Below are 72,089 nucleotides of genomic sequence, written 5' to 3' on the forward strand. Positions count from 1 at the left end.
TAAAGTTTTATTAAAGTATAAGGGAGACAGAGAAAGCTTCTGACACACACATCAGAAAGGGGTAGAAAGAGTACTTGCTAGTGTTAGCAATGGGGTTATACACTCGCCAATGAATCTAAAGAATGTCTGGAGGTTGTAAAGGCCTCACCAGACCTAGTCCCATAATTTACATTTTAAGATAAAAGAATTAGCCAGAAAGTTTAATCCAGAGACTGTCCTCAGGTAGGATATATTATTGTTATATAATCCTTGTAAAGACCAGAACTACTCCCATAATTTATGTTTTAAGATAACAGAATTAGCCAGAGGGTTTAATCCAGAGACTGTCCTCAGGCAGGATACATTATTATTATATAATCCTAAGGAATGTAGAGGAAAAAAAGTAAAAAGTTTGTCCTTTCTTCCTCCTTGAGTATTCCAGACCTCTCTCCTTGGGGACCCCTAGACTTAGCAACCTGCCTAGGAAATGACTCCTTCATTCCCCCCTTTTCTTTTAGGAGAATTATGTTGCCAAGGGAAAGGGGTGTCATTTTCGTTCCATAACTACTTCCTGCTGTTTAGGGGCGTGGTCCCTAAGTTGTTATGGCAACATATTCTCCTAACCCTCATATTGTGGGTTTTAAGAAGAATTTCTTCCCCTAAGCCTATGCCAACTGTTATCTTCTTAGATGCCACAGCTGTGAATTCTGTGTCAAAGCCTTGAAACTATGCCTCAACATTGGGAACTCCACCGACTCCATATCCATATACATTTTAAATATTTTAACAATCAGGGTGGTTCAGAGAGAGAGAGCTTTTCAGGGTTTACTCAAACAGCCTTGCAAACTGTACTTCCAGCAACATGAGTGCTTACAACTGGCTGCTCCATCTTTGGGGAATGAGAGGGAAAACTGGATCCCTGAGACTCTGATCTCAGATCTCTGATCTGAGTCTCGAATCAGGGCAGACCAAAGAGATGCAACAGGGAAAGGCCAAGTGTGGCCTTGGAAAACACAACAGCCAAGAAAAGCAAGAGAATGAGAACAGTTAAGACAAGCTGCCCATTCTACGGCCAGGCAGCCAGGACTGAGATTCTCAAGGATCTAGGAAAGCTAACACCAAAATGTATTCTTTGGATGACATGAAGAAAATAGAAAGAACCCAGGGAAGAATGGAAGGAAAAAAAATCAGAGGGGTGAGTGTCCAACGACTGCCAAGTTCAGCGCAGATGAACGCTGTGCCAATGGCAGAGTGCAAATAGTAAAGTCGAGTCATGGTCCGCAGCTCGGTCGAATGTGTGGGCATAAAAGGGTTAGCTGCAAGATCGGCACCATGCCTTTCAATCACAAACTGGACTTACCTTAAATGCAGCGGGCGTTCAAAGGACCCCTACAGCTAGTCCGTGCAGAGACATCAATATCAGCGTTGGTGTCAAAGGTTATAAATGAATAAATTTAAAGAATGAGCAAGAAGGAAGCCGTGATTACAAGAGAACCAGGGAATGGCTACCCACTCCAGAATTCCTGCCTGGAGAATCCCATGGACAGAGGAGCCTGGTGGGCTACAGCTCATGGGGTCGCAGAGAGTCAGACACGACTGAGCGAAACACAGGAAATCACTATTGTTGGCTTTTCAGGTGTCTGGGTTATCCGTAAACACAGGCCTCTCTGGTGGCTCTGACGGTAAAGCAATCTGCCTGCAATGCAGGAGACCCAAGTTCAGTCCTTGTGTTGAGAAGAGCCCCTGTAGAACAGCTACCTACTCTAGAATTCCTGCCTGGAGAATTCGAACAGAGGAGCCTGGCGGGCCCCAGCCCATGGGGTCACAAAGAGTTGAACACGATTGACCCACTAACACTTTTCTTTTCACTTATCAGTAAACTTGACTAGTTCAACCACAATGCAGTTTTGTTCCTTAATAAACCCACTTGTGTCCAAGGTCTCAACTCAAAAAAGAATGTCATTCAGAGGTCACTTAAGGGCCAAAGTGGGGGCTTGTTTGCCCATACCCAACCATTCCCTTTGTGATTCGGGTAAGTCAAAGGAAAAGGGCGGAATCCCCATGGCACTGCTCTAGATCTCATCAGAATCATCTGGGGAGCCTTTAAAGGGAGAAGCCTGCGTCTCACCCTCAGATATGCTGATTCAGTTAGACTGGGGGTTCAAAAACCTTGGGCATCATCATTTTTCAGAGCACACCATGTGTGAACAAAGGTGAGAATCACATTCTAGTAGGAAGTTGGCTGGCTTCTCATCACTCCAAAGATGAATGATCCTGGCTGAACTATAGTTAACAGGATTTTCAGCAATGCTCTCCGCCAACTTTAAGAAACATAAAAGCTCCACTCTTCTCACAATAATAATGGGGCCCTCCCTGAATGTGAAATTACAATTTTAATAGGTGACTACTTGTGGTTAATACTACCTGAAAAGGTGGAGAAATGCCAAAATTGAGGTATCCATGGTTGCTATTCTGAGAACACTCAAAACCCACAATCCTTTTAAAACTGAGGGATTTCCATTTCTGTCCTCCTCATTCCCCTTCCAGACGCACTTACAGATGAATAAAAGATGGGAATCAAGAAGATTGGCAGGAGTCCTGGTTACCATGGCAGCAAGCAGATGAAATGCCACAGCTCATGAAACTGATAGTGAGAGCAGGCATCAGGTGGACAGCATGGAGCGGCACCTGTCTTACTGACTGCTCTCCTTCATGCACAATTCAGAGCACGGCCTTCGCCTTATATTTCAACTGTTCAACAGGGAGCAGGAGGGGGATGCAGCACTGGAATGACAGAGAGACCAAGGAGGTAAGAATCAGCAAAGGACTCTGATAGCAGAGAACAAGGATTATCAGAAGAGTTAGTTTAGCTTCCGTGAGCCTTCTGTGTGTCACTCTATGTATGGGTTTAGCAAAAATATCAGCCGACCAGTTTAAGGGAAATTTTTTAAAAATACGCCTCGAAGAGAGGCAGAAACACAGGCTTTGGCAAGAGAGCCAGATTTGCGTATCTTGCTGAACAACAGACCAAAACCATTACTATCCTGCAGGGGTGCTTAATTCAAGCGGTGAAAGGAAGGTTCTTATGGGACTACACTGCTCTAAAGAGAAGAGAAGAGAAAGGGCTTAAAAGCACAGAGGAATTCAAGAAATCAAAGCACCCTTTGAGAGTCAGCTACTTCCAAGGAAAAGTGTGCCTTTCTTTCCCTAATCCTGTGTGTGAGTCTCTCACTCCACATACATCTTGCCAGTGCCATTATTCAGGACACCCTCTTCCCCAATCAAGCCTCTTCAAGGTGGCTTTCTGTTCCATCGTCACCAGATGCTGGAGATCCAAAGAACCTGGCACACGGGATGCAGTCAACAAATGTCTGATGAATACGTACATCAGAGAATACATGGAAAGATAGATGGAAGTTACTAGCTGTACTTAATTCAACTAGAATGGAAAAATGGCTTCAACTAAAAAATGAAATAAAATGCAAGGAGAAAAAAGATCTTCACTGCAAAAAGGAAAAGAGCACACACACACACACATGTATACAACTATACATTATATACATACTGTATGTATGTAAAGGTAGAGACGCATAAGAGAGTTAAGCATATCTTGTTAGTCAAAATCAGAGATGTACAGTCAAGGAACTAGGAACAAACAGGTGGAGGGTGGAAATAAAGACACAATGGGAGACTCATAAAGGTGCCTCCAAACTCCTGAAGATTCTTGGAATGCAAAAAAAACAGTGGACATTCAACTCTTAGAGTGTACCAGAGAACATTACAACAAAACTCCAAACACCTATGGAACACCTATGAAAACTGTTAATGAGTCAGCAAGCCCCATGTAGAGACAATAGTATTTTACAGCGTATCTGCTATAGGGCATGACAATAAAATCTCAAATGAGAGCTAGAAGGAGTAAAATCCAAAGTTAACGACAGACCTCATTCTGTTGTATTTTTTTCCTGTCAGCCTAAAACCAGCAGCATCTACCCTGGAGTACTGCCTTCAAACTTGGAGGTCACATATAAAAGTTGTCTAACTCTTAAGGTAAGCAGAATTTCTCAGCTCCCACTGTGCTTCTGGTTGACAACATGTTCTTTTAGGATAAGGCAGAAATGGGCAACAGGCCCTGAAATTTCGAGCTTCAAAAGCTGAGAGTGAATAACAGGATTCCCCAGCAAGTTGGGAGGACTCAACAGAAGCATATTACACCCCCTCTTGAAAACCTACGAGAACTCCTGTAAAACAGTGTTGTTGTTAACACACAACTCTATGAGAATGAGGGAAAGGAGGGGAAAACAGCAATATGACTTTAGGAAAAAGAAAGCAAGTGGAGAAAAAGCACCAGTGGGGAAAATCAAGAGTCAACCATGTTTACACTGTAGAATTCCCCCCAAAGTCGTGGGGACTGGCAACACTGAGTACAGCTCTGAAAATGGGGGTGAGTTGAGAACAAAAATAAAACTGCTTGAAAGTTTACGGAGTAGTTGGATCCCTAGATGCATGTTTGGAGGCTGATTCTCTGGAGTGGATAAAACAGAGAAGTACATGGACTGGAGGACCCAGGCACAGCTGTAAGAGGCAGTATCATGCACACTCGGTTGTGTCTGACTCTTTGCAATCCCATGAACTGTAGCCCTCCAGGCTCCTCTGTCCAGGGGATTCTCCAGGCAAGAATACTGGAATGGGTTGCCATTTCCTCCACTAAGAGATCGTCCCAACCCAGGGATCAAACCCACATCTCATGTCTCCTGCATTGTCAGGCGGATTCTTTTACCACTGTGCCAGTAAGTACTCAAGAAACAATGGAATGTGCCACAGAGAACACAAACTAGCCTGAAGAGACACCTGCTAGCTAAATCTGAAAACATCTGAGCAAAACAATGACAGTAATGAATCATAACCTACTAGATAAGGTAATACATGAGTTCAAACTGATAAATAAATGGGGAAAAGAGGAAATTCTTGATTTCAGTATAGTTAAAAAAGAAAAAAGAAAAATCACTGTTTTACACCACCACAGGAATAACTTGCTCAGGCAAGAATTATCAGTGGATGCTAAAACTATGGGCTAAACTTTGATGAGAAATAGTACGTTATTTATGTGAACTCTGTGAAAGCCACTCAGTCATGTCCAACTCTTTGCGACCCCATGGTGTATATAGTCCATGGAATTCTCCAGGCCAGAATACTGAAGTGGGTAGCCTTTTCATTCTCCAGGGGATCTTCCCAACCCAGGGATCAAACCCAGGTCTCCTGCATTGCAGGCGGATTCTTTACCAGCTGAGCTATCAGGGAAGCCCAAATTAGAGTTTATTAGGGAGATAAATACAGTTATCTCCCCCACAGCTTACTTATTACCAAAAGGGAAAATGTTAACTAGACAGTGGAGAGACGTAGTAGGTACCACTTGAATCAAGTATCAAAGTTAATGTCAACAATAATGAGACAACACATCACACACCTCCCAATGTGAGGCTTTGTGGACCTATTATTATTGCTTATGTTGTAGTCAAAATGTAGCCCAAAATGCAGTGAGTCAAGTCATGAGGAGAACAGCCCTAAACAGGAGTGGAATTCACGAAATGACTGGCATTTAAACTTCAAAAATATCAGTACTACAAAGACAAAAAGAACAGCTGAGAAACTATTTCAGACTAAAAGAGATAGACATTAAAGCTAAATGCAATGAACTGGTTTCCAAAGTTAAAAAAAAAAAAAAAAGTTGCTATAAAAGACATTTAACAGAATAACATCTAAATAAAGACTTTAGATTAAAATATTGTATCACTGTTTTCAGACTTCGATAATTATTTTATGATTATATGGGTGACTGTCCTTGTTTTAAGAACTATATCCCCAAGTACCAAAGGGTAAAGGAGAGTGAGGTCTGCAACTTATGTTTTCAAATGGTTCACGAAAGTGATGAGAGAAATGACAATGCAGCTGCGGCCAAATGTTAACTACTATAAATCTGGATGAAAATGATTCCTGGGTTCTTCACACTATCATTACAACTGTCCTACAATCTGCAATTATTTCAGAATTAGAAGTGAAAACACTGAGCATATTTTTATTTACTCCATGTTTTATATTCTCAGTTAATACTTGCTAGTCCATGCTTACCAAGGTAAAGAAGAGCAAAAAATGGTAGGGGAAACGCACTGGAACACTTTATGAGCCAAGAGAAAAGGAACTGAGACACAGCCTCTTGAGGACGGACGTGTGTTCGTACTGAAAATACTCAGTCACAGAAATGTAAATTTTTCATTTTATTCAAAGTCGGTACAGAAGTGCTAACGTTTCCATAAAATAATTACTATACTTCAGTTACAGGACAAAATACCACAGAAAGGAATATACTTTGCAAGAAATGTAGTTCATCTTAAGTTTCCAAATACTTTTAAAGGCTAATGCAGCAGCTGGCAAAATAACACACAGTACACAAAGAACAGTGTATTTTACAGAGTCAGTAATGAAAACTGACAGCTCTTTAGCAGATTTGCTTAATTTTTTTTTCATTTTTTTTAAACAATAACACTTTTAAAAACACATTAAACCAAGATCATACATGTCTACAATTTAAAAAATCAGATTGTATACAATAGGTTAGAATAGTCAAGTTAGAATTGTCATGTACGGTTAACAATCCTAAATCTACAATTTCAATTGTATGCCTTTCAATATGGAAGTTACCTGGTTTATACCAAATTCTACTTTCTATTCGCAACTAAAACATTGTACAATGAGATGGACTTGATAAGTCAAACCTTAAAAAAAAAAAAAAAAAAAAAACACTGCAGACAATGAAGCGTACACTGGAAAATCAGTTTACAAGTCAAAAAACTCACCAATAACTCAACAACTCCATTTAAGATCACATTTGGTCTACAATGCGTAAGTGACGAAGCAATCCATGTACACAACACACACCCCAGTGCACAGACTGGGCTCTCACAGAACATGTGAACAAAGCTTTAAGAGGCAGGACGCTGGGAAAAACATTTTTCAATGTAGGCATCTGTTAAAAATGCGTTAATACTTACATATCAAAATTACTAGATAGAAGGCAGCAGTACTCTGCTGACATTTGGCTTAAAAATAAAGGAATGAATGAAGCAATTTCACAGGATATTAGAAAAGGAATTGGTTTTCTTCTTGAAGAAGACTACTAACTTTTGCACAGCAACTATTTTTGATATCCACCTTATCAAAAAAAAAGGAGCAGCAGCAGCAGCAGCACTGAGAAACATAACATAGTTCACATGTGATCGCCAACACAGGCCCAGGCAACAAAGACGGGACGTCCAAGCAAACAAAGGGCGCGTCCTCACTTCATCTCTGAACTGTCGGCAACCCATCAACTGAAGCGACAGTGGTGGGGGAGCAGGGCAACAGATTCCATGCCATCATCTGACACGAATGTAAAAGGTCATTATTTAAAAACAAAGTAATAAAGCTTTTGCATTTTAACAACCCCACAGAAAAGTTCATGAGCAAAAAAGACTAGTTGATCTGTTTGCCACTCAAAAGAGATCTCACAGTGAAATTAGAAAGTTCTAATTGTACGTATTTACACTGCTACAACCACGTTCACCTAGACTAATTAAAGCAATTTTTCATGGAAATTAGAAATGAAAGATATTCTGCCAAAGGAATCTTCAAAAGCATCCTTTAAGTTCTTAAAAACAATTTTAGACTTAAAAACAAAATTTAAAGGTACAGAGCACATTCTATATAGTATACAGGACTAACAGGTTATTACTGCTTTGCCTTATCACACATGGCTAAGCCAAAGATGTTCCTCAAACTTCTCATTTTCCCTGTATTTCTCATTCCTCTCAACTCCACCAAAGCCTGAGGTGCTCATTCTCAAAAACTGCTGTAAGGACACACTCGCTGGCTTTTTGCTGTAGGCCATACTCTCTCCCTCAAAGTGCTCAGGTTAATTCTTCTAAACCATTTTCCATTAGTCTACACCAGCTCGAATCTTCATTCCGTATTATTATTAAAATTGACTACCCCTAATATAAATATATGAAACAGAGGAGAGTGGGAAAAAGGTAGTCACTTCTTTCCATTCTGAGTTTTCCTATCTTTTGACGTATGGGCAAGATCCAAGAGAGAGATGTATTTATTCATTGCTGATAAACAGGGACTATGCAGATGAAGAAAGTTGAGGAGTAAAATAAGGGCAATGCCGAGTGCAAAAAAACACATTATTTTTTTCTTCTTTTGCAGGCATATTCATAGATTTCATCTAATCTAGTCTTGTAACGCAACAGGCAAAAGAATCCTTTAGACTCTTACAACCAATGTGAAAAGCAAAAAGTAGTTCCATTTGGCAGATGTCTCACTTTGTTTGATGCTTATGACTCCTGGATCAAATTCTGCTCTATTAAAATGAAGGGTAGCCAGGCATATGAAAAAATAACTTCATTAAGCTTATTAAACTTACACGAAGATTAAAGATTAGTATTTGCCCTATTAAAATGTGAGACTTCTCCATGCTCCCAGGGTGCTATTGACGGGAGGTAAAATTTCCTATAGATTTATGATTAGAAAAAATAACCCAAAGGCTCTACAGCTTAAAGCCGAAGTTTGTCAAAATGTCCCACCCACCAGAAACCTAGAAGTCTGTTCCTGTTTCTCCAGTTTGATTGTAGGGAGGAGCCCACAGCGCCCGTTTGAGCTGGTGACCCCCCAGCACAACCGCAGCAGTCTTGCCAGTAGTACTGTCTCCTCCACCAAAGCAGCACACAGGTCCTCAGACTAGAACACTGCCTCTCTGATGATTGAGGACCCCCAGCTCAGGCACCTCTCACTGTCCGGGGCTTGCAACACTGTGGGGCTCGTCCTGACAACTCCAGAGATGACCCATGGCGGGCTTTTTATGCCGGGCACTTGTGGGATACTGAGAATACTGTTAGTCTTGTGCTTTCCACATGTGGAGTTACACACATGAGGGAACATGGTTTTGTGCTTTCTATAAAATTTACTTTAAGCTTTTTTCTTATCATGGAATGTGAAACTCTTGTCACATGTATATTCTCAGATATGCCTACCCAACCTACACTGGAAAATGATAAAAGTTAAAACATATTCACAGAATAAGTAACCTTGAATCTTTAATTAAGGATATAAAGGAAACAAACACAGATGAATAAATAACATTTAAGCTGCAACACAAGCTAGACCTACCTGGTTCTTTGAACCTAAATAAAGGCTGCATGTAAAATATGTTAGTATAAATGTATTTTCTTCACTAGTCATAGCAAAATTTAAAAAGAGGAATTGTTTAAGAGTTATGTATCAAGAAAGGGAAAGGTGTGAACTAGCAGATTAAATATCAGCAACCAGAAGGCACTAATCAAAACATAAATTTCAGAAGCTGATTACATTAAGGAATACCCTACAGAATGGCCTGTGCCAACTTGGGATATCAATACTCTAGATAGCAATGAGCTTAATTTCAGTTTCCAACTACTAAAACAAAAAAGTGAGTTATTAGTGAACATTCCACTTACAGAGGTATAGGCGACATTGATATACTGAAAAATTATCCAGACAAGTTTGTCCAGAGGCAATAAAAAAAAGTAAACACTCCTTTATCCAGCAGCACTAGGGGACAAGGTGAATTTAATCAGGGTCAAAACAAGTCTCCAATAAAGATGTGGGTACCTACTCTCCATCTGTGCTGTTGCCGAAATCACTAAAAAATGTACTTCCCTCACTGATAAGAGTTCACTCTCTGTAAACTGTCTTGCGAGGGGGGGTGGTTCCATCATCACGGCAACAATCACAATCCAGGGCTTCTCTGAGGAGAACAGGGCACTGCGCCTACACTAACAAGAATCTGAGACCACTGTGCTTTGTCTTATTTATTCTAGCATCCCTCTCCCCAAACACACTATAAATCCAGGTAACCAAATCAAACCTCAAAAGTCATTACATAAATTAAGGTTACTGGTTTTAAGTCAAGTCTCAGATATGGTCCTCCCTCCAAAAAGTAAAGTGCATGAGATGAGAAATGATGCAGATACATCAAACCTTTGTGTTTATTTCTGAACAAAAGACTACATGCCAATGGTTAAGGCCATTAGTTACCAGATAAATGGGGTGCTTAACCCGAAACAAAAAGCTAAACCCTATCTTTTATAAAGGATTTGAGATGGAAACAAACATAAATTATATCAATTCACACAACATTCCTTTAAAGGCGAATCAGTAGTTTAAACCCTTATTCCCAGCACTGGAGAGAGAAGTTTAAATAAAAACATTTATATGACAACGTGAATAATGGTGTGAGACTCAGCGCTGGCAAAGCCTATCAATTATTTTGAACCTTAGCTAAATTCTGTTCTGCAGTCAAAGTAACTGAATATCTACTCTTCCATCAGAGGTGAGAGTTTGACCAAAATAAACATACCAAATTAGGAGAAGTTAGCTTAATGAAGGAAAAGGGGGTTTGTAGCCCTGAGTTAAGTCATCCAAGAAAACCAAGTGTAGTGATCAAAAGATTACTTCTTACATAATCCAGCTTCACACCGAACTAGTACAAAAGAGTTTCTCTATATGCTGACTAGTTCCAACTTTTTACCTTTAATTGCTGCAACAAAGTTTTTTTGGCATCAAAACAAACTCCATTCCTCTCTACATTGCGATACCATCATTTCCAAGGGACTGGTGTGAATTTTAACTATTTCTGCCTAATTTTTGAAAAATGAGCTTTGAGAATAAAATTTTGATGAATTATTAGGGCTTTTGTTATTAGTGAACACAAAGTCTGAAAATAAAACTCTGGAGCATCAACAGTTTAAGCTAATAGATATTTTAGTATATTTAAACACAACTACTATTTAGTGAATCATTCTCTGGATCCAGGCCTTCAAATCTGGGGCAAAGCACCACTTTTGCACACTATGGCAATAAGCCTGAAAGTGAATTAAGCTGACGAAAGATCAAAATAGGAATATGTTACGTGTTCCAACAAAGAAAAAGGGAATAATTAAAGCAATGTGAGGGGAGACAAACCAAGGGGAAACCAGTCTCTCTGAATGTAGGTGGACCCCGACACACAAACAGGAGTAAGTCCTATCGCCAAGCCTGCTCAGGCTAACGTAAACATTAAAAGGACAAGTGACTTAACACCCCACTAATGAGAAATCATATGAATACTGAAGCCTAGGTCTGCTACACCCAGGTACTTCTCAGCATCTCCTCTAGTAGTTTTTCCGACTTCTTTAGAAAATCTTGTCCTGGCAGGTCTCTGCAGTCACATAACTTAACAGCAATGGCCTTTACACATCTCTCAACCCAAACTCGGAAATGTGGAGGTGTCACTGCTAGATACCCATGTGGTCATTTTCAGCCATCATACCTCAGATGAAAATGACACAGGGGAGTACAGCGTAAGCAAAGTACTGCCAAGGGGGAACATTAATGGGTCTAAGTTTTTAATAGCTAATAATACAGCAGGTCTACAGGGTGGTGAAGAATGAAAGTAACCTGTATTACGTGATCTCTAAAGAGAGAGGATCCACAAAACCCAATATAGAGAAGGTAACAATGGACTGAGAAATGTAGAGACTTAAAGGTTCTAACCACCCTGGACAAGACTTTCAAGCCCCTACTCAGCTTCAGGTTAGAGAATTGAGTAGCAACCCTCCTCCTCAATTCTTAAAGTGTGAAATTTCACGAAGCAACAGGCCCCTGTTAATTACTTTGTGTGCCATTGGTAGGAGTTAGGGCTTTGTGACCCAGGCCAGCCTCTTTCTGCAGAAAGACAATGGCGCCTTTGAGGCAAGTGAAAAAGAAGCCTTGGGAGATCAGATCTGCTGGACTGAGGCCAAAGGACACAGCAGCACCGCTACTGCTCGATGCTTCTCTAACCAGAAGATAAGAGTGATAACTTCACTAGGAAAGAAAGGCTGGGGAAGAGATTGGCTCTGCTGTTTCAAAAGCCACTTACTATCTCAGGGTAGGACAAAATATTCTTCAACAGGGAAATGAGACGTCCCACAAAGGAACCCATAACCACTCTGCATGCCAGGGCAACAAGCTCTGCTCGTCAGATCTTGAGACGAAGACTGCCTGAGAGGACAAAATCTAAGAACTGGGGCTACCAGATGAGACAGTATTTGTCTCCACTTTTGAGTTCCAGTGTCCTCACTTCATCCTCTTATCTAACTATTTCAGTCAATCACTCTTAGCCAGTTCTCAACCTTAGCTTGAGCCAATAAGAAAATATATACATGTTAACGTCTAGCTATCAATGTCATCATTTAAGACCCATTTAGCGTAAAGTATGACCATTTTGCTAGCTTTATGAGACTACGTATCATTCCATGATCATTCTAATGAAATAAAGACTGAAGAATGGTCCCCTGAAATAAAGCGGCAATCAGGAATTCACATACTCATTCAAGCACATTATCTATTACTGGGAAGCAATAAGAAGGGCAAGCTTCAGGGACTTCAGTCTAATAAAGTGATGTTTACACTGGCAAGAATAAACAATCCTAATGGATATGCTAATAACCATTCCTTATTTACAACATTAGTACTCTAAACTTGACCTACTGCTATATACACACAAATAAGACACAAGATGATGTATTTTATGTATCATACTAAGACAACAGCAGAGAGAAGGCAGGGGGATGCTAAAACCCCAAACTATTAGGAGTCAACATTAAATAAAGGGGGGAAAATCCACTTAGACACCACCTATTCATTTATGCTTTTAACAGAAGGGGTAAGAAGGCTGCTCAGCCAGTATGTCAAACCTCACTGCTGAGTTACACAGCAATGTGTTCAAAGAAAAATTTTAATTTCTACAACTTAATGGCAATTTGAAAAATCTAAGGTCCTATTATTTCCCCAAATACCAAAAGGCTGCCTCAAAAGAAGAACAGTTCCTTTGAGAAGAGGACAAACCATGAGTCCAGATCCAGACACCCGGTTTTCTGCTCTTCCTAACAGACTTTGTAACGTTGGATATGTCACAGCCTCGGCCTCCACTCGAGGACGGTCCTTACTTTCATTTGGCCCCCAGCTTATAAACCCTAAGAATGAAACTAAGAAAAAAATTCCACAAGGCACTCTAATAAGCTTGCAGAAATCATACTACTCAAACACAAATTACTACAGACTCAGTCCATCAGAAAGCCTCCTGGAGATGGGAAGACATTATGCTACCTAATAATTTCTAAAAATCAACTTTGAACTAATTAAGTCCATCATAATGAACTTAATTTACAAATACAAAAAAATTTAAAGTCATTAGGACTGAGTTTTGATTCAAAATCTACAAAAGCATCTAAAAAAGTAATAATTTTCCCTTAAAGAATACAAGGTTAATAAAATCATGCAATTTAAAAAATATCAGAGATTACAGAAAAGTCAAAGAAAGTAGATACAAAATTAGTTTCCTTCATCTGCCATGGAGGAAAAAGGACAGCATGCACAAGGAACGACCTCACGTGGAGAGTTTTTCTCAAACATCTTTCGTACCCTGTCCTCATGAAGGGGAATCCACCTGTGAAAAATGGATTCTCTTCCAGAACGCTGAAACTGGATACCGAGACATGTCAAGACAGAGGGTCCTACAATTACACAAGTCCTGTAATCTCCACAGGACACACTACTAAACCCGCAGAAGTTCTCTTGAATATGCTATCCATTCTACAGAAAGACTATACTGCAACCCACCAGTGGCAAAGCATGCGCTCTTTTGAGTTTTCTATTACTAATGGCCTGTTTGCATTGAAATATCCTCATGCTCTCACTCACTGTAACTGTTTAAACAAAAATGCAGAGGCTGTGTACATATGTTGTCTTTAAAAAAACATTTTTTTGAAAAAAAACTTACGAATGATACATTATGATCTCAGAATGATATTTTCACTCTAAAAACTCAACTTCAATGTACCACAATCTAATCAAGTGGGGCAACCCACAAAAGCCGAGTTAATTTTTCTTCAAATTTCCAGACGTATTTTCCAAATGGATCCACTCAGGAAGGTTAACTGGTTAATAAAGAATGTTACCAAATGACAAGAACAAAGCTAGAGAATTAACGGTGTACGAGGAATCACCTGTTCAGCTTAGTTGATCAAACACTGCTTTAGGGGATGCTAATTTTCAAACTATATAAATGATCTTAACTTGGTCAGTAAATTTGAGGATCATCAGCAATGTTAACTTCATTCCCCCCCCCACAATCATTTACAATACAGTCATGACACACAACTTTATAAAGACAAAACTACTTGGTGGTCGTTTGAGTATGGTTCACTTAAACTTCAGAGGAGGAAAAAAAAGAAAAAAGAACACAAAAAACAGCTGGAACTTTTTTCCAACATTCCATATACTGGTGGTACAGGAACAGCTACAAGAAAACATTCCTCTTCCTTTCTTCCAGCATACAGAATCCATAGGCTCATGCTAACAGAATGAACCTGGCAAACGAACTTGCCCTGAAACAAGTACTCCACAAGCACATGTTAGATTTTCAGTATATAATGGATTATACAATGTACAAATTCAGTTCTTTAAAATGGGAGTAGGGATTACAGAGACAGAGAAAAAACTTTAAAATGAGCAAGTCTTCCATTTCAGGGTAAGAAGGCCTACCAAGATTTGGCAGTGTGGACAGTTATCTTACTCGTGACACCTTAGCGTGTGACTCTGCTCTAAGTGCTCTGTGAGAATAATCGGTCTCTCCTTACTTTGGTATGGAAAATTTTAAACCACATTTGCACAATTCAGTCTGTTTAAATAAGTTTTACTTCATTTAGGTTGAAAATTTACTTTCATCCATCTCTGGGAAAATAAAAGTCTTGCAAATAGATGATTTTTCTGCTAAGTAAAATTTGGCTAAAACCTACAGCGTAAACAATGCCTGAGAGATGCAACAGTTACATAAGTTTGCAGGGGTTTTTTTCGTTGTTGTTTTCCAAAGACTAGTATTTTCTTAAGTTAGTGTCTCATCATATCCTTAAAAGTTCATAAGGAGAAATAAACAAACATGAAAATTCCAAGTGAACACACAGCAAAAAGTCCAATATTGAGTATTACTTTAACTTGTGGAGGTTCTTCCAACATTTGTAAACAAACAGCCTCCTCCTCCATCAGGTCTCTGAGACTCCTCTTGCTAAGGCTCTTACTTTTAAAGCCACAGAACCAATCGATGAACTTCCAGTACCGGCTTCCATCCTCTGCTTCCTTCTTTCTCTCTTTCTCACCCATGAGAGCTGCCTGCCCGTTAGAATACGCATCCACAGGTGTTTCTGCCTCCGAATGACCTAAGGAAGCCACTGGGTTGCCCTCCTCTCTGCACGTCACCAACAGATTAACATCTTCCGGCTGCAGGCCCTTGATGCTGTCCTCAGATTTCCCATTGGGGATGACGTGGTTGATGGCCTCGCTATTCTCGCTGCACCTCAGAATGCTCTTCTCCTGCATTTTGTATGGTTCGTCTTTTGGGGAGCAGCTCTCCTTGACCACCAGGCTCTTCTTAGACCAAAAGGTGGTGGTGCGAATCTGTTCCTTCGTAGGAGGTGGTGTGAGGAGGCTAACAATTACAGTAATGAGTCCTGTGATCCAAAACAATGCTGTGGCCACATACATGTAATGGATGTCTTTGATGAAGCCTGGCCTGTTATCAGGTTGGTCACATTCTGGGGCACGGTAGGCAAAGGCCAGTGTCAAGCGGACTGCTCCAAGGATAAAGCCCGCCATTCCACCATAAAAAGCCCCTTGCTCATTGCAGCGCTTCCAGAAAATCGCCAGGAGGAACAGGGCTGCAACTGGGGGAGTCAGGTAGTCGGCTACCTCCTGGATGTAAAGGTACATCTGGCCTCCTTGCATCTCCACGATGATGGGCACCCATGCGATGCTGATCACCACCATGAAGGCCACAAATATCCTGCCCACAATCATCAGTTCCCGGGAGCTGGCGCTCTTGCGGATGAGTTTGTACACGTCGAGGGTGAATATGGTGCTGGCACTGTTGAAGATGGAGTCCAGATCACTCATCAGAGCAGCAATCATCACGGCCATCATCAGGCCCCGGAGGCCCACGGGAACCAGCTTCATCACCAGGCGCGGGTAGGCAATGTTAGAGCACCCGGCTCTGCTTCCACACACCTGCATGCAGTGCTCGGGGTTGATGCAAGCTATGTCATCAGCAAACAGTATCCGGGAAATCATTCCAGGGACCACTATGATAAACATCGGCAGAAGTTTCAGGAAGCCAGCCATCAGGGTGGAGCCTTTGGCATGAGCAATGTTTTTGGCTGCTAGGACCCTCTGCACAATGACCTGGTCGGCACACCAGTACCAGACCGAAGCCGGGGTCTGACCAAGGATGAATCCAGGCCAAGGAACGTCTTCATCTGTTGGGTTCCGCAACATTTTCAGTGCATCTTTCTTGGGGTGGACATTACAAGAATTTGTGTTGGAAAGGTTGTATGTCAGCAGGATGGAAGTGACATTGGGTGAGGCCAACATGTACCTTCTCTTAACTTCCTCAAACCCGCCAATCTCCATCATGCTAATCACCATAAGTGTGAGTGCCCCAACGATCATGAGCAGAGCCTGCAAGGTGTCTGTGTAGATCACTGCGACAAGGCCTCCGGTGACGGTCAGCAAAGCAGTCATGCCAATGAGCAGGATGACAGACACATAGAGGTTCCAACCCAAAGACTCCTGGATAAAGAGGGCACCCGAATACAGATCCACTGAGAGCTTGGTGAAGATATAGAGAATCAGAGACAACGCTGCGAAATAGACCTGAATCCTATGGCCACCAAATCGCTTGGACAAGTATTCTGGCATGGTGTATACCCCCGACCGGATGTAAATCGGGATGAAAACCCATCCCAGAAGTTGCAAAAGCAGCAAGGCATTGAACTCCCATGCGCCCACTGCAAATCCACTTGCCGCTCCAGATCCTGCCAGCCCAATGAAGTGCTCACTCCCAATATTGCTCACAAACAGAGAGGCACCAATTGCTACCCAGGTCATAGAGCGCCCCGCCAAGAAGTATCCACTCACGGTGCTTCTATTAGATTTCCACATGGCAAAAAAACCAATGCACATGACCAGGATAAAGTACAGGGCCACTATGGCAATGTCTGCTGTCTCCAGTACAGCCCTCATGTTTGGTAACTTTGCGAATAAAAACGTCCAATGACAGAAGTGTCCGACTTTTTATTTACTCGTGAGTAACCCCAGCCAAGTCTGGAAACCATACGTGAACTGGACTACACAGAGCAACACAGCAGGTCAAAGTCTTTGTCCTTTGGTTTGCTGTCTTGATGGTGGTGGTTGTGATAAACTTTGAAGGAGACAGTTTAAATTTTCCTCCGCTTCTTAATTGGGATTGAGAACTTAGCTCGTCCTCTTAATCCACTCTCCACAAGACCATCAGCATTTACTCAGGGGCTGGAGGAGACATTCTGAGTTGCAGCTAAGTCTAGTGAAGCCTACTGTACCAACCCTGCAAGGCAGCAAAGACAAAAGACAAAGATTGAATTAGAGGAGGGGCTCACCAAGCGATGAGGAAACTTTCAGTCTAACAAAACGGCGCAACAAGACATTATTTTAAAAAAAAAAAAAAAAACTTTAAAAATATATACTTTAGTTCCACAGGAAAGAATGATCCATGCTATCACTTAAAAGTCAGGGAGAGTATTTATCATTTTTAACTGAAAACAAAAATATACTGTCCTAAGTAAGTCATCTAACTTCTCTGGCAACTGACAACTGCCCACCATGACACTGCCCTTTCTTCTCTTACTGTGGTAGTCTCAGACTGGAAAAGCACCAAGGTCATAAAGCAACCTGGGGGAGGGGGACTCTAATTATTCATACTAAATAAGGTCACCTAAATGAATCTTCAGTCTTCCCAGGTGGCTCAGTGGTAAATAATCCATCTGCCAACGCAGGAGACACAGGTTCGATCCTTGCATGGGGAAGATCCTCTGGAGGAGGAAATGGCAACCCACTCCAGTATTCTTGCCTGGAAAATCCCATGGACAGAGGAACCTGATGGGCTACAATCCATGGGGTCACACAGAGTCAGACACGACTTAATGACTAAACGACAACAAAATGAATCTTCAACTACTGTTGAGTTCTAAGAGTAATGTATTTTGTAGCTAAGTTAGGGTCCTGGATAGAACAGGTATTTACTAGGTATTATTATCCACTCCCAAACACAATACCAAGTATTGCTTAATCTAGGTAGACTACTGTCACAAAATTTCCCTAAATTTCTACTACAAATGTACATCTGTGCTAGTCATCACACATTAACCTAGAAACTGTGACATGACTCCTGCCTTAAAGGGAAACCAGATGTTCCATACAAAGAAACTAGGAACATACAATTTATAAACAACCCTGAATTTTTATTTTGTTAGCTAGAAGACATTGAAAAAAGTTTTGGGTTTTTTTTTTTTAATGTTAAAGAAAGTAATCTCCTTCCCTTCCAACAGGCATTATTTCCAAGAGATCCTCTGAGAGGATAAAGGCACTAACTCAAGGTGTGATTTTGCTGAATGATTTTTCCTTTTAATGCTTTCTTGTTGAATGGTATACAAAGCAAGGAGAGAAGGGAAAAAGAGAAAATTTTTCTGGAAGACTGAAAAACAACATCATTATTGTTATATCTTCCAAACCTAAACAAAACAGACATCTGTAAGCCATTAGGTAACAAATTATTAATCAGATATTTTTATTAATTGTATTAATCAGATTTTTTCCAGTCCTGGATTAAGAAAATCACTGAAAAACAGACATTTAAATTTACCTAAAATTGAGTTTATGAATATGACAGGTTTTCTCCTGGAAAAAGAGAAAAATTCTCAACCTTCAAAGTAATTATAATTGGAGCTGAGAAAGAATATGAAAAACATTTTGTTATTCAACCTAATGCCTTCCACATGTTAACTCCTGAAGTGATTTCTCCTTTTGAGATAACGCAACGTCAGAGTGAAACGTTTTTCTATGCTTGACAAAGCAGATGCTTTTTGATGAACTGAGATATTTTCCTTTAAAAATCAGTAGCAAAGTTATCAAGTCCTATAAATGATACTAAAGCCACCTCTTTTCAAAACAGACCACAGTACTAGTCACTTAACAACATACCTCTTAAGGAGCTGGGAAAAAAGCTTAAAGATAAATGCTCTACCGTATTAGTTATTAAGTCTAATTAATAATACTGCCACATAGAAATGTCTTAAACTGTTCTCTATGCCTTTTTGAAGCTTAACACACTACAGCAACTATACTAAAAAAAAAACTGACTAAAATCCTTCATCCTAAAACTCAGTGTCAATAATGACTGGCATGAGTAAAACTGCCACAAACAAAAACAAAAATACACTAAAAGCTGGGACTTGTATCACTTTATTCTTGCCAAATCCTGAAACTGGTAGTATTTCTATGACTACTTTCTCTGACCCTGAAACATTCAAGTTATTTTTTTTTAAAAACCTGGATATTATTTAGGAAGAATTACCTAAATTTCAAACAAAATCTAATCAAATAACTAATAAGCAATTATTATTTAAAAGGGCACCTTTAGTGTTTCACTATGAATTAGGTCCTCAACTACAAAGAAAACTGTAGCTGAACTGTAGCTGGCAGTTATGAGATCCTTCCCTGCCATCAACAGGGCTCCCCCTGCCACCCAACATCCAGCCACACCCCTGCCATTCTGTTCCAACTTACACACAGGTAAGCCTAGTTCACTGGTCCGAGGGCCATTTCAAGTGTCTCTCTTCTCAATGGCAGTCGTTGGCCATCTCCTCAAGAGGGACAAACATCCAGTGTTTATTTCTGTTTGGAGGGAAGGTGGAGTGGAGTACGCATTGTAGTGGCCACTACAGCAGCTTATTCGTTCGAAGAACAAAAGCACTCAGGCACAAACTAAGCCCTTCCTTCTCCAATCACTAGGAAGCAGTGCAAATTGACCACACTGTTCCCACTGTCAAACATGACGCACATCAGACATCTTAAGCCATACTCCGCTCCCTGATGAATGCCTAGGCTGGTCTAACCCCTAACTTCCCTAGAACAGCTAGCGGGTCAGCTAGAGAAAAGATGGTCTGCCCGCAGGAGAGGCGGCAGAGAGAGGGCAAACGCTAGTCAGGGCTTGAGTTCTCAATGCTTCCTCCCTCCTCAGATCCTCCAAAAGCCACTGCCGGCAGCCCCCATCTCACGGGACACTGTGTCAGTCTGTGGACAGATTTAAGATTTTTCCAATTTAAACAAAAAACATCCAGAAACCAGCACCTAGTAAAGACTGGAAAAGGAAAATTAAAATAGGTCAAATCAGTTTATAGAAAGATGTAAAATACTCAATGCAATGCAGCCAAATTCATATCGAGTCATTTAGATTGTCACAGCCTTGAACTTCAGCCTTTCAGAAGATGAACTGTGCAATTCCTAAAAATGGTCTCAAATAAAATATACAGTATGTTTTGCATATTTTCTCTCACTCTTTTTAATAAGTAAACATTTCTACAACAAAAATATAGTGAACACTATCCAGAGTTCCTTTACTGTTAGAAAGAAGACACATGGAAAAAATTTTTTCTCCAGCTGCTAAAAAGAAGCCTTTTAATTTATGTTTTCGTATTTCTAGGACTAAGCTGGTTCAGTGTTGAGATAAATCCCTTAAGTGAGAAATGTAGGACAAGGAATAAAGTAGGTATAGTAATGGTAAGTGTGTGGGCTGGTTCCCTCATAGTGCATTTTTAAGAAAACAATTATAATGTAAGTAATAGTCATAGAATGTATAAAGAAATAGTCCCCTAGTTATAATGGCCAGTATAATAAATTTAGCCAACTTGAATCAAACACAAGGATGTCATGAAACAGAGACACTCCTCCCAACAGGAGGGGGCTTCCTTCTCAGACAACAGGGTTTTATTGGGAGTTCTGCACAAAATTAGAATACAATCTTGGTAAATGAAAGCACTATTTCATGTACTTGGATGAACTAAATTACAACTGAAGAATTAATCCACATAGAGAAGCATACATAAATATCTGCTGTTTGAACTAGAAAGAGTCAAATAGGAAAGATCAAATTAACATCAGCTATTAAACTCCTCCAGATAATATAATCAAAACAAATTAGTTATAATGACCAAATCTAACATTTCTCTTCTATTATCTAGGGAGACCATACAATTTATCTTTCAAACTAGGAAGTTATTCTGGGACACTCTGTCCAGAATAGGATGTATGGTCACTCTAAAAAGACATTCATCTGCCATAAAAATCAAACAAAGAACAAGTAAAACAATTCCTAAAGCCATCAGGGCTCCAAGTCATAATCAAGTCAATGAGGCACGTGGACCGACAAAGAGTAGAACACAACGACTCTCAAGGTGACCAAACCACAATCTTTTTAGCTTTGGGCTCAAAAAGTACCATCTGAACAGGCAGAACCCAGTACTGACAAAAGTAGGCTTGCCAAGTCTCATGCATTTTCTGACCCAACGGTTTGATAAGGAGTAAGCACACCTAGGACGTCTGTCATCTTGCCCAGTGCAACAGGCAGGTGTTCAGTAAATGTCACTTCACCATCTACAACTTGCATAGACTGGAAGTGGTGCCATCAGCCTCTTTCAAATTAAACTGCCAATGATACCCCAAGGCATTTTAGGAGTGTCTTGTGCTGTGCTTGCTACGTGCTTAGTTGTTCAGTCGTGTCCAACTCTTGTGACCACATAGACTGTAGCCTGCCAGGCTCCTCTGTCCATGGGATTCTCCAGCCAAGAATACTGGAGTGGGCTGTCATTTCCTTCTCCAGTCCAACTTCTTAGGACCCCATAGACTATAGCTCTCCAGGCTGCTCTGTTCATGGAATTTTCTAGGCAAGAATACTGGAGTGGGTTGCCATTCCCTTCTCCATAGGAGCTTCTTAGAAGTTATTTATTGATAAAAAAGAAATAGATAAAATAATGTATTAAATATGCAGTTCTCTCATGAATATTTTGAACTAACTCCCAACCACCTCATCAACTATTAGTGCCTATCTACATCACTTCATTCAAATAAAACTCACTCAAGCAAAACTCAAGGAAAAAAAAAAACTCACTAAATTTACATAAAAATCTACTTTTCAGACATATTTTTCACTTTCGTCATCTTGATTCAAAGTCCAATAAAGCCAATTCCACTAGTGGAAGAGGCTATTCATGCTTGGTATGTAAATACTCGAAACAGGACCTTCCGTTGCCCAACCCCTGCTTCCCTTAAAAATGTAGAGCTTGGCTATGAGAGCAGTTTATCAGGGACACCAAAACAAAAGCCGAGTGCTTCTAATACAACTTAGATCAATTCTTAGATCAAATTACAAATGGAGCTGGAGACATTGTATGTAGTCATATAACAGTCCCTAAAACTTTTAAGGAGCCTGCCCTTAAATTTCTTTGGCAAAGTATTTCTACTATACCTACAATCTCACTATTCAAGCTTTTGGAAGTATATAAGAAATGTCTGAAGCCCTGAATTAAACTCAAATGGCTTATTCTGAGGGTTTATATTCTGAGGGTTCCTAGTCACCATGTCCCAGCACAGGGGCAGGAGGTGAGGCAGAATGAGCAGGGATTAAAGCCCTGCTCTAGCAGCCTCGACCAACCAGAACAGCTCTACACTCTAAGCAAAGTACTGCTGGGAGAGGGGTTAGGAGGGATGACTTCCCAGGTAAGTAAATTAATTCTTCAAATAAAATGTTCTTCACCTGGAAAAGTTCATAAACCACCAGACTTATCACTTCATCCATACACAAACACCCCTGAGATGCAGTCATTTTGACTTGCTTCTACCACTGCCCGAGTGTGGCTCACAATGGGTCTGTCTGGTTTTGGTTGTTGTTCTAAAGAAGTCTCGGCTAATGAAGAAGGTCTTTTGGGTATGGGGGCAACTTTGAAACTACTGCTGGTTTCAACCTTTATTGGATGATACCAGAACATGTGTATGGAGCAAACTCCAATAACCTATTTCTTTCAGAGCAACGAAAACATAAAATAACAGAGTTGTAGCGCCTATGGTACCATATTATGTAATCCCGATGACTAAACATTGGTGTTAATTTTGAATGGGGAAGAATTCAAGAGGCTCAGTGCGGTTTGCTTGTAAAAGATTGATTATCATGTAAGTTATACATAATGGACATTAAAAAATAAAAACTTGGCACTAAGTCCTGACACCTTGTAGGTACCGTGCTTAAAGTGCTGTCTGCATTACTTTAATCCTCACAATAATTGTGGGAGAAGTACAATTATTATGATCATATTACACACAAGAAAACTGAAACCAGTGAGGTAGTGTAACACCCCAGGATACAGTTATTTGTGTTTACATCTGGATTTGTACCCCCATTTGTGTCTGAACTGCTTCTTCCCTTAATCACTACACAATACTATCTTTAATGAAAAGGGCAATTTATTAACAGAAACAATATTAATAAAAGTCATTCAACATCAACATTAAAAAGTTTAAAAATTTTTGAGCTTGCAAACACCTAAGATGTATAAATAACAAATGTTAAACAGAAGAGACTGCAAAAAATGCACAGGATAAAGTCCAACTAAAGTATCTATGTATGATCATACGTGATGGATACATGTATGAAGAAAATAAAGAGATTAAAACAAAAAGAAGTCCCAGGCACAGGCTTCCTATGTAAGTAAAAACGTGCAGATCAGAAAATTCAGCTAGAAGATTAAGGTTTAACCAGTTTCTCATTCAAGATGAAGGCTTTTGCCTCCATTCTCTTTTTCAGTGTTAGAATTAAAAAATTAAGTCTCAAAGTCTATTCTACACCTGACGTTGTTACCATGGCTATATGTGTCTCAGTCATCCTTCTTTCTTCTGCTAACTTCCGTCCTCTGCTAACTTCCATCTTTAAGACATTAAGATTGAAAGAATTAGCTCGGTGATCTAGAGATATGAGTTCTCATAGTAAAATCTACAGACCACTCTTCTTACTGAATGAACTGTTTGTAACCACCTATCCTTTTCCCTGCGAGTATGCATAATTTGGTTCATCACCCTTCAAACTATTCCACTGAATTCCTCATCTCAGAGAACGTCAATTCCATCCTCACTATTACTGTTTCAGTCAAAAATTAACAGCCATCCTTGAAGGTCTGGGCTTCCCTTGTGGCTCAGACAGTAAAGAATCCACCTGCAAAAAAAAGAAAAAAGAAAAAGAATCCACCTGCAATGCTGGTGATCCAGGTTCAATCCCTGAGTTGGGGACATCTCCTGGAGAAGGGAAAGGCTCCCCACTCCAGTATTCTGACCTAGAGAATCCCATGGACTGCATAGACCATGGGGCTGCAAAGAGTTGGACACGACTGAGCCACTTTCACTTGGAAGGCTTGCTCACTTTCCCTCAACCCACACACAATCAATCCATTAGCAAAATCTGCTGGCTTTATCTCAAAAATATACCCACAATCAGAACATCTATAATCTCAACTGCTAGCACTCTGACCTTTTGGCTCAAAGGTCATTTCCCTAACCATCTCCATCTCTCCTTATCCTGATTTATTTTTCCCCCAACAGCACGTAACAACTTCTAACATACTTCAATAAATCTTCATTGTGTTTACTGTCACCTCATTACCAGAACGTTAAATTCCATGAGGGCAGAGACTCGTCTCTCAGGTTCACAGATGTGGCTGGTCTGTCTAGAACATCATCTTACACACTATATGCTCAAATGTTTGTTAAACGAATCCAATATTAATGAATAAGCACCTTATCAAGAGTGTTAAAATTCCAACTGTCTATACACTCATGAACAATTGGGTTTTAAAGCAGTAACAGAAGGTAGATTAAAAGGCCAAGAAGTAGGTTAAGCATTTCCTCCCTTAGCAAAGTGATTTGCAATCTCAAACAGCGCTGGTTGAGAGTGTGCAGAATGACAAGGCAGATCAGACTAGGCAAGCATGCTGCCCTTTGTTCAGATGAAAACCTCAGTGGGCCATGACCCAGGAGAAACCTGTCTGGAGCGACCATCTCATCTCATCCACCTACCTATGTTCCTTCATGTGCTAGCTCCACTTCACAGTGTGTCCCAGATCTCACCTCTGCAACCGCCAACAGCCACCTCACCGTGAGCAGTGGCACATGCTTCGTGTGTTACAGCTGTTTCCATGCTGGTGTGGGCAAGCAGCACCTCCCTCAGCTCCCTCGACACAGGCCCCAGCCTCCTGTTGATGTCAACGCAGGAAGAAATCTTTCCCATCTCTGCCTCTCCACTAACACTTGAAGAGTTCACTAAAAACTTACTTTAATAACTAGCACTTCCCAACTCGAGTGCCAGGCACCATTTTTATACTACATGCACCAGATCATTTAATCCTCACAAAATCCCCCAAGAGGTAGGCATGGTAACTACTCTAAATTTGAGGACATATTAAAAGAATTACTAAGAAAGTCCAGAACCATCCTCTGTGAAGTAAAGATGAAGAATGTGTCCTTTCACAACTCCCCAGTAAGATATATGTAAAAAGTAGAAATAAATACATCTCAGAAAAATAAAATCTGCCAATCAATTCAGGGGAAATGATGCAATCTGAGAATCATCTTCTGTAGTCCCTAATGAAATAATGTTCTGAGGCAGTGATTATGCTTGATGCTAGAAGGTGAAAACGTTTGATGGGGACTTCAGAATGGATGAATGAAGTTGACAACAGCTGCCTCATGACATGATGCTACACCCCAGAACTCTTGCAAAAACATCAAGTAAATACAACCTGTTGACTCTGCTTCGATTCAGGTTCAAGCAAGTCAACTGTAGAGACACATCTAATACAATTTAGGACATTTGAATATGGGTATCAGATGTTAAGGAATTATGGTTAAGTGGCATAAAGGCACTGTTTTTTGTTTGTTTTTTTTTAAGCCCTTACCTTTCAGATATATACTAAATATTTACAGGTGAATTTTTCTGTCTGCATTTGCTTTAAAGGACTCCAGCAAAAACTGATTTAGTATGTGCATGCACACACACGCACATGTGTGTGAGCTGCTCAGTTGTGTCCAACTCTTTGTAACCCCAACTGATTCAGAATTATCAATAAATGCTAAATCTGGTGGAAGACTGCTGGAGAAAAGAATATTCAGTCTCAAGTTTGTCACTCCATAAATCACTTAATAATTTCTAAAGGAAAAAAAGTACATTAATAATGGAACAATCTGGTGGATATCACCTTAACCAAATGACTATGTGACATCCCCAACAATGGGACAAACTGACCTGTCTCCTCGTATAACACATTGACATCCCTGTGTAATATTCCTGCCAGCAATGTTTAACCTATCTCTAATCATGAGAAAGCAACTAGACAAATTCAAATCTAGGGACTCTCCAGACTAGAGGGCCTGGGCTCTTCAAAGTGACACTGTCTTTAATGACAAAGAACGGTTCAAGATCTGTTCAAGATCAAGGAGACTAAATAACAACCAAATGCATGAACCTTGATTGAATACTGAATTAAAGAACTAACGGCTAACACTGGAATAAGGTAAACTTGAACACAAACTGAACATTCTGCAATTGTATTGTAGTAATGTCAAACTTGTAATGGTCATGCTCTGGTTAGAAAGTCCTTATTCCTAAGAAAGGCAGGTCAACAATACCTGCAACAGATGGTACAGATAAAGAGCCAACAGGGCAAATTTTAATCACCAGTGATCTATGGGAAAAGCATACAAGTGTTAACTTAATGGTTCTTATAACTCTTCTAAAGGTGTAAAATTTTCAGGAAAAAAAAATATAAAAGTACTCCAGCAAAAAATAAACGAATAAAGGGAAGGGGTGGTGGAGATAAAGCAAGAGTGGTAAACATTGATAACTGTTGAAGCTGGGTGATAGGTACAATACTGAGATTCGTTAAACGAGTTACTTCTCTGTATGCTCAAGCCCATGTCTTTAATCCTCACTTCTACAAAACAGAAAAAAACATGTACTTCAAGCCATCATCATCAAGACGGATTACTAATCAAGTTAGATTACTAGGTAAAAGTCCTGTGGGGAAAAAGGTAAGCATTAAACAACCATCATATACAGTCAATTCTTTCAGGAAGGCTTGGCGACAACCTATAAAATAGAAGCCTGCTAGATTGAATGCATGTTAATATAATCACTCCAACACGTCTGCACTCATCTCTGCTCTTCTGCCCACAGCTAGTGGCCAAGGCTCGCTCCCTCGCTGAAGTCTCAGTCTTGCCCGAGCACTGTAACAAAAATATATTAGGCCACATTTTGTCTTTATCCTGATGTTTCTCTTCACAGCATCTGCTAAGTCTGTCTCCCTCATTAGAATGTAAGCCCCAGGAAAGCTGGAACTTTGTCCTATAGTCTACAACACATAGTAGTGGTAGACACTCAAAATAGATGTGAAACACTTCCTTCGGTCTAAAGCGACTTTTTCGCTCTAATACGATTACAGTGGATGCAGTGATCAAAAGTTTAGCTTCTAGCTTTGAGACTGCCTTTAGGATCCTAACTTGGCACCTTACTGAGCTGTGTGGTCCCGGGTACCTTTCTGCTTCAGTGTTTTCATGCGTAAAATGGAGAATACACACACACACACAATACACACAACTTGCTTAAACCAGCCACTGAGGATGAGGTATTACAAGCCATAAGTCTTATAGATGTAGGACACCCAACCACGTCAACTTGTGGTGGTTTACCTTCATGTTTTCCGTTCTTATCTTGGTTCCAATTTTATGTTCCTAGAAAAACTGTTCCTAGAAGAAGAGAAGCCAAGAAGTTTCTCATTTTTCCATGAGACTGAGGCTGGAAAATGTAAACACAAGAGTCTTCCTGGTAAACCAGATTCTAACTCCCAGAAGGCCAAGTCATAAAACAGAAGATCCTGAAATTGGGATGATTCCTCAGGCAGATGCTTTTGGTTAGAAAACTTTTAAATCTTCTAATCTTCTCAAAGGTTTGGGGAATACAGGGTTTTCAAGAACTAAACAACAGGACCATAAACAGGGTAACAGTTTTTGGAAGGAATGGTCGAGTTTATGCCCTGAACAGAACCGAAGAAGTGAACATAAAACTGAGGCATGGTTTTACAGATTACAAATGCAGCTGATTTTTCTCTTACATTTCAAAGATAGAACAAGTAAAATACAGAGAAATAAGATCAGAAATGCTTTCCTTGGATGTCAGAAGGCAGGAGATCTTGAAATTCTAAGTAGCTTCCAATTATTTCATCCAAATCAGATAAAATATTTAATAAAGGAAAGGGTATTAGGAGAAATTTCTTCACTTTCATCTTCTTAAACTGGATTTGCACAAACTCCTGGTCCTCAGTCTATACAGAAGAATGGCATCCCTGAAACCAATCAGGCTACTGGAGTCTCGTGAACTAAAGATCATCCCTAATGGAAACTCAGCATTCTAAGTTTTCAAGATCGTAAACGTTACAAAACTGCGCTCTCATGTCACTGCCAACAAAACAGAAAACAAGCAGTATACTAGCACAAAAGAATGAGAATCAAAGCCACCTACTACTGGGTCATATATTTACCTTGGTTGAAGCCAACTTTCTTAAAAGGACACTGAAGTACACCTTTCCTGTAATACATGCTTGACAAAGATCCTACCTCCAGACTTAGCTGACCACCACCCAGCCAAGGTGTCCCTGTACTGAACTACTTCCACAGCAACCTGGCTGTTAGAGCTGCCCTCGGGTTTCTACACCTGACAAAAATCAAAGCATTTTAATAGCCAAGAAGACACTTTAAACATCGAAGTCTAAACAAAGACAAAACCAGGAATTTTTTATTTTTTTGGCTGCACCACGGGGCTTGTAGGATCTTCGTTCCCTGGCCAGACATCAAATCTGCACACTCAGCAGTGATAGCTCGGAGTCCTAACAACTGGACTGCCAGGGAATTCAAAACCAGGAATTCTTGAAGCTAGGGCAGAAACAGGCAAATGCCAGTTTATGAGCATTGAGTGCTTCAGATGGAGGTTTTAAGAAGTCTCTGCTTTCACTTGCAATTCCATTTTTAAGCTCTCATCCATGTCAATCTCTACTGAAATGTTCCCAAAGTGGGTAGGGATTCCCTTAACTAGGGCACTGTAATCATAATAAAAATGATAGGGGAGATGAGTGGGAACAAGTCAATTGTACCCTGGACTTAACAAACTGGACCTGAGTTTATTTGCAATCTGCTATTGAGTACCTGGAGTGGGAGTGGGGAAGTAACAAAGACAAAAAGGGAAAGTCAGTCAGGGTAATGATTTGGCTTCCGTTCTATGGAAACATGAAGCCTGACCAAAAATTGTAATGCCACATCATCCCCTTGTTCTACACTCTGACTAGAGAAACGCCTAATTTTTTTTCATAGTAATACTATATTCCAAGGATCATGTAAGCTAACGTGAATTACCTTGACATACCCTGAGGGAAAATGTCATCTTCTAGATAAAGCAAACTCTTTCAAGAAGCAGTATTTCAAACCTGTAGGACTTCAGTACAGCAGATGTAAACCAAACTGTACTAAGGAATCCTTAAAATAAGCAATCACCCAGACATCTAAAGAGAAAGTGAACTACAAATACCAATTTCTGACAGTTCACACTAAGTCATACCTCAGTCTTTGTGCGACTCTTTGAAGTCTGTATGTACACTTGGCCTAAATGGGCATACATAATCCACTAGTCCAAAACTAGATATAAACTGATACTTCTTTTAAAGAACTGGATATGTTTGCCATTTACTATTAGTCCTATTGTAAATCAATGGTCAATTAACTAGATGGGTTCTGTCAATGTGAGTGGCAATTTCTGTAACCTAAATGCTGAAAGAGGTCCAAAGGCAATTAAGGATGTCTTTAAAGAACATCTAAAACCCATTATCTAAATCAGAAATTACACGATGTTAGCCAAATCTGACCAACAGATACATTTCCTTAGATCCACAGTGCTTCAATATTTTTGTTGCAAACATCTAAAAATGTAACAAAGACAAAAAGGAATCCCAAAAAATCAACTTCCTGTAACATCTGGAGTTTTGGCTAAGAATAGGATAAAGACAAGGTGGCAAAACCAGGCCCGCACTCCCCATGGCAATAATACACTGTAGTGGTAGGCACCAGCACCAGCATGAGCAAGCACGCACGTGCACACACACACACACACACACACACACACACACCTGTAGCAGCTCTACCATTTTGCCACAGGCCCACTAACCCTTTTCAGTCTTTGAATTACATTACAAAGTGCAACAAAATAATCTAAGGCTAATTCATACTTACCAGTTTTAAAACACCGAAGTCAAAAGAATTCAACACATAACCTATTTCTTAGACAACTTTGTTAAACAGTTTTCACACTAACTCACAAACATATTTACTTCACACTGCCATCTCCAAACACAATGCAAATGATTTCAAAATTACCAGTGTTACTATTCAATCTTAGTCACATTCTTATTTCTTCATCCACTCACACACACACATTTCTCAATCTGCTTCATAAGTGCCTGATATTCTGTATCATCCAATATCTCATTATGGAGCTTCAGAGTAAAATAATCGGGTACAAAAAAAAGTCACAAATTAAGTCTGAAACAAAGTTGGACTTCAGAGGCTGACAGTTAAATATACATCAAAATAAAATGTGCATTCTCTTGTAAATGTCTTGCAGATTTGGATCATAGGTCCCTCTGGCTTACAAGATAATTATTTAAAATTCAATCATGCTAATGATATATGTACATTCCAGCAATATATGCTATAATGCCAAATACTGTTTTAATTCCTTTATAAAAATAAAATCTGTACCAATAGGAATGGGGAAAAAAACTCTTAAAAAATCAACTATTAAATGGAAAGGTGTAGTCTTATAATACATTGCTCCATCAAAAATTATAAGTTAAAAAAAAAATAAATGAACAGAAAAATACTAACTGAAGGTATCACACAGCAACAGAAATCGATTAGGCTATGATCCACCAGCTCCATGTGTCAATTTTACTGAAACAGGGTCATCCCTGAAGTTTCAGCAGCAATTCAGCAAACAGCAATCAAAATTTACTTGAAGATTAAAATACTAAGCTTTCCCCTCACCTGCCTCAAATCACTTTGACACTTACGAGCCTATCCAAAGTAATTCTTTTCTTTAGATTTTCTTCACTTTCTCCAACCTTCTCCTCACTTAAAAAAGACATAAGTCTAACTGAGTACTAGTTCTACAAGGTCAGATGAGAGACAGAGATGAACACAAAGTCCAGCTTCAAATATGTTTAGTTCTTGATGAGGAATCCCAGTGCACTCAGCCTGGCAAAGACCGGCAGCTGCTGAACCAACGTTGCACATCTGTCTGACAGGCCGTTCCAAGAGGTGGAGTTCATTCACTGGACCCCCTCACATACATTCTACATTTCACGGATGCAAAAGCTCAACCTTACTTATTTAGCATACAAGCTATTACAAAGTATGGCTCATGTTCACTTCAAAAACTTTCATGTTCATTTCAAAAACTTCTGAGCAAGTGCTATATTCCAGGTTTGACTCAAGTCTTGGATTCTGGTAGCTTACACATTAACAAAATTTACCTTTTGGAGTCTCTTCATTAATAAAGCGGGAATAATGGAAAATTACACAATAAAGTTTAATACCCTGCCTGAGCACACAAAGGTACCTTAATGACATACTGAACACCTACTACCTCCAAGGTTATGTTACCAATTTATCTTCAAAGACCCTCCAATTGACAGATCACTCCCATTTCACAGACAGGAATGAGGATCCAAGAGGGTTACTATTCCTTGTAGGTAGGTGCCAGGAACCAAACCCAGGTTCACTGTCTCTAAAGCTTTCTGCTGCCCCAGAGTCAGTTCTTTGTTTATTCCAAAATAACACAACCAGGACCTTCATTTCGGATCTTTTGCTCTTCTATTCATTGAGAAAACAAAAACTGGAGCACTTACTGAAGCGGAAGCATCTGTATCCAAAACATACACAGAAGTATTAAGTAAAAAGGGGGTTAAAGCTACAATAGGAAATTTTTAAAAAAATCATACATACCTTAAACATTTTACCTACATGTAATATATAAATGTATTTCCCAATCTGAGTATGGGGTCAAGCACTTGGGAGAACAGGACTGATGACGTAGAGCTCCTTGCTGACCAAAGTTCCTTCTGCTTGATCTAAACTGTTATCTATAAATCCATCATCTACCATGTCCATTCCAGTTTCACCAAAGTGCAAAGCTTTAAGGAGTCCTTGTATGGCAGTCTACATACAGAATCATCCTGGACTATTGTTATCTTCTTTCCAAAACTTTATGACAACTATACCTGATTCTACAGTCATTATTTTAGGGACTCACCTTCAGCATGTTTTTTTTCCAAAGAATCCAACTTGGTTTTCAGGAGAGAAAAAAAAAAGTTTGCACTCATTTCATCAGTTTACATATTTAAACTATTATATTATAAAAGCAAGATTACCTGCCGTGAAATAGTCGTGGAAACCAACACAACTTCTGGTAAGCATACAACTCCCTCAATGCAACGTGTACTGATCTAAAAGCAACTTACTAGCACCAGAGGTCAGCATGCTGTCTCATAGTCAAGAACTGCTTTAGACTGATGAGAACAGGAATCCCCAAGGAAGCTAAATAAGCATCAACCTTGTGGGTAAAGCAGAGCAGACCTGAAACAGACCTGTCCCTCCAGCACATGTAACCTACCCAAGCAGATATGAAACATTCACCAATAAACTGTAACACTAATGAGAAAGCTGTCCACGGGATAAGACATAGAAACACACCATGCAAGTTCAAAGGAAAGATTACAATTCAAAACAGGGCAGGTCCCCAGTATTTGTTTCATATACCAAAAGAGTCAAAATGAACTTGAGGCATGTTTTCTTGGAGATGATCATTCCAAGAAAAGCAGTATCACACAGGCACCAAAGGAAATAGAAGGGAATGATATTTATAGGGATATACAGCAATTTTCTTTACTCATTACTGTACAAAAATGGAGAATGAAAGAAATTAAAAGATGAGGTTAAAAAAAAAAAAGATGAGTCGTATCACAGGTGGCGTTGAATGCCAGACTTCATTCCAAGTATCTCTGAGAAAGAGCACATATCTGAATGTGCTGTAATTTGGCAATGGTGTTGACACAGTCAACTGACATGGGAAGGTGATGAAGTAATCAAAAAGGCATCACTATACAATGGTTTGTATTATTTCCCTAAAAATGCATCCCAGTTTAATTCTTTAAAAGTATTTCAAAAACTTGTATTTTTGCACCCCAGAAAACATATTTAATAGGCATTGATTAGCCTCCCCTCAGCAGTACGTTAGAGAGATCAACTAAGAAAGTGCAAGAACCCAAGCAAGGAACCTAAGTAGCTCAGCTAGGGCAGAGAAGAGACTATATGGGAATGAGACTGCAGGAACCAAGAGTTGGATTGGTTTAGCCCCATGTGACAGAAAACAGGAGCCACAAACAGAAACAACTCAGGCAAGTCTGGGGGTAGGCAACTCACCAAGTTTGAACCAAACCGAGTTAGCAGTGTCATGGGAACATCCAGGAGGCTATAACCAGCACAGAAAAGCACAAAATGCCAGAGTTCTCGGCTTGCTACCAAAGAAAGGCAAACCATACGAAGGCAAAGGTATAGAAAAAGGAGGGAAAGGAAGGAATCAAAGCAGAAATCTCAGGATATAACACCGTAAGAAGTTAAGATAAATGGTGAACCTAGGAAATTATGTCTGTTTCCTCTAAATCAGGGGTCAGCAAGCTTTTTCTTTTTTTTTTTGGGTAAAGGACCAGATAATAAATATAAACAAATGAATAGGGTTATGTTCCAACACACCTGTATTTATGGACTCTGATATTTGAATTTCATATAACTTCCATAAAATCATCTTTTAATTTGTTCCCAACTATTTAAAAATGTAAAATCCTTCCTTAATCTCACAGGCCACACAAATGCAGGCAACAGGTCGGATTTGGCCTGTGAGCCATACAGTTCGCCAACTGCTATTTGGAGCACAACAAGGATAACAGGACTGGATTAACTGTCTTTTCCCAAACTTCTGATGGTAGTTTTTCCTTGAGATAAATTGGTAACTTACCAGACAGTCATTAAATGTTAATGACTTCTTTAAATCTGACTAATTCCTTCAATTTGATTCCCCTGAGAAAAGATTAACTACCTGTGTTGGCAACAATCCCTGTTGGTTTAGAATTGCCTTCCACTAAAAAGATGCATTCCTCATGATGAACAGATAAGTCCTACCTGTACTACAAATACAATGAGGGTACTAGATGAAAAACATTACTCTAGAATTTCTTCATTGCTTTCAAACTTAAGTTTTCCTTGGAGTGATTTTATAATCTAAAGGTTGAGAAGATTCAGTGGTAGTCTCCATGTGAAAACATCTAGATTTTGAAAGGCAATAAACATCTGCATTGAATGTGCAAGTCACAAAGGAAACAAAAAAAGGTTAGTGCAGAAAGTCAAACTTGTGACCAACAGTCTTCACACATACAAACCACATCTGGTGAAGAAGGATTCCTTAGCCCCCAGCCACTCCTTGTACCTTAGCTGTAGCTCAAGGGCAGGGACAGCACTCCTTCAATCGCTTGCTGCAGCAATAAGCTGGAACCCAAGAAAACTTTAGTACCAAGTCAAAGTATGACACTGCTTGCCCACAGGCTCAGCTCTTTCCTTACGGGGTAACTGTTTTAAGTGATCTGATTCCAAGTAGACAAAACACAAAGGGTGGTTACTGAAGATAAAGATACAAGCTAAGCTGTTAAGGGCAGGCTCGGAGAAGTGGAAAAAAAAGAGACCAAACAGTCATCTGACAACTAGAACAAGGATGTTTCCATTTGAACTTCTGTCTGCCACCACCTGACAGCAAAAATACCACTAGTTCCTAGTTATCAAATATTGCCAAGCTAGCCAAGCTACAATGACCTAAGGTTGGCCAGTCTCATACTGAGTTCCCAGCTAGACCCTACGCCTCCAGAAAGTATTTAAAATGCTAACAGTTTGGAGAAACTACTTTCACAAAATGCTAAACTTGGGATACAACTCTAGAACACACTTTTGCCAGGTCTTCTAATCAAAAATGCTTGACTGAAGAAAAATATGAGAAACTCTTCCCTGCATTATCAGAAAACCTATTGCTTTGTACAATTATAGAAACTAGAATATAACTACACTTCTATTTCTAAATGTAAAAACCCCAAGTCATAAACTCAGCACATCATAAAACTCTTTACTTGCAAAGAACTATTTCAATGGGCTATCCTTAACATTTAAAATATAATCTTTCAACAAAATTAAATATGAAAGATATTGAACAAAAAATAACTTGTGAAATCTGTTTTAATTAAAAAGATTTTCAAAGCAGCCATCTGCTTTTACTTCTATTCGAAAAATATACGAGAATATATAAATGCTATTTTATTGTACACACCTATATTTACTTAGAATTAAACTAAGAATTAGAACTAAACTAATTATTTAAACCATTAACCTTTAATTCTTCATGGAAAAATTCCTGAGTAGCAATGAGAAGACTTCAGGAAAAAATATTTTCCCAGGGCTTTTACAACTCTAAATATGCCAACTGGTTATCATCCTTTGGGCAAACGTGATAACACATGTTACATGTTCCTAAACTAAGTAACCAAAAAATATAAATGTTCTGCATAGATCTCTTTTTAACCTCAAAATTCCTCTTCCTGAGCCTACCCCAAACGTACAAATTTTTCTACAAAGTTCAGCTTTTCAACATAGTAAATGGCTTTAAGTTAAAAAACTGTCAATTCATTCTTTTACCTAGCTTAAATGAAGCGCCCATCTTTTATATCAAATTGCAAAGTGAACTCAACAGACATAAGCAATTTCTCAAACTCTCAAGAGAAGGGACCTCAGAAATCAGAGTCCTATCTCACCCACCAAAGTCATGACCTCTCCTCTCCTCTATCTACCTAAACTTCTCACAGCAAGAGGTCAGCGGGGACGTGGAGAGAAAACTCACCATCTCACAGGCAATTTGTTAATTTTTCAGTTGTTGGAAAATGTCTTCCATAGGCTGGACTGAGACTGCCTGCAGTGTGTGGTCTTTCCTCTGCAGCTGTGTCCTTCCACACTACAGCCTTGAATACTGTGTTTGCAAGAAGTGAATGTAACTCTCACAATGCTAAATCTATGATAAGCTTCTCAAAACCTTTTTGTTCTGGAGACTCTTCTACATAATGGTCTAAGACTGGTCTAAGCATCCACCTTCTCAAATGGCCTTAATCATGACCTTTAAAAGTCTAGTTTCACAACATCCATGACTTTACTGCATCAATTTTCAGAATTAAAGTTATCTACTTTTCGCATCAGACTGGTAAAAAAGGGGGGAAATATGGAAATAAGTCAACTTTATATATACATGTTTAATAAAACTCAAGCTAAATGGTACATGCAAGTAAATTTCTTCTTGGGAGGTCTGGCGTCTACATTCCTAAGGGCACAGACTTCCAAGTGCAAAAAAAGCACTCACAGTGACTCCCAACTGCAAACGAGAAAAACCACTGAAACGTCTAAGTGACTAACACACAACTGAATATAGTTCAATAAGGAGTCATTCTACATACTACACTCTGAAATCTTCCAAGGGGGACTCCTGTAGAGACTGCTACAATGTGGTGGGGCTCCAACACAAGAAATGCTATGAAAGCCTCAACACAGTATCTGCACCTTAAATTCGACACCTCTTCTATGCTCAATTTTAAGGACTCTGAGCTAGGGAGTCAAAGGAAATGCAAGAGTTGGACAGGGAAAAGTAATACACCCCAAAGAGAGGAGGAATGCTCTTCAGGCCTATGGTGGTGGTTTAGTCACTAAGTCACATCGGGCTCTTTTGCAACCGCATGGACTGTAGCCCACCAGGCTCAAACGCTCTTCAGGCCTATAGAGTATCCCCCCAAAAAAAGAAATAAGAAAATCTCTCTGGGAATCTATGAAAAGACTGAAAAAATTAGTCTCAACATCCACATCTGTTTTAAAAATTACCTAGAGTATTCCCTCTATTCCAAAATACATAAATGACTTGAGGGAGGTGGAAATTAAGTCATCAAAAAGGTGCACCATAAGAGGCATACACATTTCCAAATCTAAAAATAGATATGCTACTTAAAATTTGGGAGTTACACACAATGGGCTACCTACAGCAGCAGGACAAAACTGCTGCATATTAGAAAGGAAGTTTTCCTAAAGTCTGTCAAAGCTCACAGTGGCATTTTTCATTCATTTCCCCCCTAAGTATTGATCTTATTTTAGAACTCAATTTCCCCAAATTGAAAGCAAGCAGAACTTAGAAGACAGAAGTTTTGTGTTTATTACTCGAATTGACAACCTACTCAAAAACACGTTTTATGAATGCAAAAAAAGAGAGGTTTTTTTTTTTTTTTAACTGTTTAATCTTACTTTATTTAGGTCAAGGATCTCTTCAACACAACTTCATCATCATTGTTACAATGCCCTTATTTGTAGCCATGGAGGCCTGCACCTCCAGGCAGGAGTTCACCTTGATTATCTGCAAAGTACCCCCCACACACACACACTTGCCAGGATTTCAAGAAAAGTTAATTGAATTATTATTTTAAACTGCACTATGTAGCTTATCTGGAGTAAAAAAAAATGTGTGTTCCACACCACAGATGATTGAATAATCTTCACACAAAAAAAGTATATAATAAATACATTTAACTAACATACTAGAAGCTCTGTGAACAAACGCACAGTACTCAGCAGCTATCCTAAAGATAAGAGTTCTGAATTTTCATTTCAAAGGTTTATGGAACGAACAAGTACTATACACATTGACTCATGATACTTGCTTTCTCCCTAAAACAAGGTGAAACAAAAGAAATTTCAACACATTTCCCAGGTTCTGATACCTCCTAAAACGGGTAAGTTAAAAGGAAGAGTTTTTTCATTGTTCCTATTCTCTTTAAGCACTGTATTTTAGAGGGAAGTGAGCCAAGAAAGCGGTAATACTCAAGAGGCTAAACAATGCAACTTTATCTTCTCCCAAATTCAGGGAGAACAAGCTTGAGGCCACAACAGCATGCCTGACCAGGCTCTCCCGACCTGATCCAGAGACACTGGTGTCTTCCCAGCTCATAGTGTGCAAAGAACTAAAAATTTCCTAATGCTCTGGGATTGGTAATTTTCCAATAGCCCCAAATTTAAGTACCACCTAACTTTCTAACAGCTCGTTTTCAAAACTGACCCGAAATATACAATGTGCCCAAGTCTCTGGCGCTGTTAAGAAGCTAGCTATGTTCCCAAAGTTCAAACATTAGTATTTTGTTGTTGTTGTTGTCGTCGTTATCTATACCTGCAAGGGAAATGGGGGGGGGGGGGGGGGAGAAAAAAAAAAAAAAAAGCATACACCACACGCTACGTTACCAAATTCACAGAAGGGGGTTTCGGCGACGGCTTGAGGAGCACCTGACCCAGAACAGAGAACGAAGAGCGGCTCCGGGCTGCGGGGTCCCTGTCCTCGGCCGCACCATTCCCTGGAGTGGAACGGACTTGCAGGATCGCTTAGCATCCCTCCAAATCTGAAATCCCCTACCTCAAGAGCAATCAAAAGCAGGGCGGGGGTCGGGGGGGGGAGCCAAGTTTCTTCCGGAAGGCGCAAAAAAAAAAAAAAAAAAGGCCACAACTTGGATGAATGAAAACTGGGCTAAGGGCACCCGGAGCAGGACTGCCGCTGAAGTCACAAAAAGAGAAAATCAAAGATTTTTTTTTTTTTTTAAACGTGAGAACCGGTTCTACACGACCGTGGTCCAGACACAACCGCGCGCGCACGCACGCGCGCGCTCGCACACACGCACACGCGCACACACACACACACACACATGCTTTGGAGAAGGTTTTATTGAGCACGGACGGTTCCGGGGCGGCCGGCGGGCGCTACAGTGGAAGGCGGGCGGGCGGGCGGGCGGCGGAGGCAGGCTGAGGCGAGTGGGCGGCGGCGGAGCGGGGCCGGCGACGAGGCAGCTTCGCGACGGTGGGCGCGCGGGGAGCCCTGGGCTCCAGGCCCGCGCTGGCGCGTGTCCTCCCCGCGGACCTTCTCACTGGGATCCCGAGGGCCGGCCCGTCCCCCCACCTCCCGTCGCCCGCCCGCCCGCCCGCCCGGCGAGGCCGCGTGCGAGACACACACCCTCCCGCGCCGGCACACCCCCGCCTCCCGCGCGCACGCGGCCTCGCCGGGCAGGCGGGGGCCTCCCCCCACTCCACAAGCGCCCCATCAAGCGAGAACGCCCGCTGCCCCAGTCCCCCCGCTCCCCCAACCTCCGGCCCCGCGGGGACTGAGGGAAGGGGCGGCGGCGGCGGCCTAGCGGGGAAGGCGGGCTGAGGTGAGGTGAGGTGGGGGGGCGGTGGGAAGGTCACTCACCCGCTGCATGGCTTTCAGGATCAAAGCCAGCTCGTAGCGGGGCATGCCCGAACGGATGGCGCGCGGCTTCCGCACCGAGCCGGCTCCCAGGACACCGGAGGAGGGCGGGCTGACCGCGCGGAGAAGCTGACGGGCTTTACTAACTGGGCCGGAAGGCTCCCGGGCGGCGACAGCACGCTCCGGCCGCGCGAGCCCGGGCTTAAAGCCGCTGGCAGCTGCGCAGACGGGGCTGCCACGCCCCCTCGGCGGGCCACACCCCCTACAAGGGCGCCAGGCCACGCCCCCTCCTTAAGGCGGCCGCGCCGCGCCCCCATCGAAAAGCCCGGCTCTCGGCGGCGCCCGGGGACCCTCCCCCTCCCCTCCTCCGCCCCCAGCCCCCGGGCCTGGCCGGCGCGACGGAGCGGGGACGCGCCGCGGGTCTCTCCGACCGGGAGCCGCCGGCAGCCGCCGATCGCCCCCCTCCGACCCTGCTGCCGCCGCGCTGGCTACGTACGCTTCTCGAACCAGCTGGAACTTTCCAGGCCTCCCGTCTCGTCCTGGGCGGCGGGCGAGCCTGCGCCCCCGTGTGCGCGTGCGCTGCGGTGCGGTGCGGTGCGGTCCCTGCGCGCGCGCGCGCGCGCCCCGACTGCCGGGCGCGAGGGGCCTGCTCCGCGGTCACACTGCTCCGCGCGGGAATGTCTGCGGGACACCGGGGTTCTCTCTCCCCGCACCCCCACCCTACCCCCGGCCGCTCACCCAGGTTCTGGAACGTTCTGCGGCTTCGATCTGCGCCCCACCACCACCACCTCCCACTCCGCGGGGGGGATACCCGGGTGGGCTGCCCTAAGCGCCCTTGCCCACAGCTCTCCATTTTTCCAGGGGCGGCTTCCCTGGACCCCTTGGACGGGAAAAGTGGGCGCCCGGCGCCGGCAGTGGGGCGGGAGGGCTCCCCTTTTCTCCCCATCCCTCGCGGGCTGCCTGACCTTGGGGCCGGCTCCTGCATAAAAGGGGGATGTGAAGGGCACCTGCTTCCTAGGGGCCGTGATAACCTGTGAGTGACTTGATGCTCATAAACCGCTGAGAACGCTGCCTGGCACAGACTGGCATTTGTTGTTTTGTGCGCATAGCCTGACCCACGTGTTGTTGCTAAGGACAGGCTAATACTCCGGCTCAAACCGATATTCTTTCAATGTTTACTGGGCGTTCACTTAAGAGAACCAAGCTGAAAGCTTGGAAGGCCATTTAGTAACCGTCTGGGATTGTGCGTGCCCTGGACGCAGTGAATAACCCTCGCCCCACCCCACCCCACCCCCAAACATGCACACACAGCTCACTGCCCAACAGCCTTGGCTGTGCCGGCCCTGGCACGTGGTGGTGGTGGTGGTGGTGGTTTAGTCGCTAAGTCGCGTCCAGCTCTTGTGACCGCATGGACTGTAGCCTGCCAGGCTCCTCTGTCCGTGGGATTTTCCAGGCAAGGATACTGGAGTGGGTTGCCATTTCCCTTCCCTGCGGATCTGCCAGACCCAGGAAGGGAACCGGGGGTCTCCTGCATCACAGGCGGATTCCTGCGTTGCAGGCGGATACTTTACCAACTGAGGCAGGAGTTGGACTCGATGCCTGTTTCTCAAGCCTCGCTCCTGATTCCCCTGCAACTGTTGTCCCTGCCCGTGCTTGCCCCATTAAAAGGGTCTGTAGGCAAGATGTTTGTCAACATTTCACTGCTTTAATAATAGGTAAGGTTTACTGAGCACTTACTGTGTACCAGGGACCACAATGTGGCTTTTTTATGTGTCTTAAAATCTCATAACTGCTGTATGAGGCAAGAACTGTTAGGGTAACCCCTCCTTAGGGATTTAGAAGCAGTCACTCAAGACCAGCCCCAGGTCTGAAAGTAATAGGGACCAAGTTTGGAGCCAGACTATATGGAGGCTGAGCTCATACTGTTTTGCAGTAGGTCTACCATGTACTCTGTGTAAACCAAAATTGAGACTCCGTATGCCACCGTATCCAGACACCTTACTGATTCTTATCTCCAACCTCGCATCCACCACGAAGGGTAAGGATGGTTTGAGTACAACCGCTTCTGTGACACCTGAATTTTGACATTTTCTCTGACCTCTCCATCACCTTGTCCTTTCAAAGAAAAACCATGGAGGCAGTAGTACAAATTACCTAGTTAGTGTAATTTCGCCTTTGGTTAAAGAGAATAAGGTAGTGTAAATAAATAAAAAGGAAGTAAGAAATTTCTGAACCTTCAGAAGTGAGTTATGTACAGTTTTCCCAGGATGGTACCTACCTCAGCTGTCCCTCCTGTCACATGTCCCAGTTTAAATGAGGAAATGTGGCATAAAGGACTATGCCAAGACAAAGACCAGGGCAATACTATGAGCTGACTTCAACTTTTAGCGTCTCCTCTAGAGTCACCATAATTTCCCCTAATGCCCAGGGTTGCTTGAGAATCTGGTTTCTTCCCCTCCTCCTCCCTCTAACCTGAGAAGTAACATAAGGAAATTAGCCTGACTGCATAATATTTCAACAGTCAGCACCCTCAACTCTCCCAATCTGGTGACTGCCTGAGGGCTCATGGGTTTCTTCTGAAAAGGAGAAAAAGGAGTTGTACTCCTTTGATTACTTGAAATGTTGATTAAAACATGCTTATTGCAGTTGAAACATGTAAATAAGAAAGTATCCTATATTCAGTAGCTGTTTACTGTTCCTTTTTTGGTTGTTAGTAAACTTTCTGCTGTGTGCTCAGTCGCTTCGTCGTGTCTGATTCTTTGCCACCTCATAGACTGTAGCCCACCAGGATCCTCTGTCGGTGGGATTGTCCAGGCAAGAAATACTGGAGTGGGTTGCCACGTCCTCCTCCAGGGGATTTTCACCACACAGGGATCGAACCTGAGACTCCTGTGTCTCCTGCATTGCAGGCATATTCTTTTACTGCTGAGCCACTGGGAAAGTCCCCATTAATAAATTTTACAACCCTTTAAACAAAATTTTAAGCACAGTGGCAGAATACTGGTGGGTTCATTTAAAAATAATAATAAAATCATAGAGAATGCTGCTGCAAATTTAGTGTCTTCCTATGATAACTATAAATGTTAATTCACCAAAAAAGATCTTTTTAATTTTGTACTCTGCATAGACATATAGGGGGCTTCCCATGGTAGCTCAGATGGTAAAGAATCTGCCTGCAATGCAAGGGATCCAGGTTCAGTCCTTGAGTTGGAAAGATGTCCTAGAGAAGGGGATAGCTACCCACTCCAGTATTCTTGCCCGGGAAATCCCATGGACAGGGGCACCTGATGGGCTACAGTCCATGGAGTCACAAAGAGTCAGACACAACTGAGCGACTAATACACACACACAGAGTCATTTAGAATTATAAAATGTTTCTGCAGTATTCACTTATTAATTTTAAAAGTTGCTCTGATACTTAGAAATAAGCTTAACCAAAAAGGTGAAATATCGATGTACTGAAAACTACAGAACACTTTTGAGAGAAATGAAAGCAGACACAAATAAATGGAAAGAGAGCCATGTTCATGAGTTGGAAGAATTAATATTGTTAAGAAGCCAGTACTACCCAAAGCAATCTACAGATTCAATGCAATTCTTATCAAAATCTCAATAATATTTTTAGAGAATTTTGAAAAAACAATCCTAAAATTCATATGGAATTTAAAAAAAAAAAAAAACCTGAAAAGCCAAAGCAATTTTGTGCAAGAAGAACAAAGCCGGAGGCAGTGTACTTCCTGATTTCACACTGTATTACAAAGTTATAGCAAGCGAAACAGTACTAGCATAAAAACAGACATATATACCAGTGGAACAGAATAGAGTGACCAGAAACAAACCCACAAATATAAGGTCAACCAATGACCTTCATCTGGGATCCAGGAATACACAAAGGGAAAAGGATAGTTTCTTTAGTATATGTGCTGGAAAAACTGTATATCCACTTGCAAAAGAACAAAATTGGACTTGTCTTATACCACCCACACATGTGCTGCATGCTAAGTCGATTCAGTTGTGTCCAATTCTTTGCAACTGTATGGACTGTAGCCTGCCAGACTCCTCTGTCTATTCTGGGCTTCTCTGGAGTGGGTTGCATGAATACTGGAGTGGGTTGCCATGCTCTCCTCCAGGGGATCTTCCTGATCCAGGGATCGAACCCACATCTCCTGTGGCTCATGCATTGCAGGCAGATTCTTTACTGCTGAGCCATGGGGGGTAGCCTCATACCACCCACACAAATCAACTCAAAACAGATTAAATATATATATAAAGAAACCATAAAGCTTGAAACCATGAAGCTCCTGGAAGAAAACATAGGAAGAAGCTTCTTAACATTGGCCTTGGTAATAATTTCTTGGGGACTTCCGTGGTGGTCCCATGGTTAAGAATCCACCTGCCAATGCAGGGGATGTGGGTTTGATCCCTGGTCTGGGAAGATCCTTGGGATCATCATCTGGGAAATGCAAATCAAAGTTGCACCGAGATGTTACCTCACACCTGCTGAAATGACTGTTACCAAAAAGCCAACAGAACACAAGTAAGAGTGTGGAGAAAAGAGAACCCTACACACTATTGGTGACAGTGTAAATTGGTGCAGCCACTATGGAAAACAGTATGTATGCTCTGCAAAAAAAAAAAAAAAAAAAAAAATAGAACTACCATATGACCCAGGAATCCTGATTCTATATCTAAAAGAATTGAAATCATGGTGTTGAAGAGATATCTCACTTGAAGACAGGAAATAAAATGTCCAAGAATGGGGCTTCCCTGGTGGTCCAGTGGTTAAGAATCCAGCTCCCAACACAGGGGATATGGGTTCGATACCTGCTCCAGGAAGATGCTGCAGACCAACTAAGCCTGGGTGCCACAGCTACTGAGCCCACTCTGGAACTACAGAAGCCCAAATGCCTGGAACCTGTGGTCCCCAGCAAGAGAAGACACCACAGTGAGAAGCCCAGGCACCACAACAAACAGTAGTCCTGGCTCACCTCAACTACAGAAAGTCCATGCACAGCAACGAAGACCCAGCACAGTGAAAAAATAAAATAAGTAATTAAATCTTTTTTAAAAGTCCAAGAGTAAATAAAGAAGATGTGGTAAGTGGGATATTATTCAGCCTTAAAAAAGAGAAACTTTGCTGTTTGTTTGCAAAGATGGGCTCAATAAAGGACAGAAATGGTATGGACCTAACAGAAGCAGAAGATATTAAGAAGAGGTGGCAAGAATACACAGAAGAACTGTACAAAAATGATCTCCATGAATGAACCTGGAGGATATTATGTAAGTGAAATAATCCAGACACAGAAAGACAAATGCTATATAATACCACTTACTTGAAATATCTAAGGTAATTAAACACATAGAAGCATACATGGGACGTGATTGGCAGGAGCTGCAAGAAGCAAGGAACCAGGAGGTATTAGTCAAAGAATACAAAGTCTCAGTTTGACAAGAAAAAAATATTTCTGTAATTTAGAGTTTCCTAAACATTTTATATGGTATATGTTTAAGATTTGACTAGCCAGAAATTGTCATTCATTTTCAACTAAGTTTTTGTGATAGGGAATAAGTGGTGCAGTGGTAAAGAATCTGCCTGCCAATGCAGGAGATGTAAGAGACTCAGGTTCCATCCCTGGGTTGGGAAGGTCCCCTGGAGAAGGGAATGGTTACCACTCCAGTATTCTTGCCTGGCAAATTCCATGGACAGGGGAGCCTGGTGGGCTACAGTCCACGGAGTCGCAAAGAGTGAGATGCGACTGAACACACACACTACATTATTAGAAAAGAAAAAATAAGAAGGGAAGTCAGGGAGTTCCCTGGTGGTCAGTGGCTACTCCATGTTCTCAATGCAGGGGACCCAGGTTCGATCCCTTGTCATGAAACTAGATCCCACATGTCACAACTAAAGATCCCACGTGTCACAACTAAAGATCCCACATGTCACAACTAAAGATCCCACATGCCACAACTAACACCCGGTGCAGCCAAAAAAAAGCCCAGATGTCAAAATCTGATCCTTTTCCAAAAAAGTAACCTCAGTGTATGCCCTAGGTCAGTATAATCACCTTTTCCTTCTTATTTTATGTTCCTGTGTAAAGAGACTTCTCACTCTGCTTATTTAACTTATATGCAGAGTACATCATGAGAAACGCTGGGCTGGAAGAAGCACAAGCTGGAATCAAGACTGCCAGGAGAAATATCAATAACCTCAGATATGCAGATGACACCACCCTTATGGCAGAGAGTGAAAAGGAACTAAAAAGCCTCTTGATGAAAGTGAAAGAGGAGAGTGAAAAAGTTGGCTTAAAGCTTAACATTCAGAAAACTAAGATCATGGTATCTGGTCTCATCACTTCATGGGAAATAGATGGGGAGACAGTGGAAACAGTGTAAGACTTTTTTTGGGGGGGGCTCCACAATCACTGCAGATGGTGATTGCAGCCATGAAATTAAAAGACGCTTACTGAGAGAGGAGCCAAGATGGCAGAGGAGTAGGACAGGGAGACCACTTTCTCTCCTACAAATTCATTAAAAGAATAACTGAACGCAGAGCAAACTTCACAAAACAACTTCTGATCGCTAGCTGAGGTCATCAGGCGCCCAGAAAAGCAGCCCATTGTCTTCAAAAGGAGGTAGGACAAAATATAAAAGATAAAAAGTGAGACAAAAGAGCTAAGGACAGAGATCCGTCCCAAGAAGGGAGTCTTAATAGAGGACGTTTCCAGACACCGGGAAACCCTCGCACTGGTGGGCCAGGGGGAAGTGTTTGAATCTCGGAGGGCAACCTGACTGGGAGGGAAACAATAAATAAAACCCACAGATTATGGCCTAAAAGCAACTCCCAGCAGAAAAGTACCCCAGACACCCGCATCCGCCACCAGCAAGTCGGGGCGGAACGGAGAGGAGCAGGCGGCATTGCTTGGGTAGGATCCGGGCCTGAGTGCCCTGAGGACAGGCGGAGGGAGCTTTTGTGAGTTGCCAACTTGAACTTGTGGGAGAGCAAAAGAAAGAGAGAAAATTAACCGGCCAATCACACTGCCGGCTGTTCGCAGAACAAAAGGACCGAGAAAGTCCAGAGAAGAGCTCGCAGGCTGCGGACCGGCCCGGACCCGCCGGAGGCAGGAGGCAGGGGGTAGGGGAAAGGGGCAGGCTCAGCCCCAAGGACCGCAACCCCAACCACATTGCAAACAGGCCTCCAGTTTCTAATCAAAGACCTCCTGAGATTCTGGATGGTCGACATCCGCCGGGAGGGTCGCGGCAAGACACAGGGCGCAGGCACCCGACCGGCGCGGGCGGGGTCTGGGGCTGGGGACGCGGAGGGCAGAAGGCGCACGCACCCGACTGGCGCCGGCGGAAACTGAGACTGGGACTGTGGGAAGGGAGTGGGCGCGCCACACCTGGGGAGAGAGCGCCCACCAAGCCCCTCGCTGCCTGGACCGCGCTGACAGGGAAGGCACAGAGAGCAGGCGCAGCTTTTTGTTCCGCGCTTTTGTGGAACACCCGAGGGCTGGAACCTCGCGCAGCGCGGGGCGCGCTCCATATAGAACAGCCAGGAGCCTGAGCAGCGCAGATGGAGAAAGCAGCGTCAGCCCCTCCCTGCAGCGCCAGCCCCTCCCCACAGAGCGACGGAACTAGCTACCTGAATAAGAGTCCACCTCCGCCCGCCTGTGTCAGGGCAGAAGTGAGGCTCTGAAGAGACCGGCAAACAGAAGCCAAATAAACAAAGGGAACCACTTCAGAAGGGACCGGTGCAACAGATTAAAATCCCTGTAGAAAACACTGACTACACCGGAAGGGGCCTGTAGATATCGAGAAGTGTAAGCTGGAACGAGGAGCTATCTGAAACTGAGCCGAACCCACACTGACCGCAACAGCTCCAGAGAAATTCCTAGATATATTTTTACTTTTTTTTTTTAAAAGTAAGAAAAACAATTTTTTCATTTTTTATTTTTTCTCTTTTATTTTCCTTTAATATTCCCTATTACTCCCCCATTACTCCTTAACTTTCATTTTAATAGATTTTTATGATTTTTTTAATTAGGGAAAAAATTTTTTTTCCTTCTTTTTTTTTTTTCTTTTTCCTTTTTCTCTTCTATTTTCTATTTTTCTTTTTCTCTTATTTCTTTTAAAGTCCTCTAGTACTCCTCTACTACTCCTTAATTTTCATTTTCAATACACTATAATTTTACAAAAAAAAAAAAAAGAGAAGCCCTATTTTTAAACCGAACTTCATATATATTTCTAAAATTATTTTGTGTGTGTTTCGGTCTTTGTTTTTAATATAGTATTTTTAAGAGTCTAACCTCTACTCTAGATTTTTAATTTTTGTTTTTCAGTATATGATATAAATTCTGAACATTTAAGAATCCAATATTCAGTTCCCATTTTTATTCAGGAGTGTGTTGATAACTCTCTCCCAGTCTTGACTCTCTGTTTTCTACCTCAGAACACCTCTATTTCCTCCTTTCCCCTTCTCTTCCCAATCCAATTCTGTGAATCTTTGTGGGTGTCTGGGCTACGGAGAACACTCTGGGAACAGACAACTGCGTAGATCTGTCTCTCTCCTCTTGAGTCCCCCTTTTTCTCCTCCTGCTCATCTCTATCTCCCTCCTCCCTCTCCTCTTCTTCATGTAACTCTGTGAACCTCTCTGGGTGTCCCTAATGGGGGAGAATCTTTTCGCCATTAACCTAGAAGTTTTCTTATCAGGGCTGTATAGTTGGAGAAGTCCTGAGACTACAGGAAGAATAAAAATGAAATCCAGAGGCAGGAGACTTAAGCCCAAAACCTGAGAACACCAGAAAACTCCTGACTACATGGAACTTTAAGTAATAAGTGACCGTCCAAAAGCCTCCATACCTACACTGAAACCAACCACCACCCAAGAGCCAATAAGTTTTAGAGCAAGACATACCACGCAAATTCTCCAGCAACGCAAGAACATAGCCCTGAACGTCAACAAACAGGCTGCCCAAGGTCACAGCTAACACATAGACCCATCTCAAAACTCATTACTGGGCACTCCATTGCTCTCCAAAGAGAGGAAATCAAGTTCCACGCACCAGAACACCGACGCAAGCTTCCCTAACCAGGAAACTTTGACAAGCCAATCGTCCAACCCCACCCACTGGGTAAAACCTCCACAATAAAAGGAACCACAGACCTCCAGAATACAGAAAGCCCACTCCAGAAACAGCAATCTAAACAAGATGAAAAGGCAAAGAAATACCCAACAGGTAAAGGAACATGAAAAATGCCCACCAAGTCAAACAAAAGAGGAGGACATAGGGAATCTATCTGAAAAAGAATTTAGAATAATGATAATAAAAATGATCCAAAATCTTGAAAACAAAATGGAGTTACAGATAAATAGCCTGTAGACAAAGATTGAAAAGATGCAAGAAATGTTTAATAAAGACCTAGAAGAAATAAAAAAGAGTCAATTAAAAATGAATAATGTAATGAATGAGATCAAAAACACTCTGGAGGGAACCAAGAGTAGAATAATGGAGACAGAAGATAGGATAAGTGAGGTAGAAGATAAAATGGTGGAAATAAATGAAGCAGAGAGGGAAAAAGAAAAAAGGATCAAAAGAAATGAGGGCAACCTCAGGGACCTCTGGGATAATGTGAAACGCCCCAACATTTGAATCATAGGAGTCCCAGAAGAAGAAGACAAAAAGAAAGGCCATGAAAAAATACTCGATGAGATAATAGCTGAGAACTTCCCTAAAATGGGGAAGGAAATAGCCACCCAAGTCCAAGAAACCCAGAGAGTCCCAAACAGGATTAACCCAAGGCGAAACACCCCAAGACACATGTTAATCAAATTAACAAAGAACAAACACTAAAAGCAGCAAGGGAGAAACAACAAATAACATACAAAGGGATTCCCATAAGGATAACAGCTGATCTATCAATAGAAGCCCTCCAGGCCAGAAGGGAATGGCAAGACATACTGAAAGTAATGAAAGAGAATAACCTACAACCTAGATTACTGTACCCAGCAAGGATCTCATTCAGATATGAAGGAGAATTCAAAAACTTTACAGACAAGCAAAAGCTGAGAGAATTCAGCACCACCAAACCAGCTCTGCAACAAATGCTAAAGGATCTTCTCTAGACAGGAAATGCAGAAAGATTGTATAAACATGAACCCAAAACAAAAAAGTAAATGGCAACGGGACCACACCTATCAATAATTACCTTAAATGTAAATGGGTTGAATGCCCCAACCAAAAGACAAAGATTGGCTGAATGGATACAAAAACAAGGCCCCTATATATGCTGTCTACAAGAGACCCACCTCAAAACAAGAGACACATACAGACTAAAAGTGAAGGGCTGGAAAAAAATATTTCACGCAAATGGAGACCAAAAGAAAGCAGGAGTCGCAATACTCATATCAGATAAAATAGACTTTCAAATAAAGGATGTGAAAAGAGACATAGAAGGACACTACATAATGATCAAAGGATCAATCCAAGAAGAAGATATAACAATTATAAATGTATATGCAACCAACATAGGAGCACGGCAATATGTACAGCAAACGCTAACGAGTATGAAAGAGGAAATTAATAGTAACACAATAATAGTGGGAGACTTTAATACCCCACTCACAACTATGGATAGATCAACTAAACAGAAAATTAACAAGGAAACACAAACCTTAAATGACACAATGGACCAGCTAGACCTAATTGATATCTATAGGACATTTCACCCCAAAACAATCAACTTCACCTTTTTCTCAAGTGCACACGGAACCTTCTCCAGAATAGATCACATCCTGGGCCACAAATCTGGTCTTGGAAAATTCAAAAAAATTGAAATCATTCCAGTCATCTTTTCTGACCACAGTGCAGTAAGATTAGATCTCAATTACAGGAAAAAAATTGTTAAAACTTCAAACATATGGAGGCTAAATAACACGCTTCTGAATAACCAACAAATCATAGAAGAAATCAAAACAGAAATCAAAATATGTATAGAAATGAATGAAAATGAAAACACAACAACCCAAAACCTATGGGACACTGTAAAAGCAGTGCTAAGGGGAAGGTTCATAGCATTACAGGCTTACATCAAGAAACAAGAAAAAAGCCAAATAAATAACCTAACTCTACACCTAAAGCAATTAGAGAAGGAAGAAATGAAGAACCCCAGGGTCAGCAGAAGGAAAGAAATCTTAAAAATTAGGGCAGAAATAAATGCAAAAGAAACTAAAGAGACCATAGCAAAAATCAACAAAGCTAAAAGCTGGTTTTTTGAAAAAATAAACAAAATTGACAAACCATTAGCAAGACTCATTAAGAAGCAAAGAGAGAAGAACCAAATTAACAAAATTAGAAATGAAAATGGAGAGATCACAACAGACAACACTGAAATACAAAGGATCATAAGAGACTACTACCAGCAGCTCTATGCCAATAAAATGGACAACTTGGATGAAATGGACAAATTCTTAGAAAAGTATAACTTTCCAAAACTGAACCAGGAAGAAATAGAAGATCCTAACAGACCCATCACAAGCAAGGAAATCGAAACTGTAATCAAAAATCTCCCAGCAAACAAAAGCCCAGGACCAGATGGCTTCACAGCTGAATTCTACCAAAAATTTAGAGAAGAGCTAACACCCATCTTACTCAAACTCTTCCAGAATATTGCAGAGGAAGGTAAACTTCCAAACTCATTCTATGAGGCCACCATCACCCTAATTCCAAAACCAGACAAAGATGCCACAAAAAAAGAAAACTAGAGGCCAATATCACTGATGAACATAGATGCAAAAATCCTTAACAAAATTCTAGCAAACAGAATCCAACAACATATTTAAAAAATCATACACTATGACCAAGTGGGCTTTATCCCAGGAATGCAAGGATTCTTTAATATCCACAAATCAATCAATGTAATACACCACATTAACAAATTGAAAGATAAAAACCATATGATTATCTCAATAGATGCAGAGAAAGCCTTTGACAAAATTCAACACTCATTTATGATTAAAACTCTCCAGAAAGCAGGAATAGAAGGAACATACCTCAACATAATAAAAGATATATATGACAAATCCACAGCAAGCATCACCCTCAATGGTGAAAAATTGAAAGCATTTCCCCTGAAATCAGGAACAAGACAAGGGTGCCCACTCTCACCACTACTATTCAACATAGTGTTGGAAGTTCTGGCCACAGCAATCAGAGCAGAAAAAGAAGTAAAAGGAATCCAGATAGGAAAAGAAGAAGTGAAACTCTCACTGTTTGCAGATGACATGATCCTCTACACAGAAAACCCTAAAGACTCTTCCAGAAAATTACTAGAGCTAATCAATGAATATAGTAAAGTTGCAGGATATAAAATTAACACACAGAAATCCTTTGCATTCCTATATACTAACAATGAAAAAACAGAAAGAGAAATTAAGGAAACAATACCATTCACCATTGCAACAAAATAAATAAAATACTTACGAGTATATCTACCTAAAGAAACAAAAGACCTTTACATAGAAAACTATAAAACACTGATGAAAGAAATCAAAGAGGACACAAACAGATGGAGAAACATACCATGCTCATGGATTGGAAGAATCAATATTGTCAAAATGGCTATTCTACCCAAAGCAATCTATAGGTTCAATGCAATCCCTATCAAGTTACCAACGGTATTTTTCACACAACTAGAACAAATAATTTCACAATTTGTATGGAAATACAAAAAACCTCGAATAGCCAAAGTAATCTTGAGAAAGAAGAATGGAACTAAAGGAATCAACCTGCCTGACTTCAGACTCTACTACAAAGCCACAGTCATCAAGACAGTATGGTACTGGCACAAAGACAGAAATATAGATCAATGGAACAGAATAGAAAGCCCAGAGATAAATCCACGAACCTATGGACACCTTATCTTTGACAAAGGAGGCAAGGATATACAATGGAAAAAAGACAACCTCTTTAACAAGTGGTGCTGGGAAAACTGGTCAACCACTTGTAAAAGAATGAAACTAGAACACTTTCTAACACCATACACAAAAATAAACTCAAAATGGATTAAAGATCTAAATGTAAGACCAGAAACTATAAAACTCCTGGAGAAGAACATAGGCAAAACACTCCCCGACATAAATCACAGCAAGATCCTCTATGACCCACCTCCCAGAATATTGGAAATAAAAACAAAAATAAACAAATGGGACCTAATGAAACTTAAAAGCTTTTGCACAACAAAGGAAACTATAAGTAAGGTGGAAAGACAGCCCTCAGATTGGGAGAAAATAATAGCAAACGAAGCAATAGACAAAGGATTAATCTCAAAAATATACAAGCAACTCCTGAAGCTCAATTCCAGAAAAATAAATGACCCAATCAAAAAATGGGCCAAAGAACTAAACAGACATTTCTTCAAAGAAGACATACAGATGGCTAACAAACACATGAAAAGATGCTCAACATCACTCATTATCAGAGAACTGCAAATCAAAACCACAATGAGGTACCATTACACGCCAGTCAGGATGGCTGCTATCCAAAAGTCTACAAGCAATAAATGCTGGAGAGGGTGTGGAGAAAAGGGAACCCTCTTACACTGTTGGTGGGAATGCAAACTAGTACAGCCACTATGGAGAACAGTGTGGAGATTTCTTAAAAAACTGGAAATAGAACTGCCATATGACCCAGCAATCCCACTTCTGGGCATACTCACTGAAGAAACCAGATCTGAAAGAGACACGTGCACCCCAATGTTCATCGCAGCACTGTTTATAATAGCCAGGACATGGAAGCAACCTAGATGCCCATCAGCAGATGAATGGATAAGGAAGCTGTGGTACATATACACCATGGAATATTACTCAGCCATTAAAAAGAATTCATTTGAATCAGTTCTAATGAGATGGATGAAACTGGAGCCCATTATACAGATTGAAGTAAGGCAGAAAGATAAAGAACATTACAGCATACTAACACATATATATGGAATTTAGAAAGATGGTAACGATAACCCTATATGGTAAACAGAAAAAGAGACACAGAAGTACAGAACAGACTTTTGAACTCTGTGGGAGAAGGTGAGGGTGGGATATTTCAAAAGAACAGCATGTATATTATCTCTGGTGAAACAGATCGCCAGCCCAGGTGGGATGCATGAGACAAGTGCTCGGGCCTGGTGCACTGGGAAGACATAGAGGAATCAGGTGGAGAGGGAGGTAGGAGGGGGGATCTGGATGGGGAATACGTGTAACTCTATGGCTGATTCATATCAATGTATGACAAAACCCAATGAAATGTTGTGAAGTAATTAGCCTCCAACTAATAAAAAAAAATAGAAATAAAAATAAATAAAATAAAATAAAAGACGCTTATTCCTTGGAAGGAAAGTTATGACCAACCTAGGTAGCATATTAAAAAGCAGAGACATTACTTTGCCAATAGAGGTCCGTCTGGTCAAGGTTATGGTTTTTCCAGTGGTCATGTATGGATGTTAGAGCTAGACTGTGAAGAAAGCTGAGTGCTGAAGAATTGATGCTTTTGAACTGTGGTGTTGGAGAAGACTCTTGAGAGTCCCTTGGACTGCAAGGAGATCCAACCAGTCCATCCTAAAGGAGATCAGTCCTGGGTGTACATTGGAAGGACTGATGCTGAAGCTGAAACTCCAGTACTTTGGCCACCTCATGGGGAGAGTTGACTGATTGGAAAAGACCCTAATGCTGGGAGGGATTGGGGGCAGGAGGAGAAGGGGATGACAGAGGATGAGATGGCTGGATGGCATCACCGACTCGATTGACATGGGTTTGAGTAAACTTCGGGAGTTGGTGATGGACAGGGAGGTCTGGCGTGCTTCGATTCATGGGGTCGCAAAGAGTCAGACACGACTGAGCGACTGAACTGAACTGAACTGAACTGAAAGGGACTTGATTGATTTCACACAAGATCATTAATTCTCAAAGATGCCTCAAAAATAGACCTGAGTTTCTAACTACAGCCCTTAGGAAGTGAAGAAATGTGAATGTTTTCAATGAAGAAAAAATCCCACGGTGTCACCAAGTCATATTTAAAGCTGTCAGTCATCACTGTCATCAGCCTATCAGCTTCTCCATGGTGAAAAAGGGAGCCACCATTTCTGGCAAATGCAAGCTCTGTCTCCCAAATCCCTCCTCGCTGAGACCTGGGGCTGTTTTCATCACTAATTGCTCAGAGCCAGACCGTGGCCGGGAAAATCCTGTATCTCTGCCTGGCTGCTCAGTACCACCTTTGTTCCTGATACAGTGGCTCATACCCAAGTCACAACATTTCAAATTTATCTTGTTCCTAAATGTTTTACCAGTGAGCCAGTGAAAGGAGAAAAAAAAAAAGTGTTAGTCACTCAGTATTGTCTGACTCTTTGTGACCAGTGGACCATAGCCCACCAGGCTCCTGTGTCCATGGAAGTCTCCCAGCAAGAATACTGGAGTGGGTTGCCATTCCCTTCTCCAGGGGGATCTTCCTGACCTAGGGATCCAACCCAGGTCTCCCGCATTGCAGGCAGATTCTTTACCGTCTGTACACCAGGAAAGCCCCGTGAACCCATAATGTTTCCTGTCCCCCACTCCCCACACCCTTGCTCCCACGTTTAGATCCTTTTAGCTGTGTTGATTTGCCTGCAGTTGTCCATCTTCTCAGCAAGCCTCCCGTAAATATCCAGGAAATAATATCCCGGAAATAATCTTTATCTCTCTCACCCCATCAACTTGCATGTGCTACTGGTTGTGTGCCTTGCAGAATGAAACCCTGTGGGCAACATACATTATTAGGTCAGGCATTAGGCAGTTCCCTAAACATTTTCCTCCCTTTTGATCCACCGATTTCAAGTTATTTTTTAATTTTGAAAAAAATAAGGGTTTTTTTTTTGGAAGAGGAGCAGCTCAAATCTGGGCTCCACTTACAAGGAAAAATAAAAGATAAAGCAAAAGTTTGCCTAAATGGAATGTCGGAGAAGGCAATGGCACCCCCACTTCATTACTTCTGCCTGGAAAATCCCATGGACGGAGGAGCCTGGTAGGCTGCAGTCCATGGCGTCGCACAGATTCGGACACGACTGAAGCGGTAAGTCGCAGCAGCAGCAGCAAATGGAATGTTCTCTCATTTTCACCTTTGCCTACCCTCCCCCGCACATAAATTATGGGATGTTTGTGGGAGATGTTCTCCTTAGCACAATATCTTTTTTTTTTTTTTTTAGGAAAGAAATACTTAATGTATTTTTTAATTTTATGACTATAAAGAGACAATACTTCCTGTATCTCCACTTACTGAAGCAGTTAGTTTTTCTTCTAACTTTATCGTGAAGTATCCTCAACTACCAATAGGAGGCCTATAAGTGTTCTTAATGTTAAACGTTGATAATGTGGGAGGTATTAAACAGCTTTGTGTTCTTTCTCCACAAGTGCAAAGTCCAGAAGAACACACATAGGAGGATTTTAGATTTATAATAGTAAAATGAACAAAGGCCATGAGCTGGAGAACGTTGCAGATGGATCAGACAGCATCTGCAGGGATCTTGGAGGGGCCAGGCTTCCGGGGTGAGGTGAGAGCACCCGGAAAAATAAACTAGGGGCTTTTTAGATGGCTCAACAGGTAAAGGATCTGCCTGCCAATGCAGGAGACACGAGAGACGAAGGTTTGATCCCTGGATTGGGAAGATTCCCTAGAGGAGGAAATGGCAACCCACTCCCATATTTTTGCCTGGAAAATTCCACGAACAGAGGAGCCTGGTGGGCTCCAAGTCCACAAGGTCAGAAAGAGTTGGATGCGACTGAGCATGCACACACAATAAGATCTTAGATGTATATTAATAAAATGAACAAAGGCCATGAGCTGGAGAAGGTTGCAGATGGATCAGACAGCATCTGCAGGGTTCTTGGAGGGACCAGGCTTCCAGGGTGAGGTGAGAGTACCCAGAAAAATAAACTAGGGGGGCAGTTATTCAAGGAGAGGCCTGCTCAGCATGGAGGAGTTTCTCAGCTGGAGGTAATTGGGGCTAAATGGATTCAAAGGGAGCAGGTGTGCAAGTGTGCACCTGTGTAAGCAGGAACACATGCAGAGGTCACCATGAACCGAGCTCGTGGAGGTTGAAGGAAGGAGTGTGAGGGGTGGAACCTGTCAGATTGGGAGACTGATAGGATATTTGAGGGGCAGCTAGAAAGGCAAGGTCAAGAATAGCGAAAACATTCTAGACTGACTTTCCCTTGTTCTGGTCATACCCCCGGGTGATGTTTCCTCAGCTCCTAATGTATCACACTTAGATTACAACTCAGCATGTTGATATTTTTTCCTCTGGTTGTTTTATCTTCATAAATCTTCATAGCAAGTCTGTAATCTTCTGTAGAGCCCAGGTGATGTCTTTTACTGCTCAAAATAGTCTCCCTGTTCAGAGAACTTTAACCAAAGGAAGGAAGACAATAGTCCTGAAGCCTGCACGAGAAGCACCCCCAAAATGACCTGGTCACCTGAGGAATGTCGAAAGGTGGATGTTATGACACCACAGGTCAACGCTTCCCAGAAAGAAAATCAACATACAAGCACCATCTCAAAGTCTAGCCCTCTGGGAGGAGCATCACACCCTGTCTTGCTTGGGCTCTGTTGATGGACGTTGGCGAGAATGTCCCCATTATCATCAGACAGGACTGAGGAGAGATTTAGTAAAAGAAGCAAAGCACATAGGCACTAGATTACAAGTAACAGCTATGCAGCCCCCTGCTGACTCAGGGTCAAGTTTGCCTTGGCAAAACAGAGCTATGCCCTTGATCTGAACTTCGTTGACCATCTTTTTACAAAGGAAGAAGAAGACAGCTAGCTGAGAGGGTGTAGGAGGCAGAGGGGATTCCAACAGAGAACATGTTCGGAAGGTAAATGATTATTTTTACTGGAGAAGGTATTTAGTAAGTAACCAACTTCCTCAAAAGCTGCCATGAGAAAGATTCTGTACTTTAGAATGTATCAAATCTGGATAGAATGTTTTCCTATTAGATAGTATCTGTTTTTTCAGATTGCCCATACTTTTTGAGCGTCTCCAAAAGAAACTCATTAACTTTATAATGCTTGAAGTTATTTTCTTTGAAAGTGAAAACTGCTCAGTTGTGTCCAACTCTTTGGGACCCCGTGGACTGTAGCCTGCCAGGCTCCTCTGTCCATGGGATTCTCTAGGCTAGAATACTGGAGTGGGTAGACATTCCCTTCTCCAGGGGATCTTCCCAACCCACAGATGAACCCAGGTCTCCCGCATTGCAGGCAGATTCTTTACCACCTGAGCCACCAGGGAAGCCCAAGGATACTGGACTGCATAGCCTATCCCTTCCCCGGGGGATCTTCCTGACCTAGGGATTGAACCAGGGTCTCCTGCATTGCAGGCAGATTCTTTACCAGCTGAGCTACCAAATACTGGAGTGGGTTGCCATGCCCTCCTCCAGGGAAACTTCCCAACTCAAGGATCCAACCCAGGTCTCCCGCATTGCAGGCAGATTCTTTACCATCTGAGCCTTATAAAATCATAGCATATTATTAGCTTCTACAGGTAAACCTCCTTCCTTGTGCTGCTGTGCTGTGCTAAGTCTTTTCAGCCATGTCCAACTCTTTGCGACCCTATGGACCATAGCCCATCAGGCTCCTCTGTCCATGGGATTCTCCAGGCAAGAATACTGGAGTAAGTTGCCTTGCTGTCCTCCAGGGGATCTTCCCAATTCAGGGATCAAACTCTGCTGTCTTATGTCTCTGCATTGGCAGGTGGGTTCTTTACCACTAGCGCCACCTGGGAAACCCAACCTCTTTCCTTACAGAACCGTAAACCAGGGGTTGGTTTGCAAACCCTAAGCAGTGGGCCAAATCTGTTCTGCTGTCTGTGTAAATAAGGTTTTATTACAAGAATACAGCTCAGTGACTTTTTCACACATTTTCAAGGGGCTGCTTTCATGCTATAACTGCAGAGTTTAGTGCTTTCTCAACAATTGTACTGGCCACAAAGCCTAGAATATTAAGTATCTAACCTTTTACAGAATGTTTGCTGACCGCTGTTACAGATAAAATGACACATAAGAGACATGCCAACAAGATACAACCTGTGAAACTTTTCTGAATCCTGATTTGAACAAACCAAAGATGATAAAACATTTTTAAGACAGGAAAATGGACATGGGCAGATAGATTATAATAAAGAAATATTGTTAATTTCATCAAATAGGCCATATTTTAAAAATAAATACAATGGCAACAATAGCAGCTATTTATGCTGCCAGAAAGAAAATAATTTCCTCACATGCAATTAAGATTACAGGATAATTGGGAGCCATTAAGTGGTTCCTCCCACATTACGTCAGCTTGAACTTTCAGCCTAGGTTTACTGAGATCTTAGGAGAACATGCAGGAATTTGGGGTTAGCTATAAAGTTCATTCAGGTTTTTCCATAACATGTTACCGAAAAACCCAAACAAACTTTTTGGATGGGCCAATATTTTGGGAATTCAGTTCCTGACTTGAATAAAGAAGTCCACAGCTGACCTTAAAATCGAATACATAATCACTAAAAAAAAAAACTTCCCCATGTTAACCAAACACTCATCTATAATATTATTGCAGATGGAACAAGTTTTTTTAGTGATAAAGAATCGTTACATATAGCACTATTATTAAATGATTCCTACAAAGGGTGAACTTTTGGGATGATTAGTTACTTACAAATCCTTTTGCTTGTTTTTCTTTACCCCTCTCCACCAAAATGTCCAGCATGTAAATGAAAGGGCCCTTGGGACCCAGAATTACAGTTCACCTCCATCAGTAATATTCCTGATTGACATTGAGAGCAGCCAGGTAGGGACTCTCCTCTGGCTACGAATGATTCTGTGATTAAGAAATGACAAGTCCCTGGATGCAGCAGAGCAGAGCAGTTGGCCTGATGGTGAAGAAGACCAGCCACTGGCAACATCGAGGACCAGGCACCCTCCTCCTTTCCCCAGCTCATCCCCACTCACCTGGATCTCTGAGGCACATCCTCACGCTGGGGCCGAAGGATCTTTCTGGAAATAGATCTCATTCTGTCTCTCCACAGCTTAAATACTTCAGGGGCTCCCTGTTGCCCTCCGGTTCAAAGTCCTCCGTCTGCAGGGGCCTCTGTCTGCCTCCATGACCTGCCACTCCTCACTTCATCACCCTATGGGGTTTGCAAGTCCCTAACCCCTGCACGCACCTCCCCTCCTGTCCTTTGCCCTCTGCTTGGAACACACTCCACTTCCTCCACGTAGCCTACTCCTATCCTCCTTCCTTTTAAAAAAAGAAAAAACTACGACTTATACAGACAGAGATTGCATGAAGCACATATGAAGAGTTTAGAGAAAAACTATTCAAGACAAGCATCCTGGATTCCCCCATCCCAGAATCCTTTTCTGTGCCTCTCCACAGAAACTTAGCCCCAACTCGCCCTCACTTTCCTTGCTTTTCTTTTCTTTCTTGCTTTCTTTTTTTATATATATATATTTATTTATTTTATCACCACAGATCTTAGTTACAGGGCTCAGGCTTAGTTACTTCGAGGCATGTGGGATCTTGGTTACAGACCAGGGATCAAACCCAGGTGCCCTGTATTGCAAGACAGATTCTTAATCATTGGACCACTAGGGAAGTCTCCCCTTGTATTTCTTTATGGTCTTACCATCTATGCGTACATTCCCTAAGCAGTATCTTGTTTCTGCCTCCTTTTAAAATGTTGCATTAGTGAACTGATTTCCACTCCCCCAACATTGTGTTCATGATCCAAGTTATTGAGTGTAGCCGTAAATTCACTTCCTTTCCTTGCTGATACTATCCCACTGGACCACAAGTCATCTGTTCTGCTGATGGGCATGGACTGTGTCTTTTGTGGGTGCCGAGTACCAGTGATACTGCTGGGCATGTTTTTGTACACACAGACCAGTGCATCCATGTGCACGGGGAACGATTTCCTCTAATTGCCATCCCCAGGAGTGGAGCACTACCTCCCAGGGCATGCAAAGACTTCAGCTGCCTACACACCACCAGTGGTTTTCCCAAGTGGTGGTACCAGTACGTGCCTGCGTTAGCAGCGTGGGTGGATTCGCTAATTCCTCTTCTCTGCTCCTGTGTCGGTTGTGACCACTGCACTGCAGAAAGCTCCGCTCTCACCCTGAAAGTCTGGATTAGATGCACCACCTCTGTGCTCCTTTAACACCTGTGCTCACCTCACTGACACAGGAATCCGACCCTACGGCATGTGCATGACACATGTGAGAAGATGTGGCCAGATCCCTAGCTGCTGGCCCCCAGGACCCCCTGCTCTACTAGTGCTGAGGCCACACGTCCCTCAGACTGCTCCCAGCCAAGGGCTGAGCACAGTCGGGGTACCATTCCAGGCTCACTTCTATTATCCCCAGGACCCTTCTGATGGATGATGGATCAAGGACTTCTCAGTGAGCTGGCATGTCCTTCCTTGGAATTGCACTGCAGCACAAACTCTCTGTCCCCACCTCCTTTACCCTGCCTTGCACAGATGTCCTGTAATGCAATCTGAAAGCTCTCCCACCTTCTCTGGTTCCCTCCTTCATAGGTCTGTCCTTGGTAGGCATTTCCTCCAAGAAATCTCTTACGTGAACATGTTCCTAGTGTCATCTGAAGGGCAGAAGAAAACTGCTCTGCCCAGCCTTGATACCTCTTTTATTTCCATGGGTGTAGTCTGAGACTGCACTTCCTTGATTAAAAGGTGTGGCCAATGTGGAGCAGTTAACAAAGGAGCTAAGATTCTCTTTCTCTTCAGGAGGGGAAAGCAAAGTCTCCTCCTAGGTCATTGGCTCGGAAATGCTCTGACCTCTCATTCCACAGTTCAAAAACCTCTGAGCACAACCCCACCTATCAGACTTGTGAGACTCCTAGAAAGGGGCAGGGGCCAGTCATAAGTGGCCTCTCACCTGGTCCCTGTGATCCCCACCTACTGGTGTTATACTTCAAATAATTCCCTGTCCTTGAGTGTGAGCCAGATTTAAAGACTAGCTTCTAGAGTACTGAATACAGCAGAAGTGACAGAAGATGACTTCAGAGATTAGGTTATAGAAAGACTGGGGCCTCCACTATAGTCTCAGAGATGGAGTGGAAAAGACACTGGGTTTAGCATCAGAAGACTTAAGTGTAGTTTTTGTCTGTGTGGCATGGCCAATACTGATAATATGTCTTTTCATCTTAAGTTATTTATCTGTTAAAAGGAACAGTAATACCTAACTAGCTCCTATGATTGTTTTATGCAGGAAATTATATAAGAGAAAACTTTTATTGAATGTTGCTCTATATACTTTTTCTGGACCAACACAATGATCAAAGAAATCTGATGAGTGGATACTGTTATCATCCCCATTTTATAGATGAGTAAACTCAGGCACAGAGATATTAAAAGTTTGCCTAAAGTAATATCTGGAGAAAGAAAAGGCTACCCACTCCAATATTCTGGCCTGGAGAACTCCATGAACTGTACAGTCCATCGGGTTGCAAAAAGTCAGACTCGACTGAGTGATTTTCACTTTTCAAAGTAATATAGCCAGTGGGCTTGCCTGTTGGCTCAGCAGTAAAGAATCTGCCTGCAACCCATGAGCCACAGGAGACGCAGGTTTGATCCCTGGAGAAAGATCCCCTGGAGGAGGGCATGGCAACTTACTCCAGCATTCTTGCCTGGAGAATCCCATGGACACAAGAGACTGGTGAACTACAGTCCATAGGGTCACAAAGAGTTGGACATGACTGAAGCAACTTAGCACTCATGCAGAATATAGCCAGTAGTGCTAGAGCCAGGATTTGCCCATAAGTAATTTGGCTCCAGAGTCCACACCGTGACCACAACACTATATCTATGGGTGAAAGCACTTTATCTAAAACATTACAGGAATATAAATCATGCAGTGACATATTGGTATAAAGATAGACACAACAACCATTGGAGCAGAATAGAGTCCATAAACAGATCCACACACATATGGTTAACTGATTTGCAACACGGTTGCAAAGGCAATCCAGTGGAGAAAGGATCACCTTTTCAACAGATGATTCTGGAGCAACTTAATGTATTTACCTGAAAAAATGAACCTCAATCAGTACCTCACACCACAGGCAAAAATTAAGTAAAAAAGTTTATCATAAACCTATTTAGGTAAAACTTAAAGCTATAAAACTTCCAGAAAAAGAAAATCTTTGTAAAAAAAAAAAAAGAAAGAAAATCTTTGTGACCCTGAGTTAAAGATTTCTGAGTTGCAACACCAAAAGCACAACTCATAAAAGAGAATACTGATAAACTGGACTTTATCAATATTTAAATGTCCTACAACTTAAAAAGACATAGTTAAAAAGCAAGCCATGGACCATGAGAAAATGTTTACAAGTCACGTGTATGATAAAAAATTGTATCCAGAATCTACAGAAAAACTTGAAGCACAACAGTAAGAAAACAACTCAGTTTTAAAAATTGACAAAAGATATGAACAAACACTTTGTCAAAGAAGATGATGAATGAGCTCATGAAAAGATGTTCATCATTAGTCATTAGGAAAATGCTGATTGAAACCACAGTGAGCTACCACTCAGCACAATGGCCTAAGTTTTTTCTTGTTTGTTTGTTTTTTAGCAACTATTGGTGAGGAGAAGGAGCAACCTCAATTCTCCTGCATTGTTGATGGGAATGAACACGGCACAATCATTTTGGTAATTCCTTAAATGTTATACACAGACCTAGCCTAAGGCCCAGGCATTCTACTATTGGGTATTTACCTAAGATGAATGAAAACATGTGTCCACATAAAAATACTTGTATAAATGTTCATAGCACCTTAACTTTTAATAGCCAAAAACTGGAAACAACTAAACAACTCAAATGACCATCAACAGACAAATAAATTGTGGTATGCTCATGCAATGGAATACTACTCAGCAATAAAAAGAATAAGAGTGAGCTATTGCTCCGTTCAACAACATGCTGCTCCTGCTGCTAAGTTGCTTCAGTCGTGTCTGACTCTGTGCGACCCCATAGACGGCAGCCCACCAGCCTCCTCTGTCTCTAGGATTCTCCAGGCAAGAACACTGGAGTGGGTTGCCATTTCCTTCTCCAATGCATGAAAGTGAAAAGTGAAAGTGAAGTCGCTCAGTTGTATCCAACTCTTAGCGACCCCATGGACTGCAGCCCACCAGGCTCCTCCATCCATGGGATTCTCCAGGCAAGAATACTGGAGTGGGTTGCCATTTCCTTCTCCACTTAACAACATGGGTGATTCTCAAAATAATTATGTGGAGTGAAAGAAACCAGACAAAAAGAGTACATACTGAATGATTCTGTTTTATATAAAATTGTTGGAAATTCAAACCATAGTGACAGAAAACATCAGCAGTTGCTTGAAGTGAATGAAAGAGTCTATGAAGGGGCATAAGGAAACTTGTGGGAGGAGACAGATATATTTATTATCTTGATTAGGGCAATAGTTTCATGGATGTATACATATGTCAAAATTTAGCAAATATGTGCAGTATTGCATATCAATTATAACTGGAAAAAGCTGTAAAGCATAAATCACTCACAACATTATTATAGCCTAAGAAGTTATTGTAAATTTATTGCCTGACTTACCTCTTCCCTCATCTTCTGCTTCCTCTTCCCCAAATTCCTGGATAAGGAGTCAAGACCATATTTACCTCTGGTATTCATATCAGTTAAGGGAGGAAAAAGTCCATGTGTAAAGAATTTTGTTAAGTTTTATGGGAGATACAAAGTTGGATAAGAAATAGTTCATGTCTTCAAGAAGTTATAATCCAGATGGAGAGAGAGGATGGATATAAGTATGTTTAAAGTTAAATTATCTAACGAGGTGTAAGTATCAATTCTAAAAAATAGAAAACATTTAAAAGGAGAATGATTAAATGCCTAGTGAAGCATACAGGCAAATGATTTCCAAAGAGTTACTTTGGGCTGGGATGGTTCAGGAATGTTTCATGTAGGATGTGGGATCTGAGCTGGAATGTGAAGAATGGATAACATTTAGATAGACAGGAGAATTAATGAGAATAAACATAAGATGTTTTCATGGGGTCAGAGGATGGTGACATTGAGTGAATAAGCTGGATGGAAGAATCATAGAATTTAACTGTTCAAAAGTAGAACCAGAGTTGGAGGGTCTTGAGTGTCAGGCAGAGTCTAAACTCCCAGCTTTATTTAATCTTAATGTGAAGAAGAACTTGTGAACTAGTGAATCTTTCAGGGATGGAATCATTCAGCAGAGAGTATACAAGCATATGTGAGGAATATAGAACAGAAATAACTTCCCTGAACGGACAAGTTCTTCCCAATCACAAGACACAGGTCACAGATTCACAGACTTTGCAAGAATCATTAGGGAGTGGCCCTGGAAATTTGTCTGATAGTATCTTGGTTCCTCCTGGGGGTGGTGCCTGACTTCCACGTGAGAGTCAACAGGGACCTTATTTTTCCCCTAATCCACCCTGCGTTCAGCCAGGGAATGGAAGATGATCTAGGTGCAACCATAAGACTCTCTCCCATGATTCTGACTCCTGAGTGAATGACTCGGGGGCATGAGGACCGGTTAGAAGTCATTCACCATTCTGGTCAGACCTCGATCTGCCCCGTGGCTGTGGCTATTCTTCCTGCTAACCAGCACTCTGGGTACTACTGGTCCCTGGCCAGCACTCTGCCTGCTTGGTTGCTCAGTCGTGTCCGGCTCTTTGCCACCCTTTGGGCTGTAGGCCACTAGGCTCCTCTGTCCTTGGGAGTTTCCAGGTGAGAATACTGGAGTGGGTTACTATTTCCTTCTGCAAGGGATCTTCCCAACCCAGGGATTGAACCCTCATCTCCTGTGTCTCCTGCATTGCAGGCAAATTCTTTACCTGCTGAGCCATTGGAGGCCAGTAATCTGGTATATAGTTAAATCTGTGATTCCCCTGCAAATACCATTCCAGCAAGTTTTGTTTCTGCCTAAAACATTAGAGTCTGTTTCTACTGCTTAAAGCCAAGAGCCGGAACTGACATGGAAATCTTTGGATCTTAGTGCTTCACGTCCCTACATGCTTTCCTGGCCTTACTTCAACCACCTGGGACCACATGGAGCAGATGGAGCTATTCTGTTTTCCACATGAGTTCTTCCTAAGTCTTGTGACAGCTCTCCAATCTATCCTAACCTTTTCCCTCGCTAGGCTAAATGGTCCATGTTCTTTTGGGTGCTCCTCACTTCGTATGAGCTGGATTGCTTCACTAGCCTGAACACTTTTTCCAAGGGTACTTCACATTTCCATTCAGACCTCTGTGACTCAATAAATCTTTGGTGAATGAGTGAGTTTCGTGAATTTAAAGTTTTACTTTTGGCTGCACTTCCTTCTGTAGAAAACCATGTAAAGACTGTTGTCATAGCTAAGCAACTGGCTCAGCTACTGGAACAGAAGTCAAAATAATAGAGACTTAAATAAAATGGTTTATTTCTCTCATATGGAAAGGTCTAAATGTAAGTAGGCCTGGGGACCCGAGCGCTTTATAGATTTTTAATCTCTATTCACAATACATGACTTTCACCTTGTTGTTCCAGCATGGCTGGACCTGCTGCCAGAACCACGTTCAAATTTCAGGAGAAGGGAGGGAAAAAGAAGAAAAAAACATTCCTTTAAGGGACGTTCTGAAAGTTACACCTGTCATGTCCACTCCTCTTCTATGGGTCAGAACTTAGTCTCATGGCCTGGCCTTGCCTTCAAGAGGGGCTGGGAAATGTAGTTTTTGCTGGGAGAGAATGGTGAACTAACAGTTTTAACCACAGACTAGGTAATGCAGTTTGGAGATCTCCCAGTAGACTAAGTATAATGAGATGCTATACGAGTCACAAGTGGTTAATTGATTGTAACTTTCTACACTCAGTTTTGGGCATTTTGCAAGACCTGACTCATTGGAAAAGACTACCTTCATTCTGGGAAAGATTGAAGGCAGGAGAAGAAGGGAACAACAGAGGATGAGATGGTTGGATGGCATCATTGACTCGATGGACTTGAATTTGAGCAAGCTCTGGGAGTTGGTGATGGACAGGGAGGCCTGGCGTGCCTGAGGTCCATGGGGTCGCAAAGAGTCGGACATGACTGAGCCACTGAACTAAACTGAACTGACACAAGTCACAAGTGGTTAATTGACTGTAACTTTCTTATACTCAGCGTTGGGTATTTTGCAAGTGATTATCAGGCCACAGTTACTCTAATAGATGAGTTTTAGATAAATTCAATTTTGTGGACTTCTCAGGGGACAAACCTTGGACCAGTACTTATAACCCAAAGGTCAGATCCACCGGAAAGTTCCTCTCATTGAGACAACCAAGTAGGTATTTCTTTTTAAAATAAAACCCTTGAGTTTGCTTCGTATGAAGAGTTTAATATCTTTTCAGGCATATTAGATAGCATTTTTTGGTTACAAATAATAGAAACTGACTCTGTTTTGTTCAGAAGGGAGAGATGAATTATTATTAGTGTACCAGATGTCTCCCAAGACTCAAGGCTATGTGCAGCTGACTGGGCTTCAGGAACAGACTAGAACCCAAATGCTGTCCATCTATCTTTGTTTCAGTTTCTCTGCCATGAGCTTGATACTTCTGTCTCTAAAAGGACCCTTTTCCTCTGCTCTCCAGTTTCCAAGAGTAGATGAGAGATATTCCCAGTTCTTTCATCTACATATGATCCTTCTAGCCACCTAGAGAGAGTCTGAGGCTCTCTTTCAACTGGCACTCTTATTAACCTTGCTTAGGTTAGTGGTCACCTTGGACCAAGGTGAACCAAATCATATCATTATGACAGCTAAGATACTGCTGAACTCTGTAGATCTGGGGGTTTGGAGTGGGGAGAAACAGTATGCAGCCAAGAGAAGCCTAGACAAGCATCCCAATAGGCATCTTGTCCACCCATGTGTGCATGGAGGGTTATCATAAGCAAAATGAAATTTAGAAATATAACCGTGAGACCTATGACACATGGCAAACTGGAAACACGATGTAATGGGGTTAGGGAAAAGACTGAATCTCCCTCAAGACATTCTTGGTTGTAAGTAACAGAACCTATCGAAAAGTTCATAAACATGGCACTCGAGATTTTTTTAATATCTGATGAAGGCTTTTATGTGTCAAGGATCAGGCTTCCCTGGTGGCTCAGTGGTCAAGAATCTGCCTGCAAGTGCAGGAGACATGGGTTCAAGCCCTGATCTGGGAAGCTCCCACGTGCCACAGAGCAACTAACCCTGTGCACCACAACTATTGAACCTGTGTTCCAGGGCCCGTGAGCCACAATTACTGTGCCCATGTGCCTCAGCTACTGAAGCCTGAGTACCCTAGAGCCTGTGCTCTGCAACAAGAGGAACCACCACCATGAGAAGCCCATACATCACAGCTAGACAGTAGCCCTCTCTCTCCGCAACTGGGGAAAGCCCACCTACAGGAACAAAGACCCCAGTACAGCCAAAAATAAAACAAATTTATGCAGAGAATCACCTAGAGCTACTTGTTTTAATTAATATTCAAATTGTTAAAGTTGGATTTTTTAGATCCCTTGCACTTATTTATCTTATATTCCTTGTACTTTGGAGAAGGAAATGGTAACCCACTCCAGTATTCTTGCCTGGGAAATCCCATGGGCAGAGGACCCTGGTGGACTGCAGTCCACGGAATCTCAGAGTTGGACATGACCTAGCAAATAAGCATGCCTAGTACTTATTTATCTTATAACTGGAAGTTTCTGCTCTTTGGCTACCTTCATCCAATTCAATTCCCCCCAGCAGCCACCCCTGGTAACCACAAATCTAATATTTTTGTCTATGAGCTTGTTTGTTTGTTTGTTTTTGAGGTGTAATTGACCTACAAAACTATGTTATTTTCTTTTAGACAACATAATGAGTTGATATTTCTGTCCATCTCAAAGAGATCACCATAAGCCTAGTTATGATCTGTCAGCATATAAAAATATTACATAATTACAAAGATATTATAATTATTCTTCACATTGTACATTTTATATCTGTGACTCATTTATTTCACAAACGGAAGTTTGTACCTCTTAATTTCCCTCACATTTCTTTTCTCCCTCACTCTCTCCCCTCTGGCAACCATCTGTTTATTCTCTATAACACTGTTTCTATTTTGTTCTGTCTGTTCATTTGGTTTGTTTTTTCAGATTCTCCATATAAGTGAAATTGCATAGTATTTGTCTTTCTCTGCCTGATTTATCTCACTGAGTATAATACTCTGTAGGTCCATCCACACTGTCACAAAGGACAAGATTTCATTCTTTTTTATGGCTGAGTAATATTTCACACACACACACACACACACACACACACCATATCTTCTTTATCCATTCACCTATTCATGAGCATCTGGTTGCTTCCACAGCTTGGTTATTATAAATAATGCCACAATGAATGTAGGGGTGCATACATCTTTTCATATTAGTGTTTTTGTTTTCTTCAGATGAATACCCAGGAGTGGAATTGCTTGATCACATGTTAGTTCTATTTTTACTTTTGGGGTGGTCTCCATCCTGTTTTCCATAATGGATACACCAATTGACGTTCCCACCAACAGTGCATGAGGACCCGCCTTACTCCACATCCTCTCCAGCACTTGTTGTTTCTTGGTTTCTTGGTAATTGCCATTCTGACAGGCATGAGGTATGCTACACTACTGGAAATTCAAAGAAAGCTGGAGTAATAATACTTATATCAAGCAAAATACTTTTTAAAACAAAGACTGTGACAAGAGACAAAGAAAGATATTATATAATGATCAAGGGATCAACCCAAGAAGAAGATATAGCAATTGTAAATATATGTGTACCCAACATGAAGTGAAGTGAAGTGAAGAGAAGTCGCTCAGTCGTGTCCGACTCTTTGCAAACCCATGGACTGTAGCCCACGAGGCTCCTCGGTCCATGGGATTTTCCAAGCATGAATACTGGAGTGGGTTGCCATTTCCTTCTCCAGACATAGGAGCACCTAAATACATAAAGCAAATATTAACAGACAGAAAGAGATAAATCAACAATAACACAGTAATAGTAATAGGACTTTAACACCCCGCTTACATCAATGTGACATCAATGTGACAGATCATCCAGACAGAAAAATTAATAAGGAAACACTGGTTTTAAACAACACATTAGGACTTCCTCAGTGGTCCAGTGGTTAAGAATTCTCCTGCTAATGCAGGGGACACAGGTTCAATCCCTGATTCAGGAAGATTCCACATTCTGTGAAGCAACAAAACTCATATGCCACAGTTACTGAGCCTGCTCTCCAGAGTCTGTGAGTTGCAAAAACTACTGAAGTCTGCATGCTCTAGGGCTCATGCTCCACAGGAAAAGAAGCCACCACAATGAGAAGCCCACGCATTGCAATGAAGACCCAGCATACAGCCTCCTCCCTCAAGTTAGACCCAATGGACTATATATATATATATAGAGAGAGAGAGAGAGCATTTCATTCAGAAGAATACACATTCTTTTCAAGTGCTCCTGGGAATATTCTTCAGGATAGATCACATGCTAAGTCACAAAACAACTCTCAGTAATTTTTAAGAAAATTGAAATCATATCAAGCATCTTTTCCAAACACAACACTGTGAGACTAGAAATCAACTATAGGAAAAAAAAAAAAAAAACTGTGAAAAACACGAACAATTGGAGACTAAAAATGTGCTACTAAACAAGCAATGTTTCACTAAAGAAACCAAAGAAGAAATTCAAAAATACCTGGAGAGAAATGAACATGAAAACACACTGATCCAAAATCTAGGGAACACAGTAAAAGTGATTTTGAGAGGGAAAGTTATAGCAATACAAGCCTACCTTAGTTCAGTTCAGTTGCTCAGTTGTGTCTGACTGTTTCCAATCGCATGGACTGTAGCATGCCAGGCCTCCCTGTCCATCACCAACTCCCGGAGTTTACTCAAACTCATGTCCATCAAGTCGGTGATGCCATCCAACCATCTCATCCTCTGTTGTCCTCTTCTTCTTCCACCTTCAATCTTTCCCAGCATCAGGGTCTTTTCAAATGAGTCAGCTCTTATCATCAGGTGGCCAAAATATTGGAGTTTCAGCTTCAGCATCAGTCCTTCCAATGAATACTCAAGACTTATTTCCTTTAGAATGGACTGGATATCCTAGCTGTCCAAGGGACTCTCAAGAGTTTTCTCCAACACCACAGTTCAAAAGCATCAATTCTTTGGCACTCAACTTTCTTTATAGTACAACTCTCATATCCATACATGATTGCTGGAAAAGCCATAGCTTTGACTAGATGAACCTTTGTTGACAAAGTAATGTCTCTGCTTTTTAATATGCTGTCTAGGTTGGTCATAACTTTTCTCCCAAGGAGCAAGTGTCTTTTCATTTCATGGCTGCAATCACCATCTGCAATGATTTTGGGGCCCCAAAAAATAATCTGTCACTATTTGCACTGTTTCCCCATCTATTTGCCATGAAGTGATGGGACCAGTTGCCATGATCTTCATTTTTTGACTGTTGAGTTTTAAGCCAATTTCTTCACTCTCCTCTTTCACTTTCATCAAAAGAGGCTCTTTAGTTCTTCTTTGCTTTCTGCCATAAGGGTGGTGTCCTCTGCATTATCTGAGGTTATTGATATCTCCCAGCAATCTTGATTCCAGCTTGTGCTTCATCCAGTCCAGCACTTCTCATGATGTACTCTGCATATAAGTTAAATAAGCAGGGTGACAATATACAGCTTTGGCATAGTCCTTTCCTCATTTGGAACCAGTCTATTGTTCCATGTCCAGTTCTAACTGTTGCTTCTTGACCAGCATACAGATTTCTCAGGAAGCAGGTCAGGTGGCCTGGTGTTCCCATCTCTTTAAGCCTACCTCGGAAACAATAAAAATCTCATAATAATTTAACCTTACACTTAAAGAAACTAGAAAAAGAATTACAAACCAAAAACCAAGTTAGAAGGAAAGAAATCATAAAGATCAGAGCAGCAATAAATGAAATAGAGGTTAAAAAACAATAGAAAAGATCAAAAAGCCAGTTCTTTGAAAAGTTAAACAAAATTGGTAAACCTTTAGCTAGACTCTTCAAGAAGAAAAAGAGTCAAATCAATAAAATCAGAAATAGAAAAAGAGAAGTTACAACTGAAACCTCAGAAATACAGAGAATTATAAGAGGTTACTACAATTATATGCCAATAAAATGGACATTGTAGAAGAAATGGATGAATTCCTAGAAATGTATGATCTCCTGAAACCGAACCAAGAAGAAACAGAAAATATGAAGGGAGACTAATGATCAGTAATTTTAAAAATTCCCAACAATGTAAGTTCAGGGCCAGAAGACCTCACAGGTAATATTAATTAAGATTATTTCTTTAGAGCTGTTTTTGATTCATAGAAAAATTGAACAGAAGGTACAGAGATTTCTCATAGACTCCCTGCCCTCACACATACATAGCCTCCAGCACAGTCAACATCCCCCACCAGAGTAGTACTTTTGTTATAACTGATAAACCTGCATTAACACATCATCACCCAAAGTCCAGAGTTGTATTAGAGTTCACTCCTGG

General features: G+C 41.5%; 1 protein-coding gene across 3 annotated transcripts; it reads right to left on the bottom strand.

Moving 5' to 3' along the window:
• Window positions 1–6,241: 6,241 nt before the first annotated feature.
• Window positions 6,242–59,691, bottom strand: SLC5A3 (solute carrier family 5 member 3). 3 transcript variants are annotated; one of them, XM_061134188.1, is made up of 2 exons: window positions 59,488–59,691; window positions 6,242–17,488 (listed from the first exon to the last, which is right to left on the bottom strand). In XM_061134188.1, the coding sequence occupies exon 2, from the start codon at window positions 17,146–17,148 to the stop codon at window positions 14,992–14,994; it is 2,157 nt and encodes a 718-aa protein (XP_060990171.1). In that variant the 5' UTR covers window positions 17,149–17,488; window positions 59,488–59,691; the 3' UTR covers window positions 6,242–14,991. The 3 variants fall into 3 exon arrangements, with proteins under 3 accessions (XP_060990171.1, XP_060990170.1, XP_060990172.1); XM_061134187.1 differs by lacking the exon at window positions 59,488–59,691 and adding an exon at window positions 39,488–39,624; XM_061134189.1 differs by lacking the exon at window positions 59,488–59,691 and adding an exon at window positions 19,726–22,362.
• Between the last annotated feature and the right edge of the window lie 12,398 nt (window positions 59,692–72,089).

Source organism: Dama dama, chromosome 31, assembly GCF_033118175.1.
Source record: "Dama dama isolate Ldn47 chromosome 31, ASM3311817v1, whole genome shotgun sequence".
Taxonomy (NCBI): domain Eukaryota; kingdom Metazoa; phylum Chordata; class Mammalia; order Artiodactyla; family Cervidae; genus Dama; species Dama dama.

Coding starts and splice junctions, on each gene's coding strand:
- SLC5A3 (XM_061134188.1), bottom strand. CDS start 17,148: ATGAGGGCTGTACTGGAGACAGCAGACATTGCCATAGTGGCCCTGTAC.